The sequence below is a fragment of the Chanodichthys erythropterus genome, chromosome 22, assembly GCF_024489055.1.
Source record: "Chanodichthys erythropterus isolate Z2021 chromosome 22, ASM2448905v1, whole genome shotgun sequence".
NCBI classification, from domain to species: domain Eukaryota; kingdom Metazoa; phylum Chordata; class Actinopteri; order Cypriniformes; family Xenocyprididae; genus Chanodichthys; species Chanodichthys erythropterus.
In genome coordinates, this window is record NC_090242.1 from 9,190,729 (window position 1) to 9,262,817 (window position 72,089).

General features: G+C 37.3%; 5 protein-coding genes across 6 annotated transcripts; 3 read left to right on the forward strand and 2 right to left on the reverse strand.

Annotated features, from left to right (window-relative positions):
* Positions 1–8,428: 8,428 nt before the first annotated feature.
* On the forward strand, positions 8,429–22,975 carry rnf14 (ring finger protein 14). Its single transcript, XM_067375462.1, has 8 exons — positions 8,429–8,491; positions 10,529–10,689; positions 10,782–10,912; positions 12,972–13,475; positions 15,691–15,919; positions 16,094–16,266; positions 17,188–17,318; positions 21,649–22,975. Exons 2-8 carry the CDS (start codon positions 10,539–10,541, stop codon positions 21,704–21,706), a joined length of 1,377 nt encoding a protein of 458 aa, XP_067231563.1. The 5' UTR covers positions 8,429–8,491; positions 10,529–10,538; the 3' UTR covers positions 21,707–22,975.
* A 321-nt stretch (positions 22,976–23,296) lies between these two features.
* cct6a (chaperonin containing TCP1, subunit 6A (zeta 1)) lies at positions 23,297–37,495 on the reverse strand. The gene is made up of 14 exons (XM_067375460.1): positions 37,276–37,495; positions 34,912–34,975; positions 33,324–33,458; positions 33,065–33,238; positions 30,889–30,992; positions 30,687–30,797; positions 30,437–30,596; positions 30,258–30,340; positions 27,251–27,347; positions 27,030–27,177; positions 26,502–26,635; positions 25,470–25,572; positions 25,079–25,151; positions 23,297–23,622 (listed from the first exon to the last, which is right to left on the reverse strand). Exons 1-14 carry the CDS (start codon positions 37,410–37,412, stop codon positions 23,550–23,552), a joined length of 1,596 nt encoding a protein of 531 aa, XP_067231561.1. The 5' UTR covers positions 37,413–37,495; the 3' UTR covers positions 23,297–23,549.
* Positions 37,496–40,712: 3,217 nt separating this feature from the next.
* On the forward strand, positions 40,713–51,859 carry vdac1 (voltage-dependent anion channel 1). The gene is made up of 9 exons (XM_067375450.1): positions 40,713–40,838; positions 41,728–41,797; positions 44,521–44,570; positions 46,494–46,646; positions 46,744–46,796; positions 48,042–48,269; positions 49,389–49,539; positions 50,537–50,594; positions 51,046–51,859. Exons 2-9 carry the CDS (start codon positions 41,731–41,733, stop codon positions 51,135–51,137), a joined length of 852 nt encoding a protein of 283 aa, XP_067231551.1. The 5' UTR covers positions 40,713–40,838; positions 41,728–41,730; the 3' UTR covers positions 51,138–51,859.
* Positions 51,860–52,583: 724 nt separating this feature from the next.
* LOC137012103 (E3 ubiquitin-protein ligase TRIM39-like) lies at positions 52,584–59,448 on the reverse strand. 2 transcript variants are annotated; one of them, XM_067375158.1, is made up of 8 exons: positions 59,346–59,448; positions 58,074–58,198; positions 57,346–57,920; positions 57,129–57,224; positions 55,344–55,577; positions 55,131–55,269; positions 54,253–54,279; positions 52,584–54,131 (listed from the first exon to the last, which is right to left on the reverse strand). In XM_067375158.1, exons 2-8 carry the CDS (start codon positions 58,138–58,140, stop codon positions 53,590–53,592), a joined length of 1,680 nt encoding a protein of 559 aa, XP_067231259.1. In that variant the 5' UTR covers positions 58,141–58,198; positions 59,346–59,448; the 3' UTR covers positions 52,584–53,589. The 2 variants fall into 2 exon arrangements, with proteins under 2 accessions (XP_067231259.1, XP_067231260.1); XM_067375159.1 differs by having other exon boundaries at positions 58,074–58,195; positions 59,346–59,440.
* Positions 59,449–59,874: 426 nt separating this feature from the next.
* c22h5orf15 (chromosome 22 C5orf15 homolog) lies at positions 59,875–70,046 on the forward strand. The gene is made up of 3 exons (XM_067375160.1): positions 59,875–60,028; positions 64,252–64,892; positions 66,724–70,046. Exons 1-3 carry the CDS (start codon positions 59,902–59,904, stop codon positions 66,853–66,855), a joined length of 900 nt encoding a protein of 299 aa, XP_067231261.1. The 5' UTR covers positions 59,875–59,901; the 3' UTR covers positions 66,856–70,046.
* The last annotated feature ends 2,043 nt before the right edge of the window (positions 70,047–72,089 follow it).

Genomic DNA, 72,089 nt, shown 5'->3' on the forward strand with positions numbered 1-72,089 from the left:
AAACTTGTGCCACCAAAAGACGCATGTCATGGTGTTTTAAAGACAACGGACCAGAACGCCTTCTTGATAACGTCCTCCAATGCTAGCGTTGCAATTTGGCGGGTTTCCACATTCCTTTGTCCTGTCTCCCGAATAAATTTATGGTATGTTGAATCAGTGCATTTTCTTCATAGTGTTATTAAACATTGAACGATGCATTTGGCAGAAATGTAACGTACATGAGTGAATAGCTCTGATTCACAGCTTTACGGAGAGATCAAACTCGACAGGTGTCTCTCGTCATATAAAGAAGATACACTTTACACTCTATTACTATCGTTTAACATGAAAACCAACCTACTACAGTCAATTCTACGATTCTACACTAGTAACACATACATGCAGCGAGCACTACAATGGCAGGTACATTCATATTTGCAGGTATAATATTTGTGTATACAGTCTTTGTATGTGAGTGTGTGTCTGTGGGTGCGTGCGTGTATTTTCTCTTTTTATGACCGTTTGGAATTCGGGCCTGTCTTTCGAAACCCGATCCGTGGCGTTCGCATCTCCTTTGAAGTCACAGAGGAGAGGTTTGGGACTTATCGAAATAGTCATAAAAAGAAGGTCTCGTGATCCATTAGTGTCTGCCGGGCCGGAATCGATGTAAGATTTACAAACCAAAGTTCCGTGAATTGAGGCTTAAACACAGTTTATGGTGGGACCTGCTCATCCTTGAGACTGTGCAGACCCTACAGCACGTTTTAGTAAACCGAGGGAACGAATTAGTCAATCGTGTGCACGTTTTAGTAAACCGAGGGAACGAATTAGTCAATCGTGCGCACGTTTTAGTAAACCGAGAGAATGAAATAGTCAATCGTGCGCACGTTTTAGTAAACCGAGGGAACGAAATAGTCAATCGTGCGCCCGTTTTAGTAAACCGAGAGAATGAAATAGTCAATCGTGCGCACGTTTCAGTAAACCGAGGGAACGAAATAGTCAATCGTGCGCACGTTTTAGTAAACCGAGGGAACGAATTAGTCAATCGTGTGCACGTTTTAGTAAACCGAGGGAATGAAATAGTCAATCGTGCGCACGTTTCAGTAAACCGAGGGAACGAAATAGTCAATCGTGCGCACGTTTTAGTAAACCGAGGGAACGAATTAGTCAATCGTGTGCACGTTTTAGTAAACCGAGGGAATGAAATAGTCAATCGTGCGCACGTTTCAGTAAACCGAGGGAACGAAATAGTCAATCGTGCGCCCATTTTAGTAAACCGAGGGAACGAATTAGTCAATCGTGTGCACGTTTTAGTAAACCGAGGGAACGAAATAGTCAATCGTGCGCCCGTTTTAGTAAACCGAGGGAACGAAATAGTCAATCGTGCGCACGTTTTAGTAAACCGAGGGAATGAAATAGTCAATCGTGCGCACGTTTTAGTAAACCGAGGGAACGAATTAGTCAATCGTGCGCACGTTTTGGTAAACCGAGGGAACGAATTAGTCAATCGTGCGCACGTTTTAGTAAACCGAGGGAATGAAATAGTCAATCGTGCGCACGTTTTAGTAAACCGAGGGAACGAATAAGTCAATCGTGCGCACGTTTTAGTAAACCGAGGGAACGAATTAATCAATCGTGCGCACGTTTTAGTAAACCGAGGGAACGAATTATTCAATCGTGCGCACGTTTTAGTAAACCGAGGGAACGAATTAGTCAATCGTGCGCACGTTTTAGTAAACCGAGGGAATGAATAAGTCAATCGTGCGCCCGTTTTAGTAAACCGAGGGAACGAATTAATCAATCGTGCGCACGTTTTAGTAAACCGAGGGAATGAATAAGTCAATCGTGTGCACGTTTTAGTAAACCGAGGGAACGAATTAATCAATCGTGCGCACGTTTTAGTAAACCGAGGGAATGAATAAGTCAATCGTGCGCCCGTTTTAGTAAACCGAGGGAACGAATTAATCAATCGTGTGCACGTTTTAGTAAACCGAGGGAATGAATAAGTCAATCGTGCGCCCGTTTTAGTAAACCGAGGGAACGAATTAATCAATCGTGCGCACGTTTTAGTATACCGAGGGAACGAATTAATCAATCGTGCGCACGTTTTAGTAAACCGAGGGAACGAATTATTCAATCGTGCGCACGTTTTAGTAAACCGAGGGAACGAATTAGTCAATCGTGCGCACGTTTTAGTAAACCGAGGGAACGAATAAGTCAATTGTGCGCATGTTTTAGTAAACCGAGGGAACGAATTAATCAATCGTGCGCACGTTTTAGTAAACCGAGGGAATGAAATAGTCAATCGTGCGCACGTTTTAGTAAACCGAGGGAACGAATAAGTCAATTGTGCGCACGTTTTAGTAAACCGAGGGAACGAATTAGTCAATCGTGCGCACGTTTTAGTAAACCGAGGGAACGAATAAGTCAATTGTGCGCACGTTTTAGTAAACCGAGGGAACGAATTAATCAATCGTGCGCACGTTTTAGTAAACCGAGGGAACGAAATAGTCAATTGTGCGCACGTTTTAGTAAACCGAGGGAACGAATTAATCAATCGTGCGCACGTTTCAGTAAACCGAGGGAACGAAATAGTCAATCGTGTGCACGTTTTGGTAAACCGAGGGAACGAAATAGTCAATCGTGCGCACGTTTTAGTAAACCAAGGGAACGAATTAGTCAATCGTGCTCACGTTTTAGTAAACCAAGGGAACGAATTAGTCAATCGTGCGCACGTTTTAGTAAACCAAGGGAACGAATTAGTCAATCGTGCGCATGTTTTAGTAAACTGAGGGAATGAAATAGACAATCGTGTGCACGTTTTAGTAAACCGAGGGAACGAAATAGTAAATCATGCGCACGATTTAGCCTACTATTTTTTTCCTGCATGTCATGTCCGGGGCTCTGTACAGATGATACACGTTGTCATGTTGTAAATAAGACATCATCTGTATTGCAAACCCTCCATGTTGCAGTTGTTGACCTATCAATGCAGTGTCATTGCCATAGAACGGAACAAATTGGATTATGTTTCAATTATGTACTGTAAAACTATCTCATCCAAACACAGCACAGTGATTGGACATACAGAATTCCTTTTCACAAAAATGCAGAAATACACAGAAACAGATGACGTTGACATGTAGTCTCACATTGGGATGTTGCTTCAACTTAAGAACAAAATGGCTCAGAAAAATGAAAAAAATAACCCCTTAATAATTTCCCTTTAGGAATTAACACAATAAGGGCTACCATTGTTTTCAGCAATGTGCAACCTGTATCTGATAAAAGGGCGTTTCTTCAACTAGGGGCACTTTTAGCCTTGTGAAGTTGAATAAAATAAACTTGTTCAAAAGTCATGCAACACATTCTCATAAGTTTAAATAATTTCTCTAGTTTTAAGGTCTGTAAGAGGACAAACTTAGATTACAAGAGAAATTGTTAATATTTTACATTTTTTCCGACCTGCAATGAACAAATGTCATTTCCACCACATCTCAATATACAGCTATTATTTAAAAATAGAATAACTTATGCCACTCAAGAATTATCTAAGATCATTTTTGTAACTAGTTTTACCAGTTTTTCCACAATGTACATTAATTATACATTTGCCAATGAGATAAAATCAACTGCCCTAAGGACCAAATGCTGAACTGTACAACTGCCACACTCTGAAATTTAATATTGGTTTGGGTAAGAGTTTATTAGAAAATAAATAACTATAATTTTTATATTAAGTAGAGCATGATCTCATAAATTGTGGATACATTTTTAATGTGTGATGAGAACTTTTTTAATAGTTTTTAAAAATGTGTGTGGTGATGGAAATGACAGGGCGGTGGTGGAAATTACAGGGTGTGGTGGAAATGACAATGAGTTAATGTGAATGTAGAGAAACAGTAGAAATATTTATTAGAAAAAACTTAAAGTCTTCACACTCATTAAACTCAATTCACAGAATCACTAAACATAACCACACCTGTTTTAGCGTAGTGCTGAGTTTGATGTATAAAACAAGATTTGTCTCACAGATGAAAGTTACAGTGCATACTGTAAATAACCCACACAAATGATGGCAAGGCAAAAATATAAGCAATAAATGATGCATCAGAATTTCAACATTGTGAGATAATTATGAGGCTATATAATTGTGAGAGTTTGATACTGAAATGTTCTTATTGGTCTCTTGAATGAATACTTATCTTCTGTAAAGAGTAATTGTAAAGAACACCTGAAACTGTATCATTTAAACGGAGGTGTGGAATGTGGAAAATTTTGAGCACCTTGAATGCGTGAGTATGTTTGCATGTGTGTGAGAGAGAGCGTTTGACAGATCTGTCTCTTTTAAGTCTCTCCTTCATATTTTATAGGGTCAGCTTTTATTTTGTCCCTATAGGCCTGTGACCTTTCTTTTGTTGTCTTAGGTGGCATCTTAAAAATAGAAAAAAATGAAATCAATTAATATAAAAGTAATATAATTTAGAAATAAAAAATCATAATATAATTATAAATATAAAAATTATTGTAACATACACTATATTGCCAAAAGTTTTGGGACGCCTGCCTTTAGTGCTTATGAACTTTAATGACATCCCATTCTTAATCCGTAGGGTTTAATATGGAGCTATTTAGCAAGGTTTAGGAGTGTGTTTATGGAAATTTTTGACCATTCTTCTAAAAGCACATTTGTGAGGTCAGGCAGTGATGTTGGCAAGAAGGTCTGGCTCACAGTCTCCGCTCTAATTCATTCCAAAGGTGTTCTATCACGTTGTGGTCGGGACTCTTTGCAGGCCAGCCAAGTTCCTCCACACCAAACTCACTCATCAATGTCTTTATGGTCTTACTTTGTGCACTGGTGCGCAGTCATGTTGGAACAGGAAGGGGTCATACCCAAACTTCCCACAAAGTTGGGAGCATGAAATTGTCCAAATTGTCTTGGTATGCTGAAGCTTTAAGAGTTCCTTTCACTGGAACTAAGGGTTCAAGCCCAACCCCTGAAAAACAACCCCCCACCATAATCCCCCCTCCACCAAACTTTACACTTGGCACAATGCAGTCAGGCAAGTACCGTTCTCCTGGCCACCACCAAACCCAGACTCGTCCATCAGATTGCCAGACAGGGAATTGTGACTCCTCACTTCAGAGAACACGTCTCCACTGCTCTAGAGTCCAGCAGCGGCGTGTTTTACACCACTGCATCCGATGCTTTGCATTGCATTGGTAATGTAAGGCTTGGATCAGCTGCTCGGCCATGGAAACCCATTCCATAAAGCTCTCTACACTGTTCCTGAGCTCATCTGAAGGACACATGAAGTTTGGAGGTCTGTAGCTATTGAGTCTGCAGAAAGTTGGCGACTTCTGTGCACTGTGCACCTCAGCACGCGCTGACCCGCTCTGTTATTTTACGTGGCCTACTGTACCACTTCGTGGCTGAGTTGCTGTTGTTCCCAATTGCTTTCATTTTGTTATGATACAACTAACAGTTGACCGTGGAATATTTACTAGTGAGGAATTTTCACAAATGCGCTTATTGCACAATCACGGTACCACGCTCGAGTTCACTGAGCTCCTAAAAGTGACCCACACCTGTGGAAGTGAAAGTGACTGGAACTTCTGAATTCAATGATTTGGAGGGGTGTCCTAATACTTTTGGCAATAAAGTGTATTGTTATAAAAAGTATTACACAACTATACTCCCACTATCCATATCAATTGTACTTCTTAACCATAAATGTCATTTCCACCAAATGCTGTCTTTTCAACCACAGAGGGCAGTGTGGTGGAAATGACTGTGGTGGAAATTACATTTCCGGAATTTTTTTGTGAAAAAATGGAAGATAGCTTCACTGATTCACTTTGAATTACTACTTAGCATTTCATGTACGCAAAATACTCTTATTTAACTTTAAATTTTTAGCTTTTTAAAAACACCCTTGAAGGTACAGCATGTTTGGAAATGACGTAGAATAAATATATTTACTGATCTAGCAATATTTACCTTGATTTTTCTTCATTTGTTGTTGATGAAAATTTAAAATTTCCTCCATGTCCAACATGTGCTCTGATGTCACTGAACATTTCCACAGAAACCACCTAAACAATCTTTCACACAAACTTTTTAAAGGGACATTACAGCATTGTGGTGGAAATGACACCAATACTGTGTGACAGCTATATTTTGTGTAAAAAGTAATATTGATAGTAGTCTCACATTAAATACTATAATGTATTTTAATTATTTTACTAGTGCTTAATTCGGGTACATTAATAGTTACCAGATAAATAATATTTTTAAACTGTATTTTCATTGTTGAAGTTTAAAAGTCTGGGTGTGGGACAAGGAGAAAACAGTGATTTTGACACTTATAAGGAGGTTGGAAAGTATGAAAAAATCATAATAGAAAGGTAGTAAATTTTTTTAAAGGTGGTTTTGTTGATAGTTTGACAAAGAAAAAAGAATTTGTCAAAAAATATATGTATTTTTTAAAATATGATCAAAGGACATAAAAGTGCCCATAGTCTAAGAATCACCCAAAAATGTTTTTAGGGTGTCATGGCCCTCTAAATGTGGTGATATGCACTCTAAGTTTTAACATACTCATCAAGACATGATATAATAGGCCTATATGTAATTCTCAGTTTATTCAGAAACCATAACATGCAGTTATTTCTGTAATATCTGGACAGCAAATGGTAATGAAATTGTTGATATTGGCTAAACAAGCTTTAAGACACCCACATATTGACATTACTTGTCTTAATTAACTATTTAGAATAGGAAACCATGAACCAGGACAATAAATGCAGGCCTATTGCAAAGAGACAATAACGGAACATGTTTCTTCACTGTTCAGCAAGTGAAAAAGAAAAGCTGCTTGCAATAGGTGTAATTAACATAATGCAAAATCTTCTTAAACAGGAGAAATTATAGCTACATATTACACTATATAAGATTAACAGGCTTGTTTAACAGGATTTAGGTTTCAAATATCCTTATTATTATTATCCGGGAGAGATGGGAAGAGATGAGATGGAGATGAGAAACGAAGCTTTTCGAAATACTGAATCAATTGATCCAATTGCTTCACAAAATGATTCAGTTTCGAAGCGCTCGAATCACTGCGCGCTGGTGACCCCTGCTGGTCAAAACAGTGTAAATGCAACGAAAACTCAGTATAAAACACCTTTTAAAATCCAATTGCAAATGTTTTATTGAAAGGTTTAGCAATGAAATTGAATCTACAAATCATCAGATATCATTAAATTTAAGTGTCTGTATAATATGTTTTTTAAAATTAATTTTTAAGGCTTGTTTTTGTTTTTTATGGAGGATGTTGCTAGAGACCATTTATTATACAAATGTGTCATTACAAATGTCTACAACTTTATAAGTCATCGAGATCAGGTAAAAACCAATATGGACACTGGTTCATAGGTTCACACATCGCCCCCTAGCGGGGAAACATTGAAATTTTGAAACATTTTGAAACAGTTAAAGGGTTAGTTCACCCAAAAATGAGAATAATGTACTTTATTACTCACCCTCATGCCGTTCCACTCAGAACACAAATTAAGATATTGTTGATGAAATCCGATGGCTCAGTGAGGCCTGCATTCACAGCCTGACACATACTCTCAAGATCCATTAATGTACTAAAAACATTTAAATCAGTTCATGCAAGTTCAGTAGATCTACCTTAATATAAAGTGACGAGAATATTTTTGGTAAGGCAAAAAATAATAATAATAATAATAATAATAATAATAATAATAATAATAACTTTTCAACAATATAGTGATGGGCCGATTTCAAAACACTGCTTCTGAGCTTTACGAATCGAATCAGTGACTCCTATCAAACGGCTAAACTGCTGAAATCACGTGACTCTGGCGCTCCGAGTCGATTCGATTCTCAAAGCTCCGAAGCCATGTTTTGAAATCGGCCCATATTGTTGAAAAGTCGTGTTTTTTTTTTTTTTTTTTTTTTTTGCGCACAAAAAATAATAAATGTGAGTAATAAACATTATTTAATTTTTTTTGGGTGAACTAACCGTTTAGACGAAACGAAGCCTGAAATCACGTGACTATGGCAGTTTGATACGCGCTCCGAATAACTGATTCGAAACAGTAGATTCACAAATGTGTCGAAGCAGTGTTTTGAAAACTCACCTCACGACACAATAACACAGGCTAATGTGATGTTTGTTTAATAAAGGAGACAGTAGAGCAGGTTTTGATAGTATGTAATGCATATGAAAGAGAAAGGAAGAATTTTAAGGAAGAATTTATGATATCAATAATTCAAAATAAATAATATAGTAAGGGATGGTCCAAACAAATGAATGCAATGATGAAATTTATTAGGATGATTGGGTTACAAAATAGTATTCTCTTCACACTCCATGACGGTAGGTGGCGGTGTGCAGCTCTGACGTTGGTTCGCAACCCGCCATTAAAGCAAAAGAAGAAGACGCGGCAGTTGTTGAAGTTACAGCAGGCACAGAGCAAGGTATGTGTTTTACAAGTTAATATCTTCACAGGTCGCAGTTCATATGATTAAAAAAAGGGAAATATCTAAACTCCACATTCAGTTGGACCGTGTTCGTAGGATGACACGATATTAGATTCGTCTTTGAGATTCGCTCCTCAGGGAATCATCTGAAATTTCCTCACAGTACAACACCTATGCGAGCTTTGACAAAAATATGTAACAAAACAACACATTTTAACAATCTAAACAGTTGTTGTCAGGCTCACAATGAGGTGCTAGACTTACTACAGGTGAGACTTTTCCCTTTGTACTCAATTATAGTAAGGATAAGAATCATTATGCTAGAATTCACATAAATGTTATTATTTTCATATTCCAGTGGGTTACTTTTAGCCTAAGAGTGCTAATATCTCCCTTTATATATTCAGGATGCAATGATATTACTGATATATTCACTATAATACACCTAAATTTTGATTTCACATTACAAATGTTGTAGTAGGTGAACAGACTGACTCATTTATTGCATGTTTTCAAACTCCATTTGTCTCCTGTGTTTTGAGCAGTATGGTCGGTGTAAATTGTTTCAGAATAATAATAAAATTTACACTGATCATCCTGTTGTAAAGTTTACACACTGATCAGAAGATTACCTAGTCTGTTTCCTCCTTGAGCATCAATTAATGTTTGTACGTTTTGTAATAGTTTTGACGGCACATTTTGATTTAGTTTTAGTCACTTTTGAACCAGTTCGTGGGTAAATTCTGTCAAGGGGTGGTTGATTATGATTTCACTTTTTTAACTTTAGTTAGTGTGTAATGTTGCTGCTTGAACATAAACAACATCTGCAAAGTTATGACGCTCAAAGTTCAATGCAAAGAGAGATATTTTCATTTACAGAAATCGCTTTTTAAGGACTACAACAAACGACTGGTAGGGACTACAACGAGCTTCTTCCCGGGTTGGTGACATCACTAACCCTAAAATTTACATAAACCCCGCCCCCGAGAACACACAACAAAGGGGGCGGAGCCATGTTGGGCTGCTTTAGAGAAGAGGAAGAGTTGTTGTAGTAGAGTGTTGTTGTCATGCCGTCATTTTACGCCGGACTGCTTCACAAATGAGGGTCAATTCAACACAAAAGATGAACATGACGGCACATGCTAGTGGATGAGCTGAATCAACTCCACAGCAACTACATCAATTTATCCACTAACCATTCAGAAACGTCTAAAAGTTGTAACTTCTTCCTGAGTCTCTCCATCAGTGTCGACTCCGGTTTGAACAATTTAAGGCTGAACACCGTTACTGACAATCCTCATTTTGGCAGTGGTTCAACCTTAATATTATGAAGTGATGAGAATACTTTTTGTGCGCAAAAAACAAAACAAAAATAATGACTTTATTCACCAATTTGAGCTTGTCATACGTAGTTGATGTAGTGATTTCAGTGCAGGCTTTCGAATGTCGACTCATCATTGGCCGGCTCCTGCTTCAGCGTAACATGCATGGGTCGTGCTGCTCACGTGTTCCGCTTCGGCCAATACTGCGTCGCTGTTGGATGTTATTAATACTGTGCCGAATTCAACTGCTTTCTCACTTAAAGGTGTCGGCCAGATTGGCCAGCAAGTAAACCTGTTCTGAACTTGCGATGTTTAATATTGCCCCGAGCTGCGGAACGAAAAGCACGGTCGGTTTTGTTCCATTTTTTCATTTGCTGTTTGATGTTTCTCATATGCAATAGAAACAGCAGCTCTTATCAGTCGAGCAGCATGGTGGTGGCACCAGTGCGACCTCGAACAAAATTTACTCGCGATAATTTAGTCGCAGCCTGGAGACCTGCCATAAAAACAAACAGACAAAAACACAATTCCCAGTCCAAGCACGTGAACAGCATCAAATAGCATGTCAGGTGTTGTCATCACAAGATGATGGTAATTATGACATGGTGTGAACGCAGCTAAACTCTGCAGGACAGTGGCCCTCCAGGAACTGAGTTTGACACTCTGATTTAGATATAAACATAAATGTTACATGATTCCATATTAATTTCAGGAATGTTCAAATGTCAGACGACCAGGAAGCGAAAAAAGATGAACTGCTTGCTCTAACAAGCATATATGATGAAGAGGAGTTTCACAGGGTGGAATCAGGAAACGAGGGTGAGATTCATCTGTGCCTAGAGCTTCCTCCTCACTTCAAGCTGCTAGTCAAGGGTGAGACTCTTTTTCTTAGTGGATATTTAAACATTGTTCATAGAGTCATGTTTTATACATGCACATTGTTTTTTTTGTTTTTTTTGTTTCAGGACAGACATCCACAGAGTATGACATATCATTTCTACCTCCACTGGTTCTGTGTTTTGAACTCCCTGAAGATTACCCTTCAGTATCGTCTCCCATCTTTACTATAAGCTGCAAATGGCTCACAAGAGTCCAGGTGAGTCCTATTTAGTGATGTGCAGGGTTGGATTAAGTACACATATCAGTACACATACTGGAGTAAAAGTACAGATACTCTATTAAAATATCGCTCCAATATAAGTATTAAGTACTCCTTTTTAATTTTACTTGTAAGTACTTGATTTTTAATGTACTAAGTATTAAAAGTAAAAATATACTTATTGAAGAATGTTTTTGTAATTTTCCGAATGCTCCGAGATTCTCTCTTGAATCGATCCTGAGCTTAGTTTTTAACAGCGCTGCGTGCTTTACAAATGGCCGTCTGCTTGCTTCTACACACCACTTGAACCTTCTATAAAATAAAATTGCAGTGGGTTGTTTACATTAATCTCACATCATAAAAGCATTCTGAGTCCATAACCGAACACACAAGCGCTCTTCTTCATGTGCATTTGAGCGTGTGGTTAAAAACTAGCCGAAAGCGCCATCTGCTGTTAAAAACTAAGCTCAGAATCAATTGACCCTTCGCAAAGACCCGCCCCCATTAGTTACAGTTGCTTTGTCCAACAAGCCCTGGCGCTGTCACGCCACACAGAGTGAAAAATACATCGCGGAGCAAAGAAGATACTGACAACACGTTGACAGACAAGGCAGACGGGTTACTTGTGATATTAAACAAAGTCCCAGCTTTCAAATTGTAATTTTCGAACAATAAAAACTGTTTTTGTGTAGTGACAGATTGCTGTAGCGCCTCAGCTCAAGTGGCTCGTGAACCGATCATCTCTTCCTACTAGTTCATTTATAGCATCAAATAAACATGAATGAACATCGGAAGGAATGTTGTTTCAGACGCGGAAAGACGTAAATGCAGTCCACCGAGGTTAATCTTTTAAAGGAACACTCCACTTTTTTTGAAAATAGGCTCATTTTCCAACTCCCCTAGAGTTAAACAGTTGAGTTTTACCGTTTTTGAATCCATTCAGCCGATCTCCGGGTCTGGCTGTACCACTTTTAGCATAACTTAGCATAGTTCATTGAATCTCATTTAAATTTTCTGTCGGTCTTAGTACACAATGTAACTACAGAAGAGTCAAGTTTTAAACAGGAAAAATATAAAAATTCTTTGGTCATTTTTGAGCGAGATACCACCAGACCCGGAAATCGGCTGAATGGATTCGAAAACGGTAAAACTTCAACTGTTTAACTCTAGGGGAGTTGGAAAATGAGCCTATTTTAAAAAAAAAGTGGAGTTTTCCTTTAACTCCTGACTGCTTTGTCAGACAAATTAGCGGATTCGGCATTATGATTGGTTAGATCGCTTGTCAATCAAACTCCCGGTGAAGGGTCAATTCAAGAGAGAATCGTGATATTTTCTGAAAAACTCAAAATTGATCCACGAATCGAGGTTTGTCAATTTATTGTTGACGGTGATGTGGACATGTCCGCATTAAAGCATTACAGTGGTATAATTTATGATTTTCATTTACAATAATCAATCCTAAAATTAAGCGTTGTAACTGACCCGATGATTAGATCAATGAGATCTTGACTCGAGAACAGCTGCAATCGGATCAGTCCAGTTTGTGAATGAATCCTTTGGTGCGATTTGTGAACCAGATTTACAGGTTCATTGAAGAGAATCCGCTGGTTCATGAAAGGGCACCGCTATTGTGTCTTGAAGCTTGTAACTATTTATTCAGTTCAAAATAATGAGGAATGACATGTTTTTAGGAAATGTAGTGGAGTAAAAAGTACAATATTATGCTTTAGAATGTAGTGAAGTTTCTCAAACTAAAAATACTAAATATTAAAGTACAGATACTTGAGAAATGTAATTAAGTAATTATTAATTAAATGTAATTACTGCATTACTGTCTACCACTGAAAATGTGGCATCCCAATCAACTTGACCCAGGAAGTCTGACATTGGTGAATGGTGTTATTTTGGGGATCTCAAGTTTGTTCGGCCAATGGAAGTCTGGGAAATGTTTGGGTTCTTGGATTCTTTTTCTGCTGCAGTGTAGTATTTCTGATGTGATTGATATGTGGCGTACTGTAATAATCTTATAGATAATCTTCCACTCTCACTCCATCAGATCACTGCACTTTGCAGGAGACTGGATGAGCTTTGGGAGGAGAACCAAGGCAATGTGGTCCTTTTTACCTGGATCCAGTTCCTAAAGGAAGAGACTCTTGAATTCCTGGAAATCCAGTCTCCGCTTGAAATCCAAAGCAATTGCAGTCAGCATCAATTTGAATCTGGTCAGAAAGAAGCAGTAGACATTTCTGGAGAAAAAAGTAAACCGCAAGATTTAGACCCGAGAGCTGTTCAAGAAGTTGACCCTCACACAGATGTACTAACTCAGCTGCTGGATTTTGACGAAGCTCAGAAGCAGAAGGTGTTTGATGGGAAGGTCTTCTGTTGTGGCATCTGCTACTCTGAGAAGCTGGGATCCGACTCTTTGCTATTCAAAGAGTGTCAGCATGTTTACTGCAAGGCCTGCATTAAGGAATACTTTCAGATCCTAATAAGAGATGGCAAAGTTCAGTACCTTAACTGCCCTGAGCCAAAGTGTATGTCCATGGCCACTCCGACACAGGTATATTTAGTCTTTTTCTGTATGATTGTGTCATTGCGTGAGCTTTGAATAGGTAATATAGGACTCGACAATAAGGACTGCCGATGACCCGGGGCCAGCTTGAAAGATGCTGTTTTTATTAGTTTATTATTTGTACATATGTTCAAGTTATGCTGGTTTAAAGCAGTCTTAAGCACAAGACGACACAGAAGTGAACTTAATTCATCACTCGTGGCTGTCTGCATACACAGAAAGCCGCCTCACAGACAGCGCTCGAGTACTGAATTGAGTTTTCTTTCATTTTTTTTTCTTTCATGGAAAAATACACACAGAATTTTGTAAAAAATAGCCACCATGGCGAGTATCCTTGTAAACAAACTGCTAGGTGAAATCTGATTTATGTATTTATTTGTACAGGGAAAATTCTCTATATAAACTAGTAAAGGTCTTTGCTTAGTTAAATTTCAACTGTAGTCTTTAGGCGGCAGTTACAACAATGTCCTATAGAGCAGTGTTCATTTAGTATTGGACAATACATTATTATACAATGCTCACATGACTGTTTTTCAGCCATTTTTTACACCTGTTTTTAACCCTTGTGTGTTGATTTAAACCAACAAAGTCTCTCTGAGGTCCTTAGAAGACAAAAATGACAAAAAATAAAATAAAATTAAATTTAAAAAATAAAATTTGAAGCTTTTGGAGCTGGTAAATTTTCAATAGTAAAAGTTTTCATTTTGAAGCCTTGCCAACAGAATGAAAGCATATTAATAAAGACTGCATCATTTTATAGTTGAATGGCACTAGGATAAATGCCGTTTTAATGGGTTGCAGTATTACAGTTGTTCTTGATTGCTAACACACAATTCATGAAACTGTTCATAGTTATGAGAACTATCTCAAAACTCCACACCAGCTTGTTCAAACCTCAAACTGTCATGTCAAAATCAAATATTTTAATCAAAAACATATTCTCTTTTGTCAGAATTTGGCCTCAGAAAACACACAAAACCTAACAAATACACAGACTACTTTCCTTCCTAGAATTCGTAACACTAATAAAAACCTCTAATTGGAATTCTGGAATAATTTTGCATCTCGATGTCTATTACAGTATACAACATAAATGAAAGGGTGCCGAAACAGTAAAATACAACAATGAGCTTTAGGAAAAAATCTTTTTCATTACACTACTGTAAAGTGATCTTACAGTAGATGAAAAGCATTGGAGAAGAAAGGTTCAAATACCACATAATTAAACATGAACTCGGTATGCAACACAATACCGTATACTGTCTATTACAGTACAGTAAAATAAATAAGTTCAAATTGTGACACTTGAGGTATCCAGGTGAAAAAAAAAAAAAGTACATTTCTATAATGTACTTAAAGTGCTCTATTTTCATGCACTAACTTTGTACTTTAATATACTAAAAATTCTTCTTTAGTACTACTTAAAGTAATCTTAAGAACATCTAAGTGTACTCAACTGTGCTATTTTGAGACGGCATGAAATATGAACTAAAATGTGCTTTTAATATGCTATCTCTGTATTTAAAACATTTATTTAGATACCACTTATATTACTTTCGAACCCATAGTGTACTACAAGTGGTAACATGGTTAAACCTTTGTTAATTAATGGCAGTTTTGCAAAAAACAGTGTGTGAAAACAGGTGAAATGTGTCAAAGGGTTAGTTCACCCAACAATGAAAATTCTGTCATTAATTACTCACCTTCATGTCGTTCCACACCCGTAAGACTTTCGTTCATCTTCGGAACACAAATTAAGATCTTTTTAACGACAGCCTCCATTGACAGCCTACGCGACTACCACTTTCAAGCCTGAGAAAGGTAGTAAAGACATCATTAAAGTAATCAATGCGTCTCCAGTGGTTTACCTTCAAATTTATGAAGTGATGTGAATGCTTTGTTTGCGCAATAAAACAATTCACCACAGTATTTACAAAATATTAATCACCAACATGCTTTCACGATAGCATCACATCAATGTTGCGTAGCTGTCAATGAGGGACAGAAATCTCTCAGATTTCATTAAGATCTTCAGTTGTGTTCTGAAGATGAACAAAAGTCTTAAAGGTTTGGAACGACATGAGGGTGAGTAATTGATGACAGAATTTTCATTTTTGGGTGAACTAACCCTTTATGCGTTTTGAGAAATGTGTCTTTGTTTTGAGAACTGAACGAATGGTTTGGGACATTGCTCATATAATAGGTCAAACTTCTTGTGGGCGAAGATGAATTTGCCCGCTATGATCGTCTTCTGCTGCAGTCAAGTCTGGATTTAATGGCGGATGTTGTGTACTGCCCCCGCATGAGTTGCTGTATGGCTGTAATGGTAGAGCCTGACTCCACCATGGGCATCTGTCCCTCTTGCCGATATGCCTTCTGTACCCTCTGTAAGAGAAGCTATCATGGCCTTTCGAACTGCATAGCAACTACTGGTAAGATAAAGTGTATACCTATTGAGTTGTCACTGCTAGCTAATTTGTTGCCTTTTTCTGATATTAGTGTTTCCATAAGTTTATTGGATGCTCAGTGACCAGCTTTCTTGCTACAGGCACTCTGTGAGTTTGTTCCCCTCTGCATAGTTCAAAAGGTGTGCTTTTCTTTAACAGATGAGCTTCGCAGTTTGCGGGATGAGTATATTAATGCAAGTGAGGAGGAAAAGAAGTTCCTTGAAAAGCGTTTCGGAAAACGGGTCATTCAGAAGGCAGTGGAGGAGTCTTTTAGCACTGACTGGCTGAAGAGTAACACTAAACAGTGCCCTTGCTGTGGCTGTAATATAGAGGTCAGTACTATGCTTGTATACTACATATTTTCAAAATGTACTAGGTGGGTTATCTGAATGACTAATGCCCCTTTCATACTGAGATTACGGAAAAAGTACGCGGATAATGTGTCCCGGGATTGTTCGATTTTTGGTTTGAGACATGGTAACAAATGAGAAGGAGAAGAACTGAAACAGCATATTGTACATAGTTGACTTTTGAACCACGGGAGTCGAACCCGCAACTTTCATGTCGCAAGTGAACGTGGTATTGAATGAGTCCTGGTTGAAGTAGTCCGTAAATACACAAAAAAATATCAGTCCAAACAAACCACAAAAAAACTGAAAAGATCTAAAGTTTTATGAATTTAATTATGCATTTAATTTACTAGACAAAGTTTTTCAAAAGTTATAACCAAAAGATAAGTGATTTTTTTTTTTTTTTTTTTTTTTTTACTGGTACTATAGAGTTAGTCCTCGAGACCCCAGAGTTGGTCAGTGGTTTATTCATGGCCACCCCAATCATCATTTTCTTATATGCGGCTTATAGGACCCCCTATGACTCCCATTCAGGAAGAAGAAAAATATAGCTGCAAGCAACGATTCGGGGCAAAGTACTGAAGGCAGAGCAAGAATAGCATATATATCAAGCACGTCTAATCTGGAATTGTATTGAACCACAGATTGTATTGAATTATTAGACATAAATTGAATTTCGGACAATTGTGTCAAAAGTTAAAAATGTTTTTTGTAAAAAGCCTTATCTTCGTTAAAAACATAAAGAAAAACTAAAAAAATTAATTGAAAAAACGTGGGAACCTTCTGCAAACTGTGATTTGGTGTTGCGCAAAGGTGTGCAATTTAGGGTAGATTCTCAGCGAAAACACAAGACAATGAGCGGATTGACCGAAAGTGCTCTTCTCGTTTTTCCCATTTCTGTAGAAGGTACATGGCTGTAACAAGATGACCTGTTCCTCCTGTCAGAAGTATTTCTGCTGGATCTGTCTGGGAGCCCTCAGCAAAGTGAACCCCTATAGCCACTTCAATAACCCCAGCTCACCATGCTATAACCAGTGAGTTCCTTCAAATACTGTCTTCAAAAATACTGTCTCCCTATATATGTGTTTCAGAGCTAATGCCATTACATCCACAGTCTATGCGATAATGCTAAGTAACCCGACAAGGACATGCTAATGTCCTAAACTGTTTATTGGGTAACTTTTGTCATGAAGGGTTCTTGTGATCAGCACACAATTTTTGCCTATTACCCTGATTTCACTTTGGTACCCTGACACGTTTTAAATCAAAAATCACTCAGAAAGTAGCCAAAGTGACCACTCAAGCCCCATGAGTAAGAACTGGTGGCATCGTAGAATATTTTAAATGGGGCCGTGAACACTGGTTCTTTGATGCTATGCACTGGCACTGTTCTGAGCAATTTCACCCCCAAGACCACCCTGGACACTGATCGTCCACAGACCAATTATACACCCGTTTACCCACTATTTTGACCAAACTCACCTCCTGAAATGCGGAGACCATGCCACTGCCTTTTTTCACAGACCAGTTATATGCTTGCTTAACCACTATTTTGATCAACTTCAACCACGAGACCACTCTGGATACCCAGATAACGTCTTGCACCAATAGTCTTAATCTCAGCAGTTATGAGAGTGAAGTAAAATGTAGTTACTTTTCCACATGTCTGCACTTAGCTTATTTCATATGTAAAGATATTAGTCAATTATAGCAGTGGACATTTACATTTAGGGCTGGGTTGAAAATATTGATTCTTATTCTGATGAACAGATATTGATTCTTAAATCCCAAGAATCAATCTTTTACTCTATGCTGTTTATGCAAGAACAAAACTTCACTAAACACTATTTGTAGTAGTGATGCACCGAAATGAAAATTCTGGGCCGAAACCGAAACCGAAAATTTAGGATGCACTTGGCCGAAAACCGAAACTGAAGCCGAAAATGGCTTCTTTTAAAAACGTATTGCTTAATTTTTAATGGATCTGAAATGAAAAATCACAAACCAATAGAATAATCATCAAACTTTTATTAACACTTTTTGTTACATAACAAAACCTAAAATATTTTTTAACAATAAATAAATATTATTCTTCAAGTTTTCTTCCATTGAATAAAATAGATTAACATTTGTGGGGGAAAAAACAATCCACAATTATCTGAATAACTGCACACAAAATCACAGAATGGCAGTGGGCCTCTATTCTGTTGCTGCATGTAAACAATTATTTACTTGCATTTTAAATTTCTGTGCAAAACAACAGTGCAAAAACAACAATAGAACTTAATCCAAACTCAAACTGTAAACAACATTTAAGCCTATGTAGCCTTAGGAAACACAGTTGTGCAGTGCTACGCAAATTTTAATGTAACTATTCACGTGGCATTACTTTCTCAGTAATGCCACGTGCTTTGACACTATCTTCCTCAAATTTCTTAGTCTTTTCAAATAATGTGGCCACAGAGGGTGTTTGTGATGTAGTTGGGGTACTTTTAACCAATGTTGTTTTGCGGTACTCCTCATGTTCAATTGGATGTCGTGTTTTCAGGTGGTGTATCAAACCTGTTGTCGAAAAGTTCTTTGGCACCGTACCCCCTCGTGAGACTTTTGCAGAACAAATGTTACATATTGCAAGTTTGTTATCCTCATCTCAAACTTTAAAATACTTCCATACCGCTGACATGCTTAATCTTTGCAGACGCGTGCAAACAGCTCGACCGTGAGTGAAACCTGCTTGAGCACGGAGGGGAGGGGTGGGTGACGAGTGATAACAGCTTGACCGTGAGTGAAACCCAAGCGCTAGCGCACAGATGGGAGGGGCGCGGTTGACATTCATTTTCGGTTGACATTTTCGGCTGGATTTTTTATTTCGGCCCGAAACCGATAATGCCATTTTCGGCCGAAATTTTCGGCAACCGAAATTTCGGTGCACCCCTAATTTGTAGTGCACCTCTCATCCAATAATTGCAGTAAGATTTGTTAGTTTTGATATGAAACAAAGTCTCAGCTTTCACATTCATTTGATTACAAAATTCCAAGTTTTGGCACTCTTTCATTTGGCGTGACACTGCTGTAGCCAATTCAGTTCAAGTGGAGCACACCTGAACTGATCTGTTCCTCTTTACTTCTAGTTATATATCAAAATGTACATGAATGAACATCTGAAGGTATGTTGCAAGATACAGTAGTACACCCAGTGGGAGAAACACTACTTAAAGTGTGGGAAACCACATTTGGCTGTGGCAAAAACAGAGCTGATCTGTACAGCATACCCCAGTCTGTTTCTGTAACAGTGGCTGGGGACAGCAGGCTATCAGTGTATGCCGATAAATCAGTAGACTGGTTTAGGAACTTCACTGTGAGGACCTTGATCAAGAATGTTGGGTTAGGTCTTAACACCTGTGTCATGGAGATGTGAAGGGCTCATGGAAAGCACATGTGATTCACTGACAGCAAGGAGAAAGTAAGTTTTTAATGAGAGACCCTTAATGGGGGCTTGATCAAAGGGCACAAAGAAAGTCCAGAACTGTGGGAAGATGCCACTTCCCCACTTCAAATGCCGACTTCCCCACTTCAAACAGCAATTGTATGGGCCTACAAACTGTCTCAGTTGAACAGGATAGTGGGTTTGACTGGTGACCCGTATGTACACCAGACCTGAAAAATCTTTGATCAGCTCTTGTACATTGCCCTGTTTGAAGAGGCTCTTTTATGTAAAATTGAGTCTGACATGTGAAGTGCATGAAGACACCCTAGAACTTGCCCCAATGGCCACAATTACAGTTGTAGAAATTCCGGCCGAGGGTGTCATACCTGCCCTCCCATTTGTGATAGAAGGTCCTTCCTTGGAGAAGTCTCCAGTGTGGTGTGGGGTGACAGCAGAAGGGAAAACCATGCCAGTGGTGGCCACTGCGGAGCATGCAGTGTTTCTCTCTCTGGACTCTGTCCAGTAGAGCATGGATGAGAGGGATTAGTGGAAAAGCATACAGCAATAGGTCTGGCCATTTGTTTGCAAAGATATCCTGACCCAAGGGTCTGTCCTTGTCATGCTCCGAGAACCATAGATGGCAGCGAGTTGTATCTGCGGAGGCAAACAGATGCACCTGTGCATCGCAAGATGTTTTCAATATGCCTTTTGCTACCTCTGGATGCAGTTTTGATCAGCAAGAATTCGGGCATCTGCTGTGCCATTTTTCACACTTGCCAGGTGCGTTGCTTTTAAAGCAGGGGTGACCAAACTCAGTCCTCAAACTGTTCTGCAGAGGTTAGTTCCAACTTCACTTAACACACCTGCCTAGAAGTTTTTAGTATGCCTTGTAAGACCTTGATTAGCTGGTTCAGGTGTGTTTAATTGGAGTTAGAGCTAAACTCTGCAGGACAGTGGCCCTCCAGGAGCAGGATTGGACACCCCTGCTTTTGGAGAGAGAAATCTGGGGTGTGCCCTTGTCCAGAGCTCCTGTGTGAAAGCAAGTCATGTTGATGACCTGGTGCCCCCAGTGATTTACATGAAAAACGGTGCACAGATTGTCTTGTGCAGTGACCATTCCACCCACACTCCCCTGTGTGACAGACTGCAGCCCAGCTGGTCTTGGAGGCAACTGTCGATATGACTTCTGCGTGATTTAAGCCGACCCATGGCCACTTTGGATAGGAGGACATTTCTTGAATGCCACCTCTGAAGAGTAGCCAAGCACTACATCCACCACTGACACCGTTCCGTAATGTCGCATTTGATGTCGCTGTATCATAATCCTCATAGAGCCTGTCTAATACAGCAGGCTCAGGAGCAACTGATAAAACATTGACATGGTTCTTAATCACCGATAACGTGATTCAGAAAATGATTGCAGAGCAGTCCAGTAGATTGTGATCTGTACAAATTATGTGAACTAATGTGCTCTTCTTAGCATATATTCCCATAGTGACTCCTGGAATTGGCACTCTATTGAAAATTTCTCAATAGATACTCATTTCAAACTCTTGAGTTGACTGAACTAACACCAGACTGTGTTTCTGGAACTGATGACCACGAGCAAGCAATGTTTGGGTTAACAACTGAGAGTTCAGGGTTTATGTAATGCAAACCCTGCTTTTGATTTTAGATCAGCTCATTCTACAAAATGTGTTTCTGTGTATGTAAACACTCTCAGACATTCTATACTATGTACAAATTAAGTCGAGGTGAGGTGTACACATTTCTTCTTTCTATAATGGCAAGATGTACTGTGAACTTACTATCACATAGTGGTGTCCTTGGAGTGTCCATCCTTGGCAAATACAGTTCCTGGTCTTAAAGTCATATATAATGGATTTCAGATTATTAAAAGTTTGTTAACTTGTGTGTTTACTTATTTTCTGCTCCAGATTGTTTCAGGGAGTGGCACTGGAAGATGAAGAAGGCTTTGGAAGTGATGAAGACTGATCCACCATAAATGAAAAGCTTAAGGGATATAACTTCATCCAAGGAACTTTGTCCCCCATGCACTAGGGTACCACATGATCTCTCTTCAGAGTGTATTTGCTTTTTTTAAACTATATATACATACACACACACACACACACACACACACACACACTCTATATATATATAAATTCCCCATTTTTGCTTTTCACTTTCACACATTCAAATTCCAATTGGCATTTCTGTTGTGCATGCACACATCCTTTCAAATAGTTTTACCGAAATTTGTCAACAAAACTTGTTTTCACTGATACAGCCATGCTGCAAACCAACCTAGCAAATGTATGTGCTAAAGTACAGAGTATATATCTTGAATATATGAATATGGTTCCTTTGCTATGTTTTCTTTTAACAAGATTATTTATTTGGGTATTCTCACCAATTTTGTTAATAATGTACATTTCATCATGGAATTTTGGGCTAATGTCTCAGAAATGTTGGATGGATTTGAAAGTAAATGTGTTGACACATTATCAAGATTTTAAGTTAAAATTACATACATGTAGAGTGAGAAGTTTATCAGACTATCTCAGCTCCCTGGTTTATGCAATGCAAGTTGAAAGGAAGAGCATGTTTAGGCACTCTACCATCCAGATGATCACTGAGCTCTGCCCCTCTCTAATGTTGTCCTCAGCAAGGCAGTAATAAACAATGCTCATATAGCATCTGTATCATTTAATAAAATGCTTATACAGTTTTTGTTTAGTCTGTTGTCATTATCTCAGACCCACAGACATGCAGGCTAAGCCAACTACATGTAATAATTCTGAAAAATGTTGGTGCCTAACACCCCTCTCACTAATCATTATAGTATACCAAACAGAACATAATCACCAACGACAACAGGAAAAAGTTAATCTAAAGGCATCAGAGGGTACAAGATGGAAACAAAGACGTTCAGTTTTAACTACAGGCTGAGTAGCGTTTTTAGGTGAAGGGGCAAAAATAATGAAACAAGGTATACCACCTTTACCATTGTTGTTCAGGTGTCAGCTTATATGTATTTGCAGACAATCATTAAAGATTGACCAACATGGTCATTTCTTCTCGCAGATGTATATTCTTGTCTAAAAGGGCTGATATGAAGAAAATAATCAAAAGCAGCTAGCGGCCACACCAGATACCGACTCGTTTCATTTCGGTTTGTCAAACGTCTCTTAATTTGTTCAGTTTGTCTCAGTATTTTTGTTCCTACAAATATTTACACATGAACATTTGCTGGAAATGAAAGCAAGAAAAAGATCTAATTTATAAACAACTTTCCAAATTTGAAATTTGGATTCTTTCAGATTAACAAAAACTCGTGCATGTAAACATACCTATGGTTTCTGTGAGAACTGGAACTTGCAGTGATGTGATGTGATGTTTCCATTTTTTTTTTATGTAATGCATGTCATATTCCACCATATCGCACATTGTCTTTTCTCCCATTCACAGTAACAGTAGTGAACGGTCTTTCTATGTACTGTATACACACACACACACACAAATCAATATTCTTGATTTGACTAGAAATAGCTCATGCTTAATTCACACAAAGAAAGCAAAACGTTTAATGGGTACAAAACAAAGTGTATTGCAATTCAGTGCTTATGCAACAATTTCTTAAATAAACCAACTGATTGGAGGGGAGCAACGTTTCCTAGGGTCATAAAAATGGACAAAACTGGTTGGGTACAGAGAACGAGCAGACAAACATGTTGACAACAGCCTAGAATTGTAGTCTTGAGTCCAGGTGGGATAACTGCAGAGATCTGGGTGGTCGTCTCCTCTTCTTTGACACAGTGGCTTTCTTTATGGTGGACTATCCTTTGAGTGAAGACAACCCAGCCCTCATGATCTCATCAACCAGGAGGATGTTACTGGCAATTACAGTGCTGTCAGATGAGAGAGAAGAGATGAGACTGATGCCAGAACCTTTTTTCATTTTTGTTGTGCATTTAATTTAGTTTTTCAGCCATTTAGACTCCTCATGTGCGTGGCGCGTTTTCATTTTTGCTTTAAGTTAGTAGCTGTCGGTCATGTGAAGTATGTTTCTGCATTGTGTGGCGTGTGTGACTCGAATGCTTCACGGTATAAAAAGCTGCTGTTGGTTAATTAAGATTACACCGAAACTCGTACTGTCGACTGTGATCATTTCCTGTTTTATGGGTGTCTTTGATGCACTTTGATCACGGTCACTATGGTTACAGGTGACGGCAAGCACAAGAATAGAATACGGGCGTGTGACTCATTCGTTCATAGTCCTTAATGTCTGCCTCGTTCCATGAAGTTTGTTACAGTTACGTTTGATCACTTAAATTCACATTATTTCTAATGAAACATGCCACAAGTGCTGAATAACTCGTATCTGATGAATTAAAACTGTGCTGTTTTACTTGGTCAAAACATTCAGACTAAAACACATCTGAGTGTGTTGAAAGTTGTTATAACATCATTCTACTTGTTGCACACCGCAGTAATCTAGATTGATATTAGAATATCATAAAAGCTGGATGACTTGTGCTGATTAATTCCATGAACTTAATTTTAAAATATATTGTATGGTGGAAAATATAGAAGAAAAAAAAAAAAAAGCTCTTTCTGATTATGCTGTGTTAACCACTTGACAAAATAGTGTTGTCTCTGAGAAATGGTACAAACATGTCTCTGTAAATAAAAAAAGATTTATAACCATGCTGTGCTATACAACAATTAGTTTTCTGTTGATCCAAACACTTGCTCACCTGTCTAATTAAACATATGGCAAATTAAAGCGCCTTTGGTTTTCCATGGTTTCTACAGAAGTCAAGGGTAGCGTGGATTTAACGTCACTGTCAGACGGTGCAATGACACAGGTAAACTATTCTATTAAATCCACAGATAAACTATTTTAACCATTCTTGGAAACATTTGAGATAATGTGCGGAGCAAATATTGGGCTGATTATTTTGAATTAGTCCATAGAGGCAGAAATCATTATCACGATTATAATACGATTAATCGTGCAGCCCTATGCCAGTTTATTTTGACACCCATTCACTTGTAGATCATGCTAACCACAGGTAAAACCTATACATGCCGCATTCTCCATACCATGGTAAAAAGGTATATAACTAAATGGCTTTATAAAACTATAGTATTCAGTAGCTCCTGGTGTTAATCCGGCCCTGATATATGGAGGGAGGATGAAAAGAAAATGCCATCAAAACTTTTCTGAAGATGGTCAGTTCCCTTCATAGACACTCAAACACAGATGATGGTGTCTGACTGCATTATCTATAGATGAACAGCCATGCTGATAAGAGGAAGAGTGTTACCAGTCCTGCACTACAGAAGAGGAACAGATCTCACCAGGAGTGAAGCAGCTGCTTTTTCACACAGTAGTTATCCCACACACCGGCCTCTGCCGCAACCATCGGTTCACCTGCAAACAAGACAACACTGATGTTAGACCAGACACAAATCAACTGAAGGATGCAGATGTTCCCTTCCAAAATACTACCACAAGTACCTGAAATAAGCTCACAGACATTCATGTTTAACACACACATATGTAGGGATGTGCCTGAAGCCGAATAATTTATTTGGAACGGGCACCCCTGATTTACAGCATTAGAAAAATTTTACATCTTAAACATTGATTTTACAAAAGAAAAAGAAAAAAAAACATTAAGCTATTTCAGAGCTAAAAATTGAGATTTTGAAAAATAATTGAGCGCTATTTTGAGAGATGGTCACATGCCTGTGTTCAGGTCCACTCCCACCAGTTCTCCAGTCTCTTTTAATTCACTCTGCAGCTTCACAAGAGTCTCTTGAGGGTCGTAGCCTGAATTCTGAGCCAGAACCTTTGAGAAGGAGATAAATGATTAAGTCAAAGGCACTTTTACACACAAAAAGCTTGTTGATTCAAGTGATTTATATTGTGCACACTAGCTTTGTCACGATACTGGATTTTCCAACTTCGATACCTTGAAAAATATCAATATTTTGATACAGTTTTCGATACCACAGGGAAAACTGCCTTATATACACTGCCATACAGATCATTAGTTATCTCAGTTTGTAAATACAATATAAATACAATACAATAACGAGACAAAATAAACAGCTTAAGTTTTTTCAGGTGGGTCCAACAGTATATTCAGGTAAGAAATACTACCGAAATTAATCAAAATGTAAAATACCACTGGATAGATTTAATTGTAAAAGTTAAATACAAATTAATGCTTAAAATTAAAGTTACAAAAGTTATTCAGTCAAGAGCAGCGAGTGATTTTCTCAGCAGGTTTATTAGGCTGATGTCACTTTAAGAGTTGATGCACGGATCCAATATACTGTTACACAACATGCATTTTCAACTATTTATTCGAAAACTGACTGTGTCAGAATACCCGCCCAGACATAACTATGTATTTGACTGTTTAAGTTCAATAAGCCACGAAAAAGAAGTCAATTTGTTCTCGGGACCTGTTTGAGAGGCGGCTTTATGTGAGCGCCACTTATATCGATAGATCAGTGGTGCGCACACTATGAGTGTGAGCGCGAAACCTGCGGGAACGAGTAAAATTATTTGCAATACAAGCACTATTCAACCACGAGACGAGGAGTGAGGTGGCGGCGTGCGACAATTTGCCATCAGAAAGAAGAAAGCAAGTATGCACAGCTGGTATCAGTGTATCCATACTGCAGAAAAGGAGTATTGGAACCGTTCAGTATCAACATATATCAAAATATCAAAATATCAAAATATCGATTTCCATGGTTTTTCCAGTACCTTAGGGATGATGAGGAGGGCATCAGCAAACGCCTGCACACCCAGCTGGGCCCGACCCTTTACTTTGGGCTTATGTTTAACCAAAGCATCAGCCAAAGCCACCTCGAACGCACCGCCCCCAGCCACAACACAACCTGCAAACACAGAACAACATGAGAAAACCAGCACCAAACATCTAAGAAATGTCACCATACCCCTAAAACAACTAATGGAAATGCTAACTAGATATCCCAAGAGGCAATATATACTTTCATGGGCAATGAAAGTGTTTAAGGAATATGAAAATTTATATGCTTATGTCGTAATCATCCATATAGAACAAGTGTATGCTAAAACTAGTCTTATGATGTATTAACTACACAGGAAGATTGGCAAATAAACATTTCACGAAGAAACATGGGGAGTTAGTGGAGCACTAGAGATTCTTAATATTCCCAAGTGATAGTTCTTCAGTGTGAAATGTAATATATTCTTAACTTCTCAGTTATATTCATCAACATATTCTAATGTTTGAAGGTTGTCTCCTACCATCTTCAATGGCGTTTTTGACCGCCCTGAGCCCGTCTCTAACCGCATCTTTGATCTGTGTCAGGGTGTGCTTGTTGGGCCCTTTCACCAGCAGGGTCACGGAGCGAGGGTTACCACACTTCTCAATGAAGGTGAATTTCTCCTCTCCCTAATACAAAAAGCCAAACATAAGTGACAATGAACTGACTTTCAGACTGTTTTTCAGAGTTCTGGTCACTCACCAGCGTGTGCTCGTACACAAGCCCAGCGTATCCCAAACAATCAGGCGTCAGATCGTCCACAGAGTTCATCGCTACCCCACCGCACGCCAGACACAGCCTTATGGGAAGAGAACACATTTTCAATAGTAAGAGGGGAAAATGGATATTGACAATAAATGTAATAAATGTAGAAACTTCTAGGGCTGCCCCTGACTAAAGATCTTAATGGTCGACTATTAGTCGTTCATTTAAGCCATTAGTCCACTAATCACTTGCCGCAAAGCACCGGCAAAAGTAGGCTAATGACTATGAATGTGTCTGGAAAAAAATATCAAGGAGACATTGTAATTATTAATAATTTCTGCAAAGATGAAGTTGACGGTGCGGACTCATCTCTGCAGTACAGTGAACACGAAGTGCACCTTTCATACAGATTACATAAGCAGAGAGTATTTTTCGATTTGAATTGGTTGGTTTAAAAGTAGACATTTCAAGCTTTCTATAGATATATTCCTCATGTCTGTGATGCAAGTAGCTATTCGCCGAGTTTCGGTTCATTTTTGTGACACGCTCCAGTTCAGGGAGACGGCAGAAAACGCAATCCTTTTTATTTTGTTTTATTTTACAAAAGGCACAAAGTTCTCGTTAATCTGAGTTTACACAAATAAAAGTATAACAATAAAACAATCTCTTCTCTTCTGTGTCACTCTCATTCGTTTACATCCAGAACTTTCCAGGTTCTACGTCAGAATGCAGACTCATTATTGGCAGGCTCATGCTGATCACGTGATCAGCTTTGGCCAATACTGAGCCAGCATTCGGACGTAGGGCTGGGTATCGTTCAAAAATTTTCGATACCGAGACGATACCGATACCTTGACTTCGATACCGATACCTAAACGATACCTTTTTCGATACCAATTTTATAAAATCTGTTTAAACAAGATTACATAAGCTCAAAAAAAAAAATCTTTGGTTTTATATTTTAACTTTGTTGACTTTTTTTCAGACTCAAAGACTCCTGAGCCACTGCGGGGAATAAAAAAAGCACAAATTAACAAAATTTACCCAACACAATAAATCAGTGCAAATAGTTTTAATACAGTTTAGCTTTCAGTGCAAAAATTCAGTATGTGAGGCTCTTTTTAAATCACTCAGCAATTGTTCTTCAAAAAATTTATTATTATTAACAAGATCAAAGCGGAAGTAAGAGTGACGCAAGTTCGTTGCGTCTTACCGTGAAATAAGAGTTCTGTGTCTTTATTAAAATCAACACATTAATGATTCATCTCTCATCCACCCGCAATTAATTTGAATGTTATTATTTTATTACTTGGCCCGACCCACAGATTATCCGCAGTATCAGGAGGACGCTGATACCTCTTTTTCAGCAGAATTGTTCGCGTTCTGGAGCCAGAGGCCGAGCCTGTCACGAACCGGTCGCGTGTTTCCATAGACTTGAGGGACGAACGCTGATGTAAAGCTGCTGTGTGTTGTACCTGTCCATAACTAGTCTAAAAAACATTGCGCGACACTTTTGTTTTCTGTTAACAGTATCTGTAGTGAACCGGCTGCTCACATAAACAGCCGTTTCTCACCCGTCCATTCGGAGATAAACTGAAAACGAAACCGTTGATTCACTCGCCCTCTCGCACATAGGGTCTCTCTCGCACGTATAGCTTTATATATTTAGATATAAATAATAATGTAGCGCATTTCTCCGCCCCTCTACTCGGCTCCATTCTGAGGTACCGAAATTTGGTACCGAATGACAAGACACTTTTCGATACTCGATAGTATCGAGGCAGTTCGATCGGTACCTAAAAAGTATCGAGTTCGGTACCCAGCCCTATTCGGACGTAAACACTGAAGCCTTCATTGTGATTACTACATAAATATAAATGACAGGGAAGAGAAGAGATTGTTGAATAAAGTGGTTATTTTTGTTTTGTTTTTGTGCACAAAACGTATTCTCGTCTCTTCATAACATTAAGGTTGAACCACTGCAGTCACATCACTGCACACACAGTGACTGTTTTAATGATGTCTTTAGTACCTTTCTGGACCTTGAAAGTGTTGATTATATTGCTATCTATGGACAAGTCATACACCTCTTGGATTTCATCAAAAATACCTTAATTTGTGAAAACAAATTAATAAAAAAAAAAAAAAAAAAAAAAGGACCAAGAATCCTTTTGGAATCGGATCATGAAGTGCCTAAAGATTTCATTTCCCACCCCTAGATAAGATACACATATTGCCTGTATTTCAACTAAAGTCTACTAAAATGTGATTCCAATTTTTTTCCTCACATCACAATATAATATTGATATCGTCTGGACAGTGGAAAATATTGTGATATGAATTTTAGGTTATATCACCCACCCCTATCAAACTTTGTGCATTTATGTCCTTGTTCCCGCTCTATGACCTTAACTATTAGCTGCAAAATCCCAGAAATATAGAAATAACTTCAAAAATAGAATCCTTCATTGTGTCGCGGCTGGTTAGGACGGTCTTATCGGTCATTTTGTACCCAAAGCTCTTGAAATTTACATTTTCCTGACATGTTTGCCTTAGTTAACAGGTACAGGTGACTGCATTTGACTTAAGTTGATGAGCAGGAAGGGAATAAAATGTTGCTAAAAAAAAGCCTAATCATAAAAATTTGCAACACAACGCAATAAAAAACAAATGCACTGTAGAAAAATTACATTTTGATAAATGGAAGCTAGAATCTAAATTTAAATCTCTGATATTCCATCACTTGGACAAAAAAAAATTTCAATGTCCGGAATAGACCTTCTAAAATTCCATGATATTCCAGAAATCCCATGACCCGTGGAAACCCTGTTTATTTTATTTCAGTCTACAAAAATGTTTTTTGACCAATAGTTTTAGACTTAATTTAGGAAAATAACCTTGATTTATACACAAGGAATATCAATCAGTCAAGCAAAACAAAAAAAACTTCAGTATCGGAATCAAACCGGTCTCGGAGCACCCCTCCCTAACATTATTCTCTTACCTTTCCATGTTCCGCCTCTTCGCTCGGCGCAACGCTACAATGCCCTCTTTGGCCAAAGCATCCAGAGAAAATGGATCAATACCCTGTAGAAAATAAACATTTTTTGATTCATTTAACTAAGCAATTTAACAAGCTGTAAAAGTTAAATCTTTATTCCACAGACTAAAATCATACATTACCTTCTGATTGATGACCACAAAGCCCTTCTTAGTATCTGCACACACTTTATTCTTTAGATCGATTATTTTCATCACACGATCCTCGATGAACTTCCTCTCAGCCTTCACCAGCTTGTCTCTCTCATCTGCGCTCTTGTAGAAGAACCCAGAGTTCACTTCGCTGTGAAAACAGCCGATTATTTAATTACACAGATAATTAGCAGCACCCAGTAACCTACTGTAATTACAAATAAACATGTGTAAAGCCTACGTTTTCTCATATTCCAAAGAAACGTTGCAGGTGAGAATAAAAGCGTCCTCCACCCTCTTCTTCATGTCAGGATGTCTGGCTCCATGGTCCAGCACCAATCCACTGATCAGTCTAAGCACAAATAAACACAAACAGTTGTACGTTTTCCTTTAAGGTAAGCCTGCAATCCACACAAGAGAGGAAGCCATTCTCTGAGTCTTACTGTGTATCACTGTCAGTTTTGTGTTTCATCTCCATGATCTCCACCATGTAGAGGTCGATGGGCTCGTTTGGCTTCCTGATAGTCAGAACAGCGTCCACCACAGCCTGAAGTAAAAGCACACACGCGTTACAGACGGACCAAATGTGAACGTACTGGGGAAAGATGTCCTATCTAATTAATACTGATCATATTAAAAGGGGTCATGAAATGCATTTTCAGATCTTTGTGTTTCTGGAGATTAGCTTGTGAAGTTAGTAAAGATTTTGCACCAATTAAATTTGTAAAAATCATTTTCCATAAGGCCGTTACATCTTTCAGAAACGCACATAAATGCCCAATGCGGTGATTGGCAAACTGTACCACAGTATGCTTGATGTCATATGTTTGATCCCAATTCAGAAAAAAAAAAAAAAAAACGTGTCGTAACCAAATTTTAATCTGTATATAGTTCTAAAAATATTAAAGCTGCAAGCAGCGATGAACATGTTTGTACCATGTTGAACACTTGCATATTTTAAAATTATGCTAGGAGTGCATGAGTGTTAAACACTTCACTTCCTGTTGCCAGTTGGTGGCGTTATGACAATAACTGAATATTTGTATGTAAGATCTTGCTCTCTAATCAAATCTTGCCGTACTTTGATGTCAAAATATAATTTTATGTTCTGCAAAAGAAAGAATGTTGGAAAGCAAACTGTTTTGGTCTGTAAATATCCAAATATCAATTCAGATGCAGTTTCTGAAAGAAAAAAAAAATAAAAATCATGGCCCTTGTAGCCTTAAAGTTGTGTAATAAATTGTTTAATCAAAATATTTTTATTCTCTAAAGCTCCTTTTAATCATATGTTTAATACTTTTCTCATTTAAGACAAAAATGATTTTAAATGATCTTTTGGGGGTCATTTCTCTGCCAAATTTGATAAGATCAATTTGTAATTAATTAATTACATGTAATTAATCACTTGACAGCCCTAATGTTTACACGTGGTTATGCAGCACACACGCAGTGTTGGAAATCAACCATTTGAAGTAAAAGTAAAAGGCTTTCTAAAATCCAATTAATTCATAAATAGGAATTATTTACTGTATTTTGAAGTGATAAATGCCTTTTTTTTTTTTTCTTTTTTTTTTTAAGTTAAAAGTTTCCAACAAAATCAGTATTTTATCTGGTCGGTATTGAAAAGTCAGTTAGCAATTTTGCGCAAAATGTGATTTCCGTTATGTTATTCTGTCATGTTTTCTCCCAAACGCGACAAACGCCAGTCTCCTTTCTCTGCAGAATGTGATATATCCGCTCAACCAATCACAGCGCACTATTCCACGCACTGTAAACAGTAATGGCGGCGCTCTGAATACACCTGGCATCCTAGTTTTCCTTATCTGCTATGTACTTTGTAATCAACAAAAACAGCATTGATGAACCTGTGGTGGTTTCTGCAGTGGGGAAGAAACCTAATCATGGAAATGTAATCATTTACATGAGGAGATTCAGAAGATGAGGCACTCGACTCGGAGGAGGAAAAATGCAGCTGTTGCTTGTTCCACGACAGCATGACTCGTTGAATTCATTTTGGGAGCGACGACTGAATGTATTTTTAGTCAAATGCCTGTATATAAGATTAGTATCAACAAAATTCAGAGGCTGTCATATATGTGAATCAACTTTTTGTTGTGTATTTTCAATATGAAAAATAACTTTAATAATTGATGGATTAATTGCATTTTGAGTTTTTATAATGAAAAATAATGAAAAAAATTGAAAAATCAAAATCTAGATTAGAATTTTTAAATGTTTTTATAACCAAAAGATGCTATGTGAAAGTTTGAAACAGAAAATAGTGGTTTTCATTTTGCCACTTTCTTGGTAAAGAAAACACATTTTTACTCAAATTAATCAAAATGGATTTATACATATATACATATATATATATAAATAAATAAAACTGGGGCATTTACTTAAAGAAACTTGCAGTGTTTTTATTGTAGCGTAACCTCTAATGTGTGTAAATACCAAAGACATTTTAATTTTCCATTTCATGACCCCATTGAAGACAATGCCAACTTACTGTGATACAGTGACATGCAATCAATCCTTTTTCTTCCATGTTAAAATGACTTTCTGTCCTAACATGTTATCTGGCATGAACACAGTGTTAGACATTCAAACGTTTCTCACCTCTGTCAGTAAATCAGCCAGCTCCACATGGACCTTGGTTCTGAGTGAGGTCCTCGCTACATGGATGAGAGTCTCTCTGTCCATCTCCTTCATGACCTTCACCTCTTCCAGCACCTCGAGGGCTTTTTCCTTCGCAGCCTCAAATCCCTCAGCAATTACTCTGGGGTGAAGACCCTTCAGACAAGAAAAAGACTGGTTTAAAGGGGAACATGACTTCTAACTTAAGAAAAACTTAGAAATATGAGAAGCGCGTGTAAACCTCAGAAACATAGAGGTCGGCCTGCTTGAGGAGTTCTCCAATGATGAGCACATTAGATGTTGTGCCATCTCCCGTGATGTCATCCTGGGCCGTGGCCACCTTGGCAATCAATGAAGCAGTGGGATGCTGGATTTGCTGAAAAAAAAAAAAAAAAAAAAAAAAGAAAAAAAAAAAACATGCCTTTTCAAAGAGTGGCTTGAATAACAGGGAATTAATAGTGTTTTACAGACCAAAAAAGGAAATAATAATGCACAGACAAATACACAATATGTTACAGCACCTGAGAGATCACCATCCAGAGATTCAAGCCCAGCCCAATAAATATATGAACATAGGAATTATCAAACTCTAGAGAGGAGCATTTATATAAATACCTAGTTCAGTCATTAAACTCTAGAGGGCACAGGCTGATGGGCCTTTGCAAGCAATCTGCAAGAAATCGCATCATTATTGCATGGCACAAGCTGATTGGCCTCTGCTGATCCTGCAGCCAATGAGATTGCTTGCTCTACATTTAAAGGGGACCTATAATGCCCCTTTTCACAAGATGTAATATCAGTCTCTGGTGTCTCCAGAATGTGTGTGTGAAGTTTCAGCTCAAAATCCCCCACAGATCATTTATTATAGCTTGTCAAATTTGCCTCTATTTGGGTGTGAGCAAAAACACGCCGTTTTTGTGTGTGTCCCTTTAAATGCAAATGAGCTGCTCCTCCCCGCCCCCTTTCCAGAAGAGGGCGGAGCTTTAACAGCTCAACAACAACAAAGCTGGAGAATCTCACGCAGCCAAAATGAGGATTGTCGGTAACTGCATTAGAACTGGTACACCGTTTTGGCTTGTGAAAACAAAATGGCAGTGACAAATTTTATAAATAAAGTTACGAATTACAGAGTCATATTTCTACTCCAATTCGTTTTTTTTTTTTTTTTTTTTTTCAAATATAAACATTTAAATCACGGCTATCATAACTGATTTATTAAAACATGCATTAAATATTGAAGAATATTAATGAATATATAACAGTGCATAGCTATATTTATCAGAATGCTTTCTAGAGCACTTTTCTAGCTGACTAATGAGTTTATGGTCACTGAATATGTTTTTCTGAGGTAAATGTGACGTCACGTGACATTGAAGCTGTTTTATTGAGTCTTTCCGAGGTTGAAACACTGAGCGATTACACGAGACATGATACAGATTTCAGTAAGTTGTACTGTATATTTTAACATACCTTCAGATGTTCATGTTTATTGCGCTGTAACTGGTATTAAAGCGGAGGAGAGGATGATCACATGCTTCTCTTTAACTGAGGCGCTAAAGCGATCCGTCACGCCACATTAAACAGCGCCAAAACGGTATTTATTTTTTGAATCTCATAATAAGATGGACGTCATTTGAAATCTAAGACTTTCATATCAAAAGTAACAGATTATTGTGATTTATTGAATGGGAGGAGCTACATATTCTGCTCATTCATCAACTGAAAACAGACTAGACTAATCGATTCTTGGGATTTAAGAACCGATATCGGTTCGTAAAAATGAGAATAGATTAAAATCGAGAAATCAATATTTTAAGTAAATCCCTTACCATCTCATGCAGCAGAACATTCCCATCTTTGGTGAGCTTGATGTCTCCTGCACCAGACACAAGCCTGTGAAAGGAACAGAACAACTCGTTAGGGGTTTAATAGATAAAAAGATCAGGTGCAACACGCACAACAAACATGACATCGCTCCATGCAGCATTCACTTTATTCACTTAGCTCCAGTCTTTGATGATGATTGGCTGGGCCGTATTCAAAGCCATTGTAAAATACTCTATAAACACACACCTGTGGCCTCCTTCACCCATACTGCACCACTGCGTCTGTGTGCTTCTGCTGAACTACATTGCTTGGTGAAAGATTTGGCCTATAATTAAATGAAATCTTGCTAGATATGTTGCAATTTTTATAAAAGCAGTAGGCCCAGTGAAGGCGTGGTTTACAGTGATTTTAGAACAGCTAAAGACCATGACACAGCAAAACGACGTCAAAGAACTAGCAGTGATGTGCTGTCGCCTCACATCAGCAGCGTCTGGGTCACAAGATGCATTTGAACAAATGGAAGAGGACAGCCAAAGGCCAACGAAAAAGTATGTTCTGTGCCCGTGTGAGATGAAATAACAGTAGTCTGTATTCAGCATTAAAAAAGGAACCTGGAAGTAGGACCGATGATATGCAGCGCTTCCCCATGTGGCAGTTCCAGCTTTAAAGTAGCATTTTTTGCACATTTTAGATAATTATGTGCTATTCTTGACCTAATGCATCCTCATGTGAATATAAACAGACCTAAACCTTGATCCCAGGACACACCAAGCCGACGTCAAAGAACTAGCGGTGGTGAAAAAACACATCAAAAGGACTAAAGGTGACTCAACTAGCACATGCCTTCTGTGCCTGTGCGCAAGTAAACGTTTCTTAAACTCGGCATGAAACGGAAGTTTCATCCCGACATCAGATCTAAAATATAAACACTTATAACAGGCTTACAATAGTGAATCATGATAAGACAAAAACACTGAATTTTCATTGTCAATTCTGAACAAGAAAATAAATAAGTAAATAAATGTACATTTTAAGTTGCAATGAAACAGGCTTTCCTTCCCTAAATGGCTTCGCGAACAAGAAAAAAAAAATTGAGTATGATTTAAAGGATTAGTTCAGCCAAAATTCTGTCATTTATTATTCACCCTCGTGTCGTTCCACACCCGTAAGACCTTTGTTAATCTTCAGAACACAAATTAAGATATTTTTGATGAAATCCGATGGCTCAGTGAGGCCTGAGCAAATGACATTTCCTCTCTCAAGATCCATTAATGCACTAAAAACATATTTAAATCAGTTCATGTGAGTACAGTGGTTCAATATTAATATTATAAAGAGCCAAAATAACAACTTATTTTGTGATGGCCGATTTCAAAACACTGCTTCAGGAAGATTCAGAGCACTAATGAATCAGTGTGTCGTATCATGATTCGGATCGCGTGTCAAACTGCCAACGGCTGAAATCACGTGACTTTGGCGCTCCGAACAGCAGATTCGATACACTGATTCATTTATGATCCGAATCTTCCTGAAGCAGTGTTTTGAAATCGGCCATCACTAAATAAGTTGTTATTTTGGCTCTTTATAATATTAATATTGAACCACTTTACTCACATGAACTGATTTAAATATGTTTTTAGTACCTTCATGGATCTTGAGAGAGGAAATGTCATTGCTGGCTACCTTAATTTGTCATCCGAAGATTTACGAAGGTCTTACGGGTGTGGAACGACATGAGGGTGAATAATAAATTAAAGAAATTTCATTTTTGGGTGAACTAACCCTTTAATTTAGTCCATCGAGTATTTACTGAATCATTGTCGTTTGATCAGAGTGATTGACAGGTGGCCCCGCCCTCAGGGCTGCAAGAGGATGGAGTTTTGATGAAAGATGTACACATAAATAAATACAAAAAGTGCACAAATAACATTAAGTACTGCAATATTCAACAAAAATTGAATTTTTAATTTTTATTTCATGTCGACTTTAATACGACACTTTTTTTTTCATCTTTTCTTTAGTTCATGCGTGCTTGGATTAAAATGGCTGGATTCAATTAAAAAGTTGGTGAAACCCAAAGATGCATTAAATCACGCCACAGAATATAAAGAATCGAGCTCCAGATGAGGTTTACTGCCACGATGAGTTGACAACCCTGATGCTAACTTCTTGACAACCACAGAGGATCAAAACACTTTCATTTAACAAACAGATTCTCCGAGCATTAAAACACTGTATCTGTCATGTCTCACGGCGGGGAGACCGTCAGTAATCCCGGAGCACATGTCGATCTGACCGGTTAACCGTTAGCTGATTATTGTGCGACACGCACGTGCTAACAAAGCGGCTATCGCTCACAAACTCACATTTTCATCGTTCCCTTCGGCCCCAGGTTACTCTTCAGCACATCCTGAAGCCCGCGAGCGGCGCTGATGTTCACGGCCAGAGCCGCGTGAGCCCTGGCGACCTCCGCTTTCGGGTTTAGAGACTTTATCGCGGACATTCTGCTGAAGACCAGGGCAGCTTCACGGGACAGAGGAAGAGAAGCTAGCGTACAGGCTTCTGGAAGCTTCAACGCCTCTTCTTCTTCTTCGGTGGGGTTTCGCAGTAGTTCAGGATTATTGCATTACTGCCACCTGCTGTTCTACATACGCTAGTGATTGGGCGTTTCCGTGAAGCTTCGAATCTTTTGTTTCGAATCAGTAGTTCGGAGCGCGCGTCTGCCGAAGTCACGTGATTTCAGTAAACGAGGCTTACTAACGGTTCACCGCTGGGGGGCGATGATCTCTCTATGAACCGATTCTCTGAGATGGCGAATCATTGAACAAGTATCTATGGTTTTTACCTGATTTCTGATCAGTTTTATACATTTGTAGACGTTTTAATGAGAAATTAGTATAATTAAAGGGAATAATAGTAGTTAATAGTCTCAAACAAGCCCTGAAAATTAATAAAAGAACACATATTATACAGACACTTGATAATTAATCTTATCAGATGATTAGTTAATTGCATTTGGTAGATTTTATTTTCATTAAAACATTTGCAATTGGTTTGTAAAAGGTGTTTTTTGTTGCATTACACAGTTCTGACCAGCAGGGGTCACCAGCGTGTCGCGTTTCGAACGCTTCGAAACAGTGAATCATTTTACGAAGCAATTGATTCAATTGATTCGAAGCTTTGAAAAGCTTCGTTTCTCGCATCACTAGTTCTGCTAAAGTCTGTTTATTTTAAAGTGTCCAGTCCAGTCTTTTTGAAAAGGAAAATAAATTCAATAGACACATCCTCCCTTGTAAACTGCCTGCACAATGAGGTTTAAAATTGTTCTCTATTCGTCTCTATTAATTTCAGTAAATTTCAACTATGATGTAAGAATATTTTAAACTCACACGTCCCATTCAGGCCTGCTTATTATTACTATCTTTATATCTTAAATACTCTGCTTTGTAGTAGGCCTATAAATGTCTCCCTATTACTGCATTATTCCACCAGTTGCTTTGATTTATTTTCCTTCACACTATTATAGTCTTAAATGGACTTTGTTGAGACACACCCCATATGAGCAAGGCTGCGTCCGAAAACTTAATATGGCTGCCTTCAGAGGACGCATTCCATGGAGGCATCAAGGCACGTCCGAATCCAATGTTATCTTCACTGTCTCCTGAGAAACCTTCATCTGATGGATTTTTGAAGGCAGCATAGATGTATGATATGCATATATGTATCATAGAGCAAGTTTATCTTTTGCACATGTTTTAGGTCCTGTCAGTTTTAACATTCAAGCCATTTTATACTATTCGAGTGTGGAAGAGAATTCAGTTCTCTTCCACATCTATTTGTGCTTGAACAGACACAATTATGTCAAAAAACCCGTCACTGTGAGTATCCTCGTAAACACAGTTGCTTATTGCTTACGTGAACTCATGCGGTTGCTAGGGTTCTCAGGTGGTTACTAGGGTGTTGCTATGTGGTTGCTAAGGTACTTGGGGTGGTTGCTAGGGTGTTGCTATGCGGTTGCTAGGGTACTCGGGGTTATTGCTAAGGTGTTTGCTATGCAGTTGCTAGGGTATTTGGTTTGTTTGCTATTAGGGCTGAGGGATATATCGCATGTGATTGTGATTTTATCAGTAAAGCCGGTTCCCTGATTACCGCTAAATCACCATCACCTGCTTTCAAATGGAGCGGCATTTAATAGACAGAACCGTAGATCACTGACAAGCCACGCTATATCGCGTTCATTATCGAAGGCGATTCATCTGCGATATGAACGCGATATAATGTGCGTGACAATCACATGCGATATATCCCCCAGCCCTATTTGCTATGTTGCTATGCGGTTGCTAAGGTACTCTCGGGTGTTGCTATGCGGTTGCTAGGGTACTTAAGGTGGTTGCTAGAGTGTTGCTATGCGGTTGCTAAGGTACTCTCGGTTGCTGCTAGGGTGTGCTATGCGGTTGTTTGGGTACTCAAGGTGGTTGCTAGGGTGTTGCTATGCGGTTGCTAGGGTACTCTGGGTGGTTGCTATGTGGTTGCTAAGATATTCTGGGTGGTTGCTAGGGTGTTTGAATGTGGTTGCTAAGGTACTCAGGCTGGTTACTAGGATGTTGCCAGGGTGATTTGTGTGGTTGCTAGGCGGTTGCCATGTTTTTAAACAATAACCCATATTATTCTAGTTTCATGCATTTTTTTATCAATAGTTGAATGTGGGTAAGTTTCATTAAAAAAAGGAAGATTTTGAGCAAAAAGCTGAAAAATCACGTTTTTGTCAAAGACTACATGGATCTTATGAAGCTCTGCACATGACATGCAGGGAAAAAAACCTACTGTCATGCCAATAATGAGTCGATGTTCTGACGATGAACCTGGAAGCACTGGACGTAAACAACATATGAGAATGACACAGAAGAGAAGAGATTGTTGAATAAAGTTGTCATTTTTGTTTTGTTTTGTTGCAAAAAAAAGTATTCTCGTCTCTTCATAACATTAAGGTTGAACCACTGCAGTCACATGACTGTTTTAACCATGTCTTTAGTTCCTTTCTGGGCATTGAATGTGTTGATTATATTGCTGTCTATGGACAAGTCATATCCGAGCACACATCTTGATGTTTAATGAATGTTGAAAAGACGTCCCTCCAACACGTCCCGTCATGGTTGAAAAATAGTTCCAAAATGAAATATGAACGGACGCCTTTGACGTTATCTTATTAATTAATTAACTATTATATATTGAACTACACATAGCTAAAAGTCAAAGTAACAATTACACACTCAACCCCAGAGAATTGTAGACATGCATCTGAATGCATTTTTAGCAAATGTTCTGTGTTACATATTTTTACAGATTTATGCCATCCAACCACGACTATTTTTGGCCAGGGACACAACATTGCCGTTGAACCAATGTTTGCTGGGATACCTCTCGGATTTCATCAAAAATATCTTAATTTGTGTTCCTGAGATGAACGAAGGTCTTACGGGTGTGGAACGGCAGTGTATTTCAAGGGGTGATGAAGCTCCAGTTCAAAATGTAGAGGATTTCCATCTTTTAACAGCCTCCAACACAATGCAGATTTCACAGTGGGATTTTCTGCATCTATGGTTTAAAAATATAAAACGTGTCCTGAAATAGGGTTTGTCCTCAACCATTTCCACCACTGCATATTACAAACATATGATGATGCTGGAAAACATAATAAACAAAAATGATGATACACAAAACCACAGGAGCTCGTGTGTACTGAGATACAGTCATCCGGAGGTGATGTGGATGTGGAATCTGCTGATGATGCTCAAGATCATTGCGCAGGCGTGCCGCCGTTTGCGTAAGTTACGCTCGTGCGTAAATCTGTCGTGGTTCTCTGCACGTCTCATCCTCTCGGCTGTGAGTCCTGCCCGCTCGGCGCTGTCCTCCTCACGACCTTACAGAGGTATGTTCACAGCTAACACATTTATCCTAAGGTGGATATTGAAGTCTTGTCGCTGAGGGTGAATCTGTGGTGATTTCAGTGACTCGTGTGATCGGGATGGTGCAGCGCATCAATGTCGCGCGCAGGGCCTGAATGCTACACTTTTAATGCGCTCGCTGTATTTGTGCCTGAGCATCGAGTGCGCGCTGTCCTAATCAAATGTGCGCGTGCTGTTTGAATGCATTTTTCTGTTTAATGATCTTTATTTGAATGCATATACGCGCATGCATGGCTCTTGTCATTGTCTCACTGCGCAGGCAGAGGAATAGCATTTGCATGTCCTTTGTGCTCTCCTTCTCTTAGTGCTCTCCGGCTTATTCTTAAGTAAATATGCGCGTGGATCACGTATAGTGTGTGTAAGGGAATAGGCCTCATTGTAATGTGTGTGTGATGGAAGGATTCATGTGTCAATCAACCATTTTAAGATGATCTGCATCAGTTGATAATCGGTTAGTGCTCTCTAGTTTCTGTAAAATGACATGCAAGAACTTGTGTGTTCCTCACTAAGTGATCAATGATTTGTATGTCATGTTGATTACGTTTTTTTTGTGTGTAAAATAACTCGCTGCTCACTGCAGAGCAAATGGGTGAGGAGGCTTGACCTCCAGCCCCGCCCCTCTGGATGTAGTGGGTGGAGCTTGAATGTCCTACCTCTAAATCTAATTAGGCCCATAAGCCCCGCCCCTTAGATCCACAGAGGTGTGGCTGCACTGTCAGACTCCTCCCATGACGTCTAGAGAGGGGGGCTGTAGGTCATTTGGCTCTGCAGTGAACACCACTCCCCATGTGACCTCGACGTGACCTCTGCCAGCTTCAGTCCTGCTCACCTGACGCTCTCTCTGCATTGCAGACAATGGCCGTTCCTCCGACATACGTGGACCTGGGCAAGTCTGCCAGGGACATCTTCACCAAAGGATACGGTATGATTTCACCTGTTTTTATATTAGTGCCAAGGCTGTAACTGTGTTTTGAACATTGGTGGGGGGGGGGGGGGGGGGGTCTATTTGGCCTTTTCATTTAAAGGAATTAAATAATTGAGGGATTAAAAGGGATTTATGGAAAAAAAATCCTAGTTATGAAGTAATAAATTTAAACTATTTGCATATAATATTTATTTTAAAATATGCACACATTCACTTTTATTCGTATGTTTAATATGTCAAAAATGCATTTATTGTCTTGTCACTTTCAGTTATGAATTACACAGGGATGCATGATATGAAAATTTTGGCTGATGATGATTACCGATAATTCTTTATATTTGAAAGCCGATTACAGATATATTGGCCGATAAATCTAAATTACATTTTTTATATAATTTTTGAGAGCCTGATTACAAAAACAAACGTCTCACCATGTCCAAAACACACAATTATAATATCTTATTATAATATTAAGTAGCTTATATGACAGACTTGAGCTGTACTTTATTTTCCTTTTTTGAAGTGATTTTCAATTATATTTCAAGCAATTCAAAACCATCATGGTGAACAGTGCACATCTGAAGTGTCAGCTGAAGGAAATAATCCATTATATTTTGACTTTAAAATATTGGCAAAATTTTCTTGTCTGGCCGATGATAACATTAAAATGAACATATATTGAACGATACTGATATGGTGGCAGATATATTGTGCATCCCTAAAATTACATGAATCATGTAAATGATAGCATATTATCAAATCAAAATGATGAAATTTTGTAAAGTTGAGAAGTTTCTAGGGCTGGGTAAAAAATATTGATTTCTCGATTTTAATCGATTCTCATTTTTACGAACCGATTTCGATTCTTAAATCCCAAGAATCGATTAAAAGTTGATGAATGAGCAGAATATGTAGCGCCTCCCATCCAATAAATCACATCCATCTTATTATGAGATTCAAAAAATAAATAACGTTTTGGCGCTGTTTAATGTGGCGTGACAGATCGCTTTAGCGCCTCAGTTAAAGAGAAGCATGTGATCATCCTCTCCTCCGCTTTAATACCAATTACAGCGAAATAAACATGAACATCTGAAGGTATGTTAAAATATACAGTACAACTTACTGAAATCCGTATCATGTCTCGTGTAATCGCTCAATCAGTGCTTCAACCTCGGAAAGACTCAATAAAACAGCTTTAATGTCACGTGACGTCACATTTACCTCAGAAAAACACATTCAGTGACCAGAAACTCATTAGTCAGCTAGAAAAGTGAACTCTAGAAAGATAAATATAGCTATACACCGTTACATATTCATTATAATTTTTAGTGCTCTTCAATATTTAAGGCATGTTTAAATAAATCCGTTATAACAGCCGCTATTTAAATGTTTATATTTCAAAAAAACAAATTGGAATAGAAATATGATTATGTAATTTCTAAACTTTGTTTATAATAAAAATATCATTGAGTGTAATTTAAGTGTTTGTATATAAATAAGTTAATTTAACCTTCAATATTATTATAGTAGCACCAGCTGACTCACATGTGTAGTTTACAGCATTAGCTGAGAGATTTGTTTCTTCTAGAAAATTTGCCATGTGCTGAAACTGAAATACTACATCCAAAATAATCGAAAGCGAATCGAAATCGTAATCGAATCAAATCGAATCAAAAGCATGTAAATAGTAATTGAATCGTGAAAATTGTCAATACCCAATGAATAAAAAAAAAAATCTATGGGGTATTTTGAGCTGAAACTTCACACACATTCAGGGGACACCTTAGACTTATATTACATCTTGCGAAAAAGCGTTCTATGGCACCTTTAATGAAAAAAAGGGGCAAACATTTCGGTCATGTGACCTTTCTCAATGCCTAGTTGACATGTGACCAAGTGTTTTTTTGAAGTGCCTTTTATATCTGAGGTCTAAACAACTACATTCTCACCTAAAAGCTCTTAAAACTACATGCCGTGACACAATAACTGCAGTATTTGTAAAATAAATGGGTTTGCTCCTCCACCATTGACGCTCGCTGTGAGAAATGCTGCCAGTATAGATTAGGCGGAAACAAGCAGAGTGATACAAATAGTGAAGCTGTTCCCGTCGTGATACTGGTAGAATGTTGCATGGCTGGAAAGACCTCTCAGCCAATCAGATTGCTTCATGGGAGTGGGTGGGCACTTTGCAGAATCATTGGTAATGTAGTTTTTCACCTGAAATTCCAATGTTATTTTAAAAACAATGCTGGATGACGGCTTCAACAAAAGCAGATGCCATCAGTTAACCTCACAGTACATTTGTCTTTATTGGTTCATAATTTATCATTAAAAATCAGTTCCCTTATGGAGAAAATGAATGGGATTTTTACTTCAGGAACCAAAGTGTTGCACTCTTTTACATCGGCTGAAGAAAAAATCCAAGTCAGAATCCTCCATAAACAGACATTGAACATCTGCTATAATATGATGAAATTATATTAATAAATGATTTGTTTTCATGATCAGCAGTTGGTGGAAACTTCCTCTGAAAACCTGGCTTGCTTTTGACAAAAGATTTTTGTTAAAACAAACCCCAGAGGATTTTCAGTTCAGTAATGTTCATGTTGAACTTCTGAGATAACTCGTGGTGTACGAGATCATAACACTGTCTTTTATGGGCGGTCAGATCGCTCTTCATGTTGTTTTGTCTTAGTGATGTTTTTCTTTGTCATTTGCAGGTTTTGGTCTTATCAAGTTGGACTTGAAAACAAGGTCAGAGAATGGATTGGTGAGTAGACAGTGGATTTCATGTCATACACATAATCAACAACGCCGAGCTTGATAAAATATTGACGTGATTTCTGCTCAGATGTCAATATTTCACTCTCAGTGGGACAAACACAGTTGAAACACTGCTGATGTGAAGTTTTAAAAGGCCAAATGATTAATGCTTGCTTTTTTTGGCCATGGGAAGCCAAGAATCTGCTCTGAGTTTAATGCAGACACTAAAAAATGTAAAGAGCACTTGATCTTTTGACTGTTTACTGGTGTTAGTATGAGCGAGAGGACGGGTAATGTCCAATGAAAGCTGATGTATGTTCAAACTGTTATACCATTCGGTGTGACAAATGATTTCAGATGATAATTGCTTCATTTGGATATAATTGTACACAGACATTTAAATTGCGTTTGTATATTCAATGATATATTTCTAATCCAATTTGTTGCTGAAGTATAAACATTTAAACGATGGGTTGTTTTCATGACAGGTTTTTTAAACATGCATTAAATAATGAAGTCTTCACTAACAGGTTAATATAGTGAATATGTAATATCAGGGCTCCAGTAGCACCGGTTCTACAGATGGAGGCACCAGCACCTGATTTGGATATTTAATTAATTATAAAATGAATGCTGTTTTGAATTCATAAGAGCAGTTACTAATAATTTTAGGCTTATTTCTTGGAAATGCACATTTGACAAAAGCACTGAGCTTGAGTTGACATGCAGATAAAATTAACTTTTATTAACAACAGTAATGTGCAAAACCTATATAATATTCTGACGGCGGTATGTATGGACTAGATAATCACCTAGCTAGACCTTTTCATTGTTGCCATTTTTTTCTATTTAAATATCTAAATGTTAGTGAGAAGAAGTAATATAAAGACATCTTAAGTAAAATATTATTTATATTTAACAAATCTATATTTAGTCTGCACATAATTTGTTGCATATATAACCCCCATTCATTCTCAATTTGAAGAACTTTTTGTTTAGACTGCGTGACTTTTCCTACTTCATACTTCAGTGTAAAAAAGGTGTAAAATATATATATAAGGGAGTGCTCCTCTGCTGACATCTACTGGTAAAAGTGGTAATTTCATGTCCTTTTTTTATGATTTCACTTTTTTAACTTTAGTTAGTGTGTAATGTTGCTGTTTGAGCATAAACAAAGTTACAACGCTCAAAGTTCAATGCAAAGGGAGATATTTTATTTTAAAACACATGCTACTACATTTGCAACTACATCAATTTATCCACTAACCATTCAGAAACGTCTAAAAGTTGTAACTTCTTCCTGAGTCTCTCCATCAGTGTCGACTCCGGTTTGAACAATGTAAGGCTGAACACTTTCCTCATTTTGGCTGTGTGAGATTCTCCAGCTTTGTTGTTGTTGAGCTGTTAAAGCTCCGCCCTCTTCTGGAAAGGGGGCGGGAGCAGCAGCTAATTTGCATTTAAAGCGACACACACAAAAACAGCGTGTTTTTGCTCACACCCAAATAGGGGCAAATTTGACAAGCTATAATAAATGATCTGTGGGGGATTTTGGGTACACCATCTTGTGAAAAGGGGCATTATAAAAGTGCTACCAATTTTTGTTTTCCTACATCTTGGTGGTGGCACCAGTGCAACCTCTAACAAAATTTAGTTGCACCGACAAGAAAAAAAGGTCGCTAAATGCAACCATTTGGTTACAATCTGGAGCCCTGAATATAGTTCATATATATTCTTCTAGAGTAAATTTTTATAGTTAACTATTGAGTTTATGGACACTGAATGGCTTTACTGATGTCATGTGACATTGTTTTGAGTCTGTTTTACTGATGTCTTTCTGCGGTTGAAACGCTGTTTGAGCGATTACACACCCTTTTTTCGTACTTGTTCTCACTGACCCATCAGCGTTTATCATGTTCTCCCGCTGCTGTAGGAATTCAAAAGCTCCGGCTCGGCTAACACAGAGACCAGCAAGGTAGCAGGAACGCTGGAGACCAAGTACAAGTGGGCCGAACACGGCCTGACATTCACCGAGAAGTGGAACACTGACAACACTCTCGGCACAGAGATCACTCTGGAGGACCAGGTGAGACCCCTGACAAACTGATCCAGAACACATGAAATAAGCTTGATGTGATATGAGTGACAGTCTTTTAACATTAATGCTGCTTTATTTTCCCCAGTTGGCCAAAGGGCTGAAGTTGACATTTGATTCCTCCTTTTCTCCAAACACTGGGTATGTGTCTCATTCAGCATATAAAATATATATATATATCTCTAGTCAGGCACTTGCATGTGTCATATTATTAACATTTTACCAAAATCAAGCTCAATGGAGTTGAGGTTTTTGATCAGTGAATAGCAGACATGTGTTTTGTTCATGGCATTATGTTTTCACTGATTTGAAGTTTTATCATTAAAATAAATTACTGTTTTGATCGTGTTTTAAATTAGCAATTTTCAAAAACCCATGCATTATATTTAACATCAACATTATCAACATTAAAAACAGGCAGCAGCAGGAATATTAGGCTGCTGTCACTTTAAGACTGAATGCACGGATCCAATATACTGATACTGTACATGTGTTTTTTTTTTTTTATTAATTTCTTAAGATAACAATATGTTTACTAGGATACTCGCCAAGACATGCAAGATGACATTATTATGTGTACATTTGCAAGAAGATGTAAAAGAGAGAGTTGTGTGAGAAGCGGCTTTCTGGGTGTGTGCTTCGGATGTTTGCGCACACAAAACTTCTCACATAGCGATTATCAAACTGAGTTCTCTTTCTCATCTTCTTGTGCTTGAATATTTAAATTGGCAAGGCTAATAAATGTTATATCAGGCTTTTTCTTGCTATAGCCGAGATACCAATGGTTTTAAGTTGATCAAAAATTGTCCAAAAAATATTGGTGGCCGATACATTGTTGGATCTGTACTTTTTTATATATATATATATATATATATATATATATATATATATATATATATATATATATATATATATATATATATATATATATATATATATGCTATACAAATTCAAAACAACCAGTTCTTTATTCACCCTGTAATTTTTAAATAGTAAATGGTCCAAAATATGTGTGGTGCTTCATTCATGATAGAGGGGGTGGAGTTATGAGATTTGACTGTCAGTTTGAGGAGTGACTAATAGAAATGATTTAGGAAAAAATAAATAAAAATGACAAAATATGGAGATCCAAGGTTTCCACCTGACAATGATGTAATGTGAGGGATGTTGCGGTTTTTGGTTGAGTCCAAAATAGGGCTGCACAATATGAGGGAAAAAAAACATTTTTTTTAATTCAAATGATTAAAAAATAATAGGTTTATATCAGTATGGCAATATAATAATAGGAACAATGATGATGATTTAGAATTATTTTTCCACATGAGTCACACAGCACAGAATCACCAATACATTTCTGAATACATTTCCTCTGACAACTTCCCATAGGAAGAAGAGCGGGAAGATCAAGAGCTGCTTCCAGCACGAGCACATCAACCTGGGCTGTGACGTGGACTATGACATCAACGGCACCGCAGTGCACGGAGCCGTGGTCGTGGGCTTCGAGGGTTGGCTGGCCGGCTACCAGATGACATTTGAGGCGGGCAGGAACCGGGTCTCCCAGAGCAACTTCGCTGTCGGATACAAGACCGACGAGTTTCAGCTCCACACAAATGTGTACGTACTGTCATCAGACCTGCAGTGAGATGTAGAGCGCTCTCCATGTCTGTTGTTTTTCCAGTCTCATGGTTAGAAAGGTGGGTTATTTTTATATACGTTTATTCCCTGGCGATTGGATTTGCCTAGGGCTTTGCAGCAGGAAGGAGCAGACGGATGTCACTGCCTACATATCATTAAGAGAGAGTTAGTTCTGTGCAGTTGTTTAGGGCTGCAAAAAAACAAAACTCCCGTTTTATTCAACAAATCTCTTGGTTACATCACATTTGCACTGTTAATTAAGATGAAAGCATTCATTAGTGTGCAGAAATTGAGTTATAATGACGAGATCACTGCTTTCATGAGCTCAACAACATGTCTGTGATCGACTACAGTGTTCATCACTGCAACCTTTCATGCCACAATCTAAATATAATCAACACTTTTCACGATTTGTAATAGTAAAAACATGCTAAAATGTTTTGAGAGAGTAATACTTAGATATTTAGTATATTCAAAGATGTCAGCCAATCACAGCAGTGGGCGTTTACACTGAAGTCTCACAGAGACACGCCCCTTAAAACAGAGCATTCAAACCAGAGGGATAAAATCAGGGTAGGAAAAATGCCTTTTATTTCTAAATTATGAACATTTCTGATGTAAAAATCATACTAACATTATAAGTTGCATCCCAGGAAACATTATAAAACAATAAAACAACACAGTTCATGACTTATTCTAAATCCTAAACTTCTTAAAGGCATTTCATTAATGTCTATTAATCTGTCTGACAGGAAACGTCTTACGTTGTAAGGTACATACATGTATTGCAGATGAGCAAACAAACACAATTCGACGTCTGCGATGCATGAATGCCTGTTTCATGGTAAATATGCACTTAAAAATGGTGCAAACATGTAAAATAAAAATCTGATTAATCAATGCAATAAATATGCAATAAACTCTAAGTTTTCTCTATGTTTTCTCATTTTTGGATCAGTGTTATTTGAAATATGATTAAAGTTGAGATGTATGTCTAGAGTAGTCCATATCAATTTAGTACCATTTACTGTTTTAAAGAAAGATTGCCAGGTTTTAACATGGAAAGATGTGTCTCAATGATGTGTTTTCAATTCGCAGGAATGATGGAACAGAATTCGGTGGCTCCATTTACCAGAAAGTGAACGATAACTTGGAGACGGCAGTTAACCTGGCCTGGACCGCCGGCAACAGCAACACCCGCTTCGGCATTGCTGCCAAGTATCAGATCGATGCCGACGCTTCCTTCTCGGTATGTGTGGAGAAACTAAGTGAAGTTAGCATTGCCACTTTTCTTATGTAGGTATCTAATGATGCAACCTGTTTATGAGGCACTGAATAAATCGCCCGTTATACGCATGCGTCAAACCTGTGGTGGCCTTTTGTGTTCATAGACCCATAGTTTGCATATTTGTGCGTCGTTCAGCACTAGTGGTTGGTGTTGACGACAGCGTTGACAGCTGCTTTTGTTTCTGGAGGAGTTAATAAACATTTAGTGCATTTAGGGGTGTGCGACATGCAGTGTTAGGCTCATTACTCAAAGCGTAATTTATTACTTGTTACTTCTTTCAAAAGTAATATTATTACAGTTTTTCTTTACACTATTTATGTTACTTTTCCGCTACACCTCACAGAATTGGTAATTGCGTATTTTCTAGGCGTGTCATGATATATTGTGATATAAAAATGAGAAAAATGAATCACGATATAGAGTTTTATCCCAAATGTATCCTTTTTTTTTAATCTAAGACTCGGATCACTGTATTTTAGAGCTGCACAATTCTGGATAAATTGAGAATCACATTTTTTTTTTGTTTCAAATAGAGATAATATTCCCACAATGTTCCCAACTAAACAAAATAACATTTAATTTACAAGAGGTTCTGACAAAATGTTAATTGCTGCAGACTGTTTAAAATGTTTAATTAATTTTAATGCATTATTGAGTGAATGATTCAATGACTCACTCATAAATATTTCACTTGTTTCATAACTGGATGAATCAGTGTTTCTGAACGAATATCTTGAATGAATGATTCAATGACAAATACATGTTTTAACAGTCACTTGTCGCCACATACTGGTGTAACAATGTAATGATACAATCTTAATTTGAAGCGCCAGGTTACTTTCAAAAGGGAATCTGCTCTATTCTGTAGGCATCAGTGTTTATATCTGAGTTATAAACATTTATCCCTGTACTTCAAAATTATATTTGTCATCAATGACATTTTTTGTTTGTCTCACAGGCCAAAGTGAATAATTCTAGCCTCGTCGGCCTGGGATATACTCAAACCTTGAAGCCCGGTAAGTATTTCTAGATGTAAATTATGTGCAAAAAGTTTATTAAACCTTTTCAAAACGCCTATGCAACTGTTTAAACCAGGCGTGTCCAATCCTGCAGAGCTGAGCTCCAATCCTAAATTAACCAGCTGAACCAGATAATCAAACTCTTAATGATTGATAGAAATATTTAGGTGTGTCTGGCAGTGACGGCTCCAGGATTGTTTACTTGAGCATTAATAAAGCATTAAGAACTTGTTTCAGTGTGGACAAGCACATTTTGCAAAATGAATGAATCTGAATTGATATGCATGAACTGAACTCATCAGGGCATTGGACACCCCGGTTTAAACTATTTAAAAAGCTTTAGTTTGTGGTGCAGTGTTAGTACTGATGTATATGCAGTTCCTTTTCTTTCAGTAAGATCTCCTGGACCTGAATGTTCCTTGTCTAACTTTTCTCATCTCTGGCTCAGGTATCAAGCTGACCCTTTCTGCTCTTCTGGATGGGAAGAACATTAATGCAGGTGGCCACAAGTTGGGTTTGGGTCTGGAGTTTGAGGCATAGGAAGCCGAGGATTGCAATAATCCTGACTCGATTTTTTTTTTTTTCATTTTTTTTTACCCACCCTCACAAACCTTGTCTCTCTTAGATCCCCTGTCCGAGGACAGACACTCGGTCAAATGATGCATTAGTGGTGGCTCACTACTTCAGAGTGTTACAGACGAAACTGCTATAGGTCACACAGAACGAAAGAAGAGCGTAAATGGCTTTAAAAATGTATTTTCAGTACATTATTGAGATTATTTATTTCAGTGTTGATCATGACAGAATATTTTACAGATGTTTAAGTTTTTGGGGGAAGAGCTGCTAGAAACAGAGACGTTTACATCAGAAAACACTAACACTAGGTGACAACATTCCTGATCCACGGTTTTCACCCCAGCAAACCTTGAAAGAAGGGACCCGTATATACACCGACTTCACAACTTTAGTTGTAGACGCCAGACTTTTGGGTGCGTTTCGTGTTTGTCTTGTCTGTGCGAGTGAAACCACACGTGTATCTTGTCCATTATTGTTTTATTGCTGCATACTGCCTGTACCTTCTATGGCAAACTCTTTCAGCTGTCCCTGGACTAGAGGAGATTGGAAACAACCTTCAGATGTGCCGGGAAGAGCATTAAAGATCTGAATAGGTGGATGTAGTCTTCCGTTTTTAAATGTAGGAGTAGAATACTGTGGATTTGGCAGTATGGTTTCTTTAAGTTGAATAAAACATTTGAACCTGGACCACACTACTGGATTGAGCATTTTGATTTCTTACTCAAAATAATATATATATATATGTAAGTTACTACTGTAAGTTTTGAAGATAATCAACATTAAACATTGTTTCCTGAGAGCAGGGGTGGAAAGAGTACTAAAAAAATATACTCAAGTAAAAGTACTATTACTTCCCCCAAAAAGTGTGTTTTCAGTCCAGACTTTCAGAAACCCATCTGAATTAGAAAAAGTCTGATTTTTGCTGTCAGTCTGAACTTGGCCTTAAAGTAAAAGAGTGGCTTATTTAAAATGACTCATGTGTAGTGAAAAAGATATATAATATATGTAAGATATAAAATAATTAGGGCTGTCCCCAGAGTCATAATAATTTTAACCAAATCCTCAGATGTAAACATCAATGATACAGCCTTACAAAATCCCCAACTTTTTGTAAATGGTCTTTTCTTTTTAACTTTATAAGAAACTCCAATTGCTCGTTGCACTTTCTCCCATTCAAAACAATACGAGTGACGTGTCTTGTGTTATTCTTTGCTTAAACCTCACCTTATACTGTATCGGGGCACATTACCGTATAAATTTATATTATTTCTAACAAAGTGAAATAACTTACAAAATTATTCATAGATGTTATCCCATAAATGCACACATTTGTAGATATATTAATACTGTTTGTGATAATGGAACTTTTTGCAATATATTCAGGTATATTTCACACTCATTTTTATTGCACTTTATTTCATTTTGGATTGATTTCAAGATAGAATGACAAAACTTTACATTTTGAACCTTATGGCATTTTACTTTATCAAACCCTTTTATTAACCCGTATTATTCTGAAGAACAAAATTACATACATATTTTAATTATCTTGGCAAAGTTTTACATTTACAAGAAAACCTCATATATTGTCTTTTGTTACTGATCTCATGATATACTTTGAAACTTTCAAACATGAAAACACAAAACAAGAAACTCATAAATATAATTAAAATTTAAAAGCTTTTCAGATTTATGTAACCAAACATATGGGTCGCTTCTACAGAAGTGGTGTAAAATCTTGATTCTTTTGCAGTTAACATGTTTATAAGGCCACAGAATGTGTGAATATGTACAAATCAAACTGATGACCCTGATTTATGGTTGTGAACCTGAAATGTAAGAATCAAGTCAAGTTATTTCTATAGCGCTTTATTAGCATATTCATAGAACCCCATATACTAAATGAGGCAAGGGTGTAGAGTTACATTCAGGCTATTTTAAGGCATTTCAAGATAAAATATGTTTAAATATCATCATTTTGGTGATCAAAGATGAGTTTTGAGGGATCAAATTATTTACTACAGGGGGACTTTAATGGTGCTTTTCCACTGCATAGTGCAACTATAATGGATCCGTCTATAATCCCACCCACTTTGAATCGGTACTAACAGCAGTGGAGAAGCACCAACAGTGTCACACTCAATTAATTTTTGTGAATCCACTAAAACATATCTGCTATGGTGAGATAATTATGTAGGGTTATTATTGGACACAATAAAACAGAAACAACAATTAATCCATTTAAAGTACCTAACACAAATGTCTGTATTCAGATGCTGTAATCACTGTGATGTAAACCAAGCAGCAAAAACAAATGATTCTCATCCTGTGAGTTAACACATACATTTTAGTGTTTTTAAACATTCATTACATGCAGCCTTATTTTCATCAAATATTTCATATTAGGGGTATGAATTCATTTATTGTAACTGACAGGTGTGATGATCAGTGGAGTTGAGTTTTTACCTCCATTATTAGGGCCTGGGCAAAAATATGGACAGAGTTTGTCATTGAAAGACTGACCAGTGAAAGAGTAGATATGAGAGCTGGACTCCACATCATAAAAGGAGACCAGACCCTCCTCATAATCCACAAACACACCGACCCGCTGCGGCTTCACGCTCAGAGACAGAGAGACGGGAGGATCAGCAAAGGCAATATATTCATTCCACAGTCCCACAATCCAGTATCCATTACTGGGAGTCGGTGTGATCGTTCCCTTCCTGATAATGGATTCTCTGGCCACTCCTAAATCCCAGTCAGTCTTTTCCTTCACCTGCACCTCAAAATAAAATCTCCCTGAGGAGAATCTCTCCTTTCCCAGAACACATATACATTGATCAAATCTCTCTGGATTGTCTGGGAGTTTCTGTTTAATGTCTCCACATCTCACTTGTTTTCCATCATCAGACAGGATGAGTTTTGGATGAGCTGTATCAGGATCCAGAGTCACATCCACTGAGAAAACAGAGAATAAAAAATTCAAAATACAAAGATTTAGTGATGATGATAATGTTTTTAATAATGAATCAGGTCAGTAATGAAGCTGTGAGTGTAATAGTGTAGTGCACACACACACCTGCATACTGCTGCATCCTCTTCAGCTCTGTAGAGACAAATGACAATAAAACATCATCAGATCTATGAGATGTGTGGAATTATAGACAAGCTTTAAGGTTATATTTAAAGAACTGAATAAACATCATGTTTTATCTGATCAATGTGTGTGATCTGATCATCATAAACATACTCCACACGGCTCCTGGGGGTTAATAAAGGCCTTCTGAAGTGAAACGATGCGTTTGTGTAAAAAAAATATCCATATTTAACAAGTTATGAAGTAAAATATCTCACTTCCACACAAGCCACCTTCCGTATTCAAGTTTCGGAGAAAGTGTAAAACTCTTGCAGTTCAAAAAGCTTACGCTACATCCTACGACTTTCCTATTCAACTTATGGAAAAAGCTCAACTGACGTGACGGCGACGCCACTTTCTTCGTAACTTGAATATAGAAGACAGTCTGGCAGAAGCTAGATATTTTATTTCATAACTTGTCTGGATATTTTTTTACACAAACACATCGCTTCACTTCAGAAGGACTTTATTAATCCCCCGGAGACGTGTGGAGTATGTTTATGATGGATGGATGCACTTTCTTCAGCTCAGACTCATTGTTTCCCGTTCACTGCCATTATACTGTAAAGCTCAGATGCGTCAGGATATTTATTAAAATATCTCAGATTGTGTTCATCAGAAAGACGAAAGTCACATACACCTAGTATGGCTTGAGGGTGAGTAAAGCTTGGAGTAATTTTCATTTGAAAGTGAACTAATCCTTTAATCTACATTTTCCAGCTCATTTTCCATTAGAAACGTACATACAACTGCAATCATACAAACTATGGAATTGATGAATATATATATATATCTGTATGGTGTGTTTGATACTGTCGTACCAGTTAGTGTGAGTTTCTCCTGTAGAGTGTCCTGCAGTTGAGTCAGAGCTTTCCTCAGAGTCTCCAGACTTTCATCCGTCTTCATACTGATCTCAGACCAGTTCCTGGTGTTTCTAGGGCTGCACAGGGATGAGTAGGTCTAGAGCAGAAGAGAGGAGAAATCCTTCAGCATGGGGAGTGTCATTACCATTGATCAGAGAGATGTTGACTGACCTGTAGAAGGTGGAGGTGATCTTCAGTGTGTGAGAGCTCCTCCAGCTCAGTGTTTCTCATCTTTAGCTCCGTGATCTCCTGCTCCAGCTCTTCAATGAGCTCTTCCTCCTGTTTCTCTGCTGCTTTCTGCTGCTCCTCCATCATCTCCAGCAGTTCAGTCTGACATCTCTCAATGGAGCGGATCAGATCAGTGAAGAGCTCGACACGGGCTGCTTTCTGCTTCTCTGTGTTTCTCTGCTCAACAAATTATTAGTGGTGTTTGATAAGACAAGAGTATATAGTTACTATAGCTCATAATTCAGTGTATTAAGGGTTCATCAAAATAACTCTATCCTGAACCGACTGCACTGAATGATTCCTCGATATTATAGATTATTTACATTATAGACACAATACCGACAGTTACTTTGTCTATTTTTGCTTTGCCAGGAAAAACAGTTCCAACACAGCAGAATCACCAGAGATAAATCAACTCTGCTTGGAGTGCATATGATCACTAAATAGTGTTAAACTGACACTGAAGCAGAGTTAAAGTCAATGGGATAATTAAGAGATTAATCAAGCAATGAATGAGTGTTAGTGATGAACACCTGCTGTTAACAAGCTGAATCACTGAAGAAAAGATAATCCTCCTCTCCTGAGATCTTGAGATATAATGTCTTTTATCTTCAGCTGATTTCATCTAAGACTGTGGCTGAAGTCAGTTGTAGTTCTTGTGTTTCTCTTTTCATCATTGATTCTGCTTGTTAACAGCAGGTGTTCATCACTAATGCTCAATCATCACTTATTTAACCGCTTAATTATCTCATTAACTTTAACTCTGCTTCAGTGATTCTACTGTGAACTTAAAAAAAAAAAAAAAAAAAAAAAAACTTTAATGTTATAAAGCAGTGGTTCCCAAACTTTTTAGCTTGGAGTACCCCCTGAAGGGATTACCATCCTTCTGCGTACCCCCTCTCTTCTACTTCAATTGCAGTCACACCTTTACCATTAAGGGAAAATATAAGTAAAACTTTTAAATATTAAACTAAAACCGCCAGTAAGTCACTGTTTTTATGAGTGAGTCATCGAGTCATTCATTCAGTAACGAAGCAAGTGGCTGTGAATGAATCATTGAATCATTGACTGTCATGATTCGTTCAAAGCCGCAGAATTGTTCGCGAAACACAGACGTGTGTTGTAGTTCTGCTGTGGTTTTCATTAGAACTATTATTTCATTGCAAAATAGAGTAAATACTGACAGTACTGTGTTTAAAATGTACATTTTGTTTTTTGACTTGTATAATAATGTCACGTTTGCAGTCATGTGGATATTTGGGAACAATTGCATTCTTGCTCTTTATCATCATTAAATACAAGAACTCACGTAAGGTATGTTTTTGTATCGGAGAAAGTTTGAGTCTTAAATCGAAATTAATCCATTATCTGTGTCTATATTTGTTCTTCATGCGAGTAAGTGCTAAATCCCCACTTTTACAAAGGTGCATTTTCGAGAACAACAGTAATTTAGCGTGATTTAAGGCAGCAGATTCGGCACGCAATCTATCCTATGCATGCTGCTTCTGTGGATACAGTCCTTTTTGACTGCAAATGATGAGGTAATTTGATTTAATGTACTTGATTTACGACATTTTGACATTAGAAATACATGCTCGATTTTAATATTATTTTAAGGTAGAATTAAATGAACTATCAGCATTTTGTCCCCTGAACTAACTGATATAATAAATATTAAATACTAAATAATAAATATTTAATAAAACTAAATTACATAATTTAACTCACTTTTCTGACTTCTGATGAGTGTTTGATGTCTTGAATCTTCATGATTCTGTCCTGGATAATCTGCTGCACTCCTTTCTGTGTTTTCATCAGTTGAGACTATAGACAGAACAACACAGACACATTTATCATAACAGAGATTTACTGTCCTGTCAGGAAACACACAATTGTTTTCATGCGTGTTGAGCCCATTAAAAGTAGTTTTAATAGTAACTTCTACCTTCTTCTCCTCACTCTCCTCTTCTATAGAAACAGTGTTGTGGTTCTTGTGGTCTGTCACGTCACACATCGGACACACACATGTCTGATCATCTCTACAGAACAGCTCCAGAGGTCTCTCATGTTTCGGACATATATATTCCTCCAGATTACTCACAGGATTGATCAGTTTGTGTTTCTTTAAACCTGCCACTCTCAAATGACGCTCCAGGTGAGTTTCACAGTAAGAGCTCTGACACACCAGACACGACTTCAGGGCTTTCTGCTTTCTTTCCTCACAGATGTCACACAGAACATCAGTTTCTTTCCGAACTTCAGTTGTTTTCTCAGGAAAACAACTTTTCTTATAGTGATCTACAAGCTCTCTGAGTGTGGTATTAGTCTTGAGATCAGGTCTGTGCTTGAATGTTTCTTTACAACATGGACAGCTGCAGGTCTGGCTGTTGTCCCAGCACTTATTCAGACAGGTCTTGCAGAAGTTGTGTCCACATGAAGTGCTGACTGGATCATTGAACACGTCCAGACAGATAGAGCACTGAAGCTCCTCAGTCAGTGGACCACTGGAGGAAGACAAATCTGGAAACAGAAATTATGAGAATTAATGATCATCAATAGTAGTCAAATGTAGAATGTGAACATTGTGCAGAGCTTGAATCTGGACAACATGTGGCTACTCTGAAGAAGCTAAAATATAAGAAGTCATGCAGTGATTCTTTTTTCTTAACTTACCTGGAGGCAGATTTATACGTCTCCTGGTCTCTCTTCCTTGTGATGATATTGATGCCGATTCTGCCATTGCTCTTCCCCTATTAATCCTTTTCAAGATGAACCTCAACAAACTAAACTACGGGCTGCTGATCAGAAAAGTACAAATAATTAATTCTCTCCTCAAAATACACAGATATGTTTTAAGACTAAGAATATTTAGGGGCCAAGCACTGAAGATGCAAAGGCACTTATTGTAATCGTTGGTTTTCTTCTTCTTCTGCTCTTGTCTATGGCAACCTATAGAACCGTATGGTTAACCAATCAGATTTTGGAGTCTCTAACTTAATAGCACCAAACTGTGCGCAAAATTTCACATACATTTATGCTAATAACTTTTGAACCATAAGGGCTAGGAAGAAAAAAAAAGTCCTCTGATTCCTTGGCACGAGATGATTCGAAGTCATGAAACATTTCCTCCATTTTGAAATTTCTGAAAAACCTACTTTTTCTTTTTTGCCATTGCTCCAATTTTCATTACAATAAAACCAGATCACCTTCAGACCATGCCCACAAAAAGTTATAGAATTCAAGTCGATCCCTCAAACCGTTTTCAAATAATTCACAAAACATTTTATGTAAAGCTTGTGAAAATAAATGTAAGGCTGTATCTCCGCAATGCTTTATTGTAATCAGACCAAACTTGGTACATCACAAGCACGTCCTGAAGTTACATGCTGCGTTTCAATGCAGCGCCACCTACTGGTCTGGATATATGAAAAATGAATATTTTTGCTTATAACTTATGAACAGTTTGTCAAAAAATCATATAATAATGGTCTTGGGGCGGTGGGATTCGGGGTGGCATTCCGAGTTAAATGATATCCAATATTGCCATATCGACCATTTTGCATTTTGTAGAAAATGTTGTATTTTATTCATTATTTTTGCTCAAAATCATCTCCAAATGTCTTTATTTACTAAATTTTGCAGTTGATCTGCTTGCTTTTATGATTTCTTCTGTTGTGATTGGCCCCTTAATTGCTGCTTGCAGCTATATTTTTATATCTATAGTTTTCATGTTTGTTGTGTGAAAAACAACAAACTTTACATCCAATCAGTCAAATGACATTAACAATACGATTCTGAAAACATTTCAGTGCAGTGAACAGCTAAAGTAGTTGAGTATTTGACATGCTTAGACCTGGTTCTGTTCAACTTATTTCAGTTTGTCATAAATCCTACTAAACCAGAGCAATTCCATCAGAAACCTGTTCAGCACAGTCTCTCACTTACCTGTGAGTATCACAAGTCTCTCTGAACGGCTCAATAAATATTCTGTTGTTTAGAGAAGTTGATCGTTTCAGGTGTCCATATTGTTGTTGATCAAGTTAGTTTCATTTTCTCTACAGTGATGTCAGAGCTCATCCTGTATTTACACCTTTACATTTGTCTCTGAATTTGGTGTTCTTTAATTCATGCATGTCTGTATGAGTGTTATATATATATATATATATATTTAAAAAAATAAATAGATTTTTTTAATCTATTTATTTATATCTATTTATATAAATACATTTTATAAATACATTATATAAAATAAAATAATTAGGATTATCCCCACTGGCATAATAATTTTTTACAAAATATAACTGATACAACCTTACAAAATCCCCAACTTTTTTTTTTTTATGATGAACGTTAAACTTTATAAGAAACTCCTTTAATCTTGGATCCAGTTCTCCATGTAAATCAAAATGGCTTCAAAATTTTTTGCAACAAATCCTGCGTGAAAATCGAGGACTTTGCAACCCCAGTCACAACGCAGCGGCTACACGGAGCATGCGCGCTGATGACGGCGTCATTCAAGATGGCGACGTTCCGGAAGACTCGATGCAGGGATTCAGCTATGGGAATATTCGCAGTTTTAATGACACTGCTGATCTTTTCTGTGAGCTGCGCTCCGTTGACACCAGCAGGTTAGTGAAGAATTTCCCTTCAGACATCGACGGGTTGTTCACTGCGACCAGGGGTGTCATAACATAATGCTGATACAATCGAGCCCAAGTTTCGTGTCAAAGTTAACCTGTGACTGAAGTTGCGTCCCAAATGACGCTCTATACACTATGCACTATGTTTCCTTTTTGCCACTTAAATGTCTTTCTCATCAAATGTTTGTGTCTCGATTCCAATAAATTTACATTATGTCATATAAGCCATAGAAAACTCACACAAGACTCTTGATTCCGATACCGGAAGTCTCGTGCTCTTTGTGACGTGGTCAGTTTGTCAACTGTCATGGCTTTGTAAACAAAACGCGAACTTTGGGTTTTGACTCCTGAAATTGTTTACAGTTTACTCATGGAGCCGCATTGAGATCTCTATATCATATCTTAAAATGAAGATTGCACAAGAAACGTTTTAAGAACCAGAATTTAAAATGATATTGAGAGATCTTTAATACTTCTTGAGTTTGCAAACAAACACAAGTGCTTTCCCCCATTTTTGAACTGTCACTGTTGGCATATAATGAAACAGATTTTACTAATAGACCTACCAATCTGACAAAATTGACAAATGTTTTTGATACATGTAACCTTAATAAATAAGGTTATAACATCTAAAGCTACTAGATTAACTTACTTAAATTTTAAATATTGCTAGATAAATAAACAACAAGTAATAAAATAGTAATAAATAATCATATTATGAGTACTAGCACAAATTAATTTATGTAGGTTTAAACAGGAGATTTTCAGGTACAGAAATTGTAATATCTATTACTATGTAACTATAGATATATAATATAACTATAGATTAAACTTTATTAATCAGTCGAGAGCAGTTACAGATGCATATAATGTTTTGAAATGTTGAAAATATAAAACGTTAAATACTGTTATTTGAAATTATTTAAAAAATGAAGACACTTTAAATGTGAAATTAAATCCACCAGTAGGTGGCAGCGAATCACTGTTAATGAGTGAATCATTGAGATTCAACCGATTCATTCAAATGGCTGATTCATTCAGGAAGTGTTGCTCAGAGACACAAAACAATTCTGTGGACTTTGGAACTATTTTCGTTAGTTAAATACAGACGATTTGGTGTCTAAAATGTAAGTCACTTGATATTAGGTTCTTGTTCACTAAACTGTACGCTGAATAAAATCAATATAACATTTGTAATTGTTGATATTTGGAGAAAAACGGTGCTGTGTAATATTGGTTAACTATCTTTTACATTTATATCATTTAATATATACTGGGGCATTTTTGCCCCTTACCTTGAATTCTGGGGCATTCTAAATTTTAATAGTCTAAATCACGCAGTGAAAGCGTGCACTATAAATATGCACAAGCACTAGTCTAACCTACTAGACTACATCATGTAGAGCATGCGTGCACTCAATGGGTGTGTTTTTGTTAGGTTTTGTAAATTGAGGGACATACTCGATAATTTCAGATTGTTAAATCGACAATTATAATATCATAGACGATATATATCGCACAACCGACAGCACTGGCCCCGGGCGAGCCCTGCTGTACAAAATAGTGGATTACTCAATAAATATTCTTCCATGACAATTAATCTTCTGGCTTTCATTATTCTTGTCATTCTACAGAAAAAAATATTAACAAAATTAAAAAATCTGAGCCGGGGAATTTTCTGAAATTTCTTTTAAAAAATGTTACATTCAGCTGTCGCAAATTTGTTGACTTTTGAAAATTACGTTTTTTGTTTTGTTTTTTTCTACCCAGGAAGGAGTGGTTTTGATGCACAGATGTTTTTATTGTCTCTCATAACAAAAATCTTTTAACAAAAATTCTATTATTGCCCCTTAGCAGATTTTGACTCTTATATTGGAATTACTCCGTAGCGATAGTGGTAGGACAACTTACATCACCATCTACTGTCGATAATGGGAAATGCATTAAAAGCAGAGGCAGGAAAATCCCTCCCCATCCGTGCCAGCACATCAAACCCTCCAAACTTTGTTTCCAACCATTTATGTAGTTCCGATTTGATGTTGAATCTAAATGCCAATTAAAAAAAAAAAATCAGTTTGAGTGAATGATTCAATGACTCACTCATAAATACTTCACCTGTTTTATTACTGGATAAATCAGTGTTTCTGAACGAATCTCTTGAATGAATGATTCAATAACAAATACATTTTTTAACTTTCACTTGTCGCCACCTACTGGTGTAACGATGTAACTGCTACAATTGTTATTTGAAGCGCCATGTTTTGCTCTATTTTTGCTTCCGTAGACATCAGTGTTTATATCCGAACTACAAACTTTTACCCCAGTTCTGTTTGTGTAGCTGTTTCATACTTGATCAGTGCCAACGCAGATCCGAATGTTTGCTGCACTGTAAACCCGAATAAGTTGGCAAAACTCAAACTAATTTTTAAGTTAAGAAATTCAATACGTAAGCATAACTGGCAGATTTGTATTTTTTACTCAGACATTTTGATTGTTCTTAACTTGAAATGTTTGAGTACACTAATTCATACAAAACTTAAAATTTTCATGTAACCTCGATTTGAAAATTTTTATTGGTGTAAACTTAGCTAAGCTAAATTATGCTAATTTGCTAACATGTTAACAATAGCATGGTATAGCACCTCTTGTCACCATGATGTTAACTCTCCAAAAACCCACATTAACAGAAACTCTTCTAACTCTTCTAATCACTACTGAATCTCCCACTTAACATTAATCTTGCACACACACACACACACACACACACACACACACACACACACACACACACAAAAAAATGCATAACACTTCATTTTAGCATCCCTTTCGAGTGCCATGGGCAGAGAATACTGGGAAATAGAAATCTCAGCCCAGTTCCAGTTAAACTTAAGTTTGTCTAAATTAAACGAAATAAGTTCATAACACTCAAAACAATGAAACAGTTCAGTTTACTCAAAATATATCAGTTCTGTGAACTGAAACAAAGTGCTAAATACTAGGGTTGCAAAATTCTGGGAATTTTCAAAGCTGGAAACTGTTCATGGGAATTAATGGGAATATTGCCATAAACAAGGAATTTGCAAAATTGCAGGTTAGCCTATAATGGGGAACATAAATGTAGTTGGAAAAAAAAAACATCTTGCTGCTTAATTTTGGTTAAAACAATCAGATTTAATGCAATTTCAGTTTAATTTTTATCTTGCACATTCCTCAATCACATTCACACAGCACATGACTTACTGCAGGGATATTGAGGCCACGCCCCCTGCATGCACTGTGCATCCCCCAGTCCATAACATGCACATTTGATCAAAAATACAGAAAAAAACTGTAATATTGTGAAATATAACTACAATTTAAAATAATGGTTTTCTATTTTAATATACATTAAAATATGAATTATTTCTGTAATGCAAAGATGAATTTTCAGTGTCACATGATCCTTCAGAAGTCTAATATGTTAATTTGATACTCAATTATCAATGTTGGAAACAGTGTTGCTGCTTAATATTTTTTATAACGTGATACTTTTTCAATGAATCCTGAAAAAAGTATTGCATGTTCCAAAATATATTAAGCAGCAAAACATTGATAGTAACTGAGGATCAAATCAGCATATTAGAATGATTTCTGAAGGATCATGCGATACTGAAATAAATAACACATAACAATTGCTGCAATAAAATATATTTTACATATTTACTAAATTAGAATTAATTAAATGCAAAAAAGAAATAACTGCTATTTCATGTTATGACCAAACAAAATGTTTATATTTATGTTTGTATATGATACATTTTATGTAAATATTATACATTTTATGTACATTTCCCAAAATTCCAAATAATTCCCATAAATTCCTGTTAAGTAGCCAAATTGGAATGTTTCCAAAATTCCCCAGGTTAAGTTCCCATGGAAACCGCCCCTTTTTCAACCCTACTAAATACTCATAAAAGTTAATTTGACTGAACTAATTTGTTTAATTTAAGTTTTTCCTACTCAAACCAATGAATTATTTTGAGCGTTAGGGTTCACAGTGTGTGATCATACTTGTTAAAGTTTTAATAGACATTTAGGAATAAAATCGTGTGGGTGTTTGAATCAAGATTGCGATTATTTTTTAACGATTAATCATGCAGCTCTACATGAAACTGTGGCCTGTCATGTCCTCGAAAGATGTGAAAGTAATGTGGCTTGTTTTCCATCCACAGCTGTTGTGCAACAGGATGCTGTTAAGGAAATAACTTCAAACATCACAGTAGCTTCTCATAAGGAAGTGTCGAATGCCCAGAATGTCAGTAATGGGAGCAAATCGGGCAAGGTTACGATTGTGATGCCAGCTCCCGCTATTGACACCAACAGCAGCACCAAAGCAGCGGTCACTCCCACCGCTCCACCTACGACCACTGCCGCAGACCAGCACAAAACCGCCCCAGAACAGACCACACCTGCCAAACTTGGAGCACCAGAGACTACCGCTGCACCTGCAGACACGCCAGCCGCCGTCTCCACCCCTGCAGGAGGCAAAGCAGAGAGCACCGTAGATTACATGGGTGAAAGCACGTCTCTAGGACTGGCTCCAGAATTGAAAGGCAACATAGATAATGAGAATGATGATGAAGGTGATGGTGATGATGATGATGATTACATGGGTGACATTGGAACACCTCAACACACCCAGGGTATGAGGAAAGACGACACTCCCCCTGAGAGCGCTGAACAAATACATGTTCAAATCAAGGACACAACCATCTATACAACCCAGGATGAAGATTCCCACTTCTTCTTTCATCTGGTTGTCATCGCCTTTCTAGTTGCCATCGTGTACATCACCTACCACAACAAGAGAAAGGTATGTGGCAACTTGTTTGATAGGATGTGGCATTGCAAAAGAAAATGGGCTTCTCTTTGATCTAATTGCATTATTTGTAGTGCATTTATGTCATTTAAAAGTTTTTTCAATATCTAGTAAGCATTTAATTTCACAAACCTTGCAGTCTTAGTTGAGACTCGCAGACTTTCGTTTTCAAATTAGCGCCAATTCGGGGGCGGAAATTTCTTGAATGGTGGGTTATTATTCGTAATGGAAAAAAACACAACAATTACAAAAACATCCAGTCAGTACATGTCCCTAATAAGTGATTTCTGCACGTCTGAATGAACGGTTTCGTCTTACACACGTGCCGCTCAGGGTGTGTTCAGCGTCTGCCGTCTCAATATATGAGAACATATGAACTGTATCTCCAGAGCTGCTTTGAGAGTCTCTTCACAAACTTTTCACTGTTTCATGTGAGGAAAAAGTACCGTCAAGTCAAATAAACACTGAAACTGAAGCTATGATCTTCACGACAAACCTTCAAAATAAAAGTTTGCTTTAACTTCAAGAAATTATGACCGAAATATATCACTACTGTAGCCTAACATGTACTTCTCAAAGCAATAATAATATTATTTCTAAGGAATATCATACAACATAGATTTTTTTTTTCTTCCATAATTTTAGTTTTAAATGTATACAGTTCTGTTGTGCAGCATCTTATTTGACAGCAAATAAAAATGCAATGTTTTGTTGTAAATTGTTACATTTTCATTTGATTACATTTTTAAAGCTTGATTTAAATGGTCAGTTTTGTATTAAATCATAAAACACAGAATCCCAAACAAATAAAATGGAAAACACTGAATTTAAGGAAAAATAAAATGGATTTCTAAAGTAAAAGGTAGCTGCTCTATGCAGTTTACATTTACATTCATTTTCAAAGTCATTCTCAAGGCCTTTCCCCATTAATGGTAAATGAATGTTGTGATAAATGTTGATATCATATGATATGGGAAAGATATTATATCGCCTTAGCACATATAATTAAAATTAGAGATGCACCAATATATCGGCCAATAATCTGTATTATCGATGCTATGCAAAGCATTTGTGCTCTGTGTAAAGAAAATGCTAAGAAACCAGTTTGATGTTTAATATTAATAGTATTATATGAATTAATAACATTCAGAGTTAATAAATATTTATTTAATTTTCAGAATGTAGTAAATGTATTGATATTAATTTGAGTTATGTGTTTGTTTATAAGTGATACCAATTACTCTGAAACAAGTTGATGAAGTGGAGAGAATAAAGTTTTTATTTGCATTTCTTTCATAGTATTTAAATATATAATGAGAACCCCAAACTATCGCTATCGGTAGATATCACTCTGAATAATTGGCTATCGGTAGAGAAATTTAGCAATTAAAATCACTTGATTTTAAACAGCAATGCTTAAAAATGCATGCAAATGAGTAGCTTTCTTGATGGCGTGGCACGGCAACGTCATGTGAGCGTAACTGCGATAAAGATGATAGTCCAAAATCTCATCCGGTTGACAAATTTCGACCTGTTTATTGTGTCTATCGTTCTATCAGTGATTATGATCAAAAGAAAATAAACTTAGATGAAGTTCAAATTTTATGCCATTTGTTGTTATGGTATTTTCTCTCATCAAAAAAAATGGTATCAAATATCGATTTTCTAAAAAATGTATTGTAAAGATAGAAATTTCTTGGCAACACCAGTTCACACACATGTCAGATCAAGCAGTATATAAAATCAAGGTGACGAAAGGCATATAAATGTATTTGCATTGAATGAAGTGTCATCATCATTGCTCTGTATCTTTCCTCTGGTGTAGCTGATGCTGCTGGCTCAGAGTCGCCGCTGGCGGGACGGCTTCTGCTCACGCGGGGTGGAGTATCACCGCCTCGACCAGAACGTCAACGAGGCCATGCCTTCGCTCAAGATGACCGACGATTACATCTTTTGACCAACTGAAGAAGAGGAAATGCAAACGGTTGATTTTGTCTACACATGGTGTCTTATTTAATCAAGGGGAGGAGGGATTGTGCTTTCATAGTCGTTTGTTTATTTCGTGTGCATTCTTCAGATGGGCTTTTCTGCTTGTGTTTTCTTTGGTGTCTAACAGCAGATGTTTTGAATGCTGTTGATGTGTTTAAAGTTTTCAGACTGTTCTTCAGCAGAACGTAATTTTTACATGTCTGCTGGATCATTGTTCAAGAAAAACAAATGAAGGTATGTCCCTATAGATGTTTGATTATAAACTTGCTTTCTGTTACATAGGCCAAGCACAAAATACAGACGATTCATTTGCTTCCATTACAGTGGTTTGTTGACCTCTGTTCTGTGAAGATGTGTGTTAGAGCTGCACAATTAATTGTTAAAAGATCACAATCTCGATTCAAACACTCACACAATCTTATTCCTAAGTGACAGCGATTCATCGCTCTATTAAACCTTTGACAAGTATAATCACAGCGAACATTCAGATCTGCGTTGGCAGAGAGAGAGCAGTTGTCACGCATAGCTATGAAACAGCTTTTCAACCACACAGTATCATTAATTCTGTGGAACAAACATTCAAATTATTACAGAAGTACTGGGATACAAGTTTATAGTTTGGATATAAACGCTGATGTCTACGGTAGCGATCAAAACAGTAAATAACTTTTGTAAGTAACTGATGCTTCAAATTGTATCATCAAGATTGTATCATTACATTGTTACACCACTAGGTGGTGACAAGTGACTGTTTAAAAATGTATTTGTCATTGAATTAGTCATTCAAGAGATTTGTTCAAAAACGCTGATTCATCGCGTCTATGAGTGAGTCATTGAATCATTCATTTAAAACATTTGTTCAAAAATGCTGATTCACCCAGTAATGAAACGAATGAAGTCTTTGAGTGAGTCATTGAATCATTCAAGACCTTTGTTCAAGAATGCTGATTCACCCAGTAATGAAACAAGTGAAGTCTTTGAGTGATTCATTGAATCATTAATATAAAACATTTGTTCAAAAATGCTGATTCACCCAATTATGAAACAAGTGAAGTCTTTAAACGAGTCATTGAATCAATAATTTAAGACATTTGTTCACAAATGCTGATTCACCCAATAATGAAACGAACGAAGTCTTTGGGGAGTCATTGAATCATCCAAGACGTGTTCAAAAATGCTGATTCATCCAATAATGAAACAAATGAAGTCTTTGGGTGAGTCATTGAATCATTCAAGACGTATTCAAAAATGCTGATTCACCCAATAATGAAACAAGTGAAGTCATTGAACCATTCAAGACGTATTCAAAAATGCTGATTCACCCAGTAATGAAACAAGTGAAGTCATTGAATCATTCAAGACGTGTTCAAAAATGCTGATTCACCCAATAATGAAACAAATCAAGTCTTTGAGTGAGTCATTGAATCATTCAAGACGTTTTCAAAAATGCTGATTCACTCAGTAATGTAACAAATGAAGTCTTTGGGTGAGTCATTGAATCATTCAAGACGTGTTCAAAAATGCTGATTCACTCAGTAATGAAACAAGTGAAGTCATTGAATCATTCAAGACATTTGTTCAAAAACTGATTCATCCAGTAATGAAACAAGTGAAGTCTTTGAGTGATTCATTGAATCATTAATTTAAAACATTTATTCAAAAATGCTAATTCACCCAATAATGAAACAAATGAAGTCTTTGGGTGAGTCATTGAATCATCCAAGACGTGTTCAAAAATGCTGATTCACCCAATAATGAAACAAATGAAGTCTTTGGGTGAGTCGTTGAATCATCCAAGACTTGTTCAAAAATGCTGATTCACCCAATAATGAAACAAGTGAAGTCATTGAATCATTCAAGACATTTGTTCAAAAACTGATTCATCCAGTAATGAAACAAATTAAGTCTTTGGGTGAGTCATTGAATCATTCAAGATGTATTCAAAAATGCTGATTCACTCAGTAATGTAACAAATAAAGTCTTTGGGTGAGTCATTGAATCATTCAAGACGTATTCAAAAATGCTGATTCACTCAGTAATGTAACAAATAAAGTCTTTGGGTGAGTCATTGAATCATTCAAGACGTATTCAAAAATGCTGATTCACCCAGTAATGAAACAAGTGAAGTCTTTGAGTGATTCATTGAATCATTAATTTAAAACATTTATTCAAAAATGCTGATTCACCCAGTAATGAAACAAGTGAAGTCTTTGAATCATTCATTTAAAATATTTGTTCAAAAATGCTGATTCACCCAGTAATGAAACAAGTGAACAAAAATAAATAGTGATTCTCGATGTATCCAGATTGGTGCAGCTCTAGTGTGTGTTCAGCACAGATCCTATGTTGAGAACCCATGCTGACTCCAGAACAGCAATACTGTCATTGAATGTGTGTTTGCTGCAGCCGTCTCGGGCTGGTCCCCTTTATGTTGGTGTTATGACTTCAGTGAAGTTGTTTTATATTGCACATGATGTCTTGATGATCAGGGTCTGTCGTTTGCCAAAATCAAATTTATTTTTATTGTTTCCTTGTCTTTCTTTGAAGCCACTTTGTGTGAGTGTTGCCCAATATCAAACACGACTGTAGCAGCAGCAGAAGTCGTCATATCAGTGTGTGTGTGTGTGTGTGTAGACCTGCTTCAGCTAGAACACTAATAACATTATGAGCCTTTTCCCTCGTCGGAGCACATGAGGGTTGTGTCTGTGCATGAATACCGCACTTCTTCAATAAAGCACCTCTGTATGCAGACAGTCACTGAGTGTGTCTTTCATTATGATATTGGATTTTATTCGTACACAATGCTGTATCAGTGAATGACGTCATGTGCATGACAAACACTCAACTTTTTTGTCGATTTTTTCTTTTTCTTTTTCAGTTTCCCACTGTTTTTAAATCACGTTCAGACACTTGTTGGTTGATTATTATGCATATAAGCTCACATACAATTGTAGGTTATTACAGCATAATTTCACATATTAAATGAATAATCATGTTAAAGTCATCATCAGTCATCTCAATCCTTTATTCAAACCACCAGATCTTTTTAATCTAAATACTAAAATATAATATAATGTGTGTGTGAAATGTATGTGTTACTGTGTGTATCTCATTATATTGAAGGCTTGAATACATAGATATGAATAAAAAAGAATAAATGCAAAAAAAGAAAAATGTCATTTGTATTTTTGTAATTTGTATTCAATAGATTAGTGGATAAATCTTACTAATTTGTTAAATTGAATTGCAATATTTGTGTGTGTGTGTGTGTGTGTGTGTGTGTGTGTGTGTGTGTGTGTGTGTGTGTGTGTGTGTGTGTGTGTGTGTGTGTGTGTGTGTGTGTGTGTGTGTGTGTGTGTGTGTGTGTGTGTGTGTGTGTGTGTGTGTGTGTGTGTGTGTGTGTGTGTGTGTGTGTGTGACCACTGGGAGGCAGTAGAGTCCATGGAAACCAGTATACCTTGAGATGGGCTGTAAAACATTCTCAGTACATTTCCATGATTTCTCCCATATGCGTATCATAGATATTATATCGGTTGCAATATAGTTAGCTGATAAAATATGAGCATAAAATATATATTTACTACAGAATTTTCCATGCATAATTTTTCCAATATTTTATTAATTTCCATGACTTTGTGAGGCCTGGAAATCATCATTTTAAGATTGATATTTTCAGTTTTTCCACAACCGGGACCATAGTGAGTGTTTGTAATCTTATTTATAAAGTGTATGACACTAGTGAATATAGTAAGCTAGATTATCTTTCTCTGTCTGTTTATAGATTCATACACTTGAATGTTATATTTTTCATTTACTTCATATATTTCAGTGTGAGGGAAAACTATGAAACATTTACCTGAACTCTACCCTCATATCTTTAACTTTGTACAAGATATCAATTGCAACTCGCTGATCACATGGTAAATTAAATATTAGAAATATCTTCATTTGTATTTGGAAGATTAACCAAAGCAGATTTGGAATGAGTAAATGATGACAGAATTGTCATTTTTGGTGAACTATCCTGTTAAAAAATGTAATATAATAAGCACACATGGCAAAACTGCACTAGAAAAAGATTTAATAAGAGAACTGATGTTACTCATATCCTACAAAATTAAACGTGTAATATAAAATATTTAAAGTCCCCCTGTGGTGAAAATCAAGTTTTTAATGTTGTTGATATGTCTGTGATGTTTTTAATATGCTTTCAGTCAAACCATGTTCAAATTCATCAGTGTTTACTGTTTAAACTGCAGTGATCTAAAGACAGTTTCAAAGATACGCCTATGATGTCACTACCTTGTAACCAATCATGTCAACGTGGGGGCGGGCTTTAGCATCTCATTAACTATGATTGCTCATGGGAGACAATATGATTGTTGATATGAAAAATCGGGTCGATTTAGCAATACAGCAGGTGTTTTACGATGTTATGATGAACTATCAGCCTTTCTCACTGATGTTCTGAGTCGTTCAAAGCGTTTGTAAGGAGACTGATTGTCAGAAGGCATCTGACTCTGAGATGACGAATGTGAACATGGTTTTAGGACAAAGTTATTTTCAGGGAGACTTTAAAAACTATTGGATAAAAATTACAACAATATTACATAAATTTCATTTTATTTTCAAATGAAAGGTTGATTATACTTTAAGTTTAAGTACATCAAATAGTTTTTTTTTTTTTTTTGTTCATCATGGCATAGGTTTTTCAAGGACAATAGGTTGGGAAGCACCAGCACATGAAACACTGATTCGTTTGGATCCAGCCGACGCTCCGGCACATCTCCTGTCTGGAGGGCACGAGGGGCAGCTTTCATCTGCCACAGGCCCTGTCCGACATCTCCGGGCCCTTTGCATGGCTCTTAATGAGATCATTCATGTCCCACAATACATCTGCAGGGATGCAGGAAATTGCTTTCCAGCCTGAGCAGGAGCTGCTGATGGGGGCTTGATTGTGGTCAGGTGGAAAAAAACACAAGTCTTCAAGACGTGTGATTGAAAAACAGCCACTGAAGGATCTGAAACAACACAAATAATCTTTTTTGATTTAGAGAAAAGACTCAGATAAAACACCATGTATAGATTTCTGGTGTTTCCTCTGAGTGGAATCTGATCAATTAAAGTGTTTTATTCGTAGCCAGAGACAAATCTCCTATTGAGTTATCCACATTTTTAAACAGCTGGCAATACAGATGTGTT

Bases quoted from the DNA above. Each gene is read 5' to 3' on its own strand.
- rnf14 (XM_067375462.1), top strand. From the start codon at position 10,539: ATGTCAGACGACCAGGAAGCGAAAAAAGATGAACTGCTTGCTCTAACA. The intron at 10,690-10,781 runs GTGAGACTCTTT...TTTTTGTTTCAG, and splicing joins CTTCAAGCTGCTAGTCAAGG to GACAGACATCCACAGAGTAT. The intron at 13,476-15,690 runs GTATATTTAGTC...CTCATATAATAG, and splicing joins CCATGGCCACTCCGACACAG to GTCAAACTTCTTGTGGGCGA.
- cct6a (XM_067375460.1), bottom strand. From the start codon at position 37,412: ATGTCCGCGATAAAGTCTCTAAACCCGAAAGCGGAGGTCGCCAGGGCT. The intron at 33,239-33,323 runs GTTTACACGCGC...TCTTGTCTGAAG, and splicing joins CCGACCTCTATGTTTCTGAG to GGTCTTCACCCCAGAGTAAT. The intron at 27,348-30,257 runs GTAAGAGAATAA...TCTTCCCATAAG, and splicing joins AAGAGGCGGAACATGGAAAG to GCTGTGTCTGGCGTGCGGTG.
- vdac1 (XM_067375450.1), top strand. From the start codon at position 41,731: ATGGCCGTTCCTCCGACATACGTGGACCTGGGCAAGTCTGCCAGGGAC. The intron at 41,798-44,520 runs GTATGATTTCAC...TGTCATTTGCAG, and splicing joins CATCTTCACCAAAGGATACG to GTTTTGGTCTTATCAAGTTG. The intron at 46,797-48,041 runs GTATGTGTCTCA...AACTTCCCATAG, and splicing joins TCCTTTTCTCCAAACACTGG to GAAGAAGAGCGGGAAGATCA.
- LOC137012103 (XM_067375158.1), bottom strand. From the start codon at position 58,140: ATGGCAGAATCGGCATCAATATCATCACAAGGAAGAGAGACCAGGAGA. The intron at 57,921-58,073 runs GTAAGTTAAGAA...TTCTGTTTCCAG, and splicing joins ACGTATAAATCTGCCTCCAG to ATTTGTCTTCCTCCAGTGGT. The intron at 57,225-57,345 runs GTAGAAGTTACT...TTCTGTCTATAG, and splicing joins AGGAGAGTGAGGAGAAGAAG to TCTCAACTGATGAAAACACA.
- c22h5orf15 (XM_067375160.1), top strand. From the start codon at position 59,902: ATGACGGCGTCATTCAAGATGGCGACGTTCCGGAAGACTCGATGCAGG. The intron at 60,029-64,251 runs GTTAGTGAAGAA...TTCCATCCACAG, and splicing joins CGCTCCGTTGACACCAGCAG to CTGTTGTGCAACAGGATGCT. The intron at 64,893-66,723 runs GTATGTGGCAAC...CCTCTGGTGTAG, and splicing joins CCTACCACAACAAGAGAAAG to CTGATGCTGCTGGCTCAGAG.